This window comes from Cetorhinus maximus, chromosome 21, assembly GCF_964194155.1.
Source record: "Cetorhinus maximus chromosome 21, sCetMax3.hap1.1, whole genome shotgun sequence".
NCBI lineage: Eukaryota > Metazoa > Chordata > Chondrichthyes > Lamniformes > Cetorhinidae > Cetorhinus > Cetorhinus maximus.
The window spans coordinates 19,209,106-19,281,194 of record NC_135899.1 but is presented as its reverse complement, the minus strand read 5'-3'; the positions used below and the strand labels follow the sequence as shown (position 1 = coordinate 19,281,194).

Below are 72,089 nucleotides of genomic sequence, written 5' to 3'. Positions count from 1 at the left end.
CCCAGAAGTTTCACACCCACACATTTAAAATAAAGTTAGGGAATAGATAGCAGAGGTATTACTGCAGATTTAAAATATTTTGTTTAGGAAAAGGTGTAGTGCTTGAGGACTGGTGGATAGCGAATATAATTCCTATGCTTAAAAAGGCAGGACAGAATGTACCCAGGAAATAGTAGATCAGTCAACTTAATGTTGGTGCTAGAAGAAATAATGCAATCCCTACTAGGGAGAGGAAGAACTTCTAACAAAAAAAATGAATCATTAGCAAGGATTTCAAAAGGGAAAATCTTTCTTGACCAAAGTCATGAATTTTTTGGAGGAGGTAACAGAGACAGTAGACAATGGTAATGTAGTAGATGCAATTTACCTGGATTTTTCAAAGGGCATCTGTGTTAGGAGGGGGATGGGGTGAGGGGGAGGAGGTATGAGGGTGGGGAAAGGGGGGAGTGGTGGTGAGGAAGAGTGGGATGAGTTTGAGAAGGTGGGAGATGGGGTTAAGGATGAGGGTGAATGAGGGGTAGGGGAATGGGTGGGTGAGGAGGAGGGGGAATGGGTGTTTGAGGAGGAGGGGGAATGGGCAGGTGAGGAGGATGGGGATGGGTGGGTAAGAAGGAGGCATATGGGGTAAGAAGGAAGGGAATGGGAGATGAAGAGGAAGGGGCATGGTGAGGGTAAAGAGGAGGGTGCGATGGGGAGCTGAGGGGGAGGGGGAATCTGGAGGCTGAGGAGGGGGAGATGGGGAAAAGGGGGATGTGGTGAGGAGGGAGGAGGGGGATGGCGAAAAGGGGGATGGGTTGAAGCGGAGGGAGGATGGGGAAAGGAGGAGGGGCGAATGGTGGCTTAGGAGGAGGGGTATGGGGCTGAGGAGGAGGTGAGTTGGGGTTTTGAGGAGACAAATTCAGGAAAATCAGCGTGAAATACAAGGCAAAAACAAAGATAAAAACAAAAAAGGGTCATGAGGACTCGAAATGTCAACTTTTTTTTTTTCTCCGCCAATGCTGCCAGACCTGCTGAGTTTTTCCAGTTAATTCTGTTTTTGTTTTGAGAAATACAAGGCAATTGACAAGAAACTATTTTATATATAATAAGTTAGACTTGGTTATAAAAATTACACTTTTAAAATTTGCAGATGATACTAAACTTGGCAGCGAGCTGAATAGTGAAGAGAAGAGTAGCTGACTTCAGGAGCGTATGGACTGGTGAAATGGACAGGCTCAAGGCAAATGAGATTTAATGTGGATAAGTGTGAAGTGATGCATATCCATAGTGGAAAGATGTAGAGACATCATAACCTAAATGGCCTTATTTAGACAGGGCCGGTCTTAATGTTGGTTGACTGCCTGGGGAGAGCCTGATAATACTGAAATCAACCTCTGCAAAGAATTTGGCGAACTCCAAAATCTGTTTCCAACTAACACTAGTGCTAGTTAAATAGAACAAATTTCTGGTTTCTGAACACATGGATAACACTCAAGACCCTGTTAACTCACATCAGTGGTGAGCAGTCAACAGTTGTAGCTTAGAAAATCACATTAGTGATCGAATATGGGTGAGGACAGACTATCTTCACTTGTGACCCTGTCTATCGAAAATGATGTGATTCAAAATGTCTTGGTGAAGAAGGTTTTTTTAAAATCGGTATTATTATTTATTAGTTCAGTGCTTAATGTGTAGATTATTTGACACTTAAATGCAATGTTATTCTTATAACTTAAATAATAGACAATCGAAGAAAAACTTCCAAGATTGCAGTTTTCTTTCTGAAACTTTCACTAAATACCACTACATACAACTCAAAGGACATCAAAATACACATTTGTCCAGGCCATCATTTTCCTAAAGGAACATAGGAACGGCAGAGGGGGTATTTAGCCCCTTGAAGCTGTTCTGTCATTCAGTGAGATCATAGCTGAGCTTCGATCTAACTCCATATACCTGCCTTTTCCCTTATCCCTTGGCTGACAAATATCTATCTATCTCTGACTTGAAATTCAAAATTGATCTAGCATCGATTGACATTTGGGGAAGAGAGTTGCAGACTTGTGCCACTCTTTTTATCTTGAAGTATTTCCTAATTTCAATCCTGTAAGGCCTGGCTCTATTTCCCAGAATAACTTCCATCATTTCTTACTTTGTTATTTAGTCCTTCCCGCTCCTCTAGTACCTTTTCTTATTCATCCTCAACGTACACATATCTTTCTCTAGATACTCAACTCATCATCATTCCCACATTCATCACTACTCACAGCCAGAATCTCCCTGCACCTTCCCAACAGCATGCTTGTCCTAACCACGTTCTCTGGCTTCTGAACTGCTACCTCTTCCGTGACTGGATCTTCTGTATTAGGCATTAGTTTTTGATTTAATGAAATGGTGGGGAGGTTCAAGAGGCTTAAAGGCCTACTCCTGTTCCTGTAGCTTCCCATTGTTGTGGCTTTATCAGTGTCTTTACAAGTGTTCTCCCTGTTGTCAGTGCATGCTCTATTATTTTATGTGTTTGGTTTCCCCCTGCACTTATTTCTGTTTCCTGCTGACTCTGTCTGTTGGTAAAAATCCCTGACACAGCTCTCCAGTGATTCCCCCCTCAATATTGAATACTGACATCCACTGACCGTTTAACCAATTAGCCCTATATTATTCACTCTGCTTTTCTAATTAGCTTTTCAATCGCTTCCTTCCATTAGTTCACGTCCACTCCTGTCCAAGACCCAAAGGCTCTCCCTTCAAGTTCTTTGCAGCTGAGATCAGCAATTTGCTCATCATTTTACTATTGACTCTTGTGCTCTTTCATGCTGGAAAATCAAAGCTTTTTCAGTCTATATTTGGACTTTCATCACTCTACAATGTGTTAACATTTGAATTTTGTATATTCCAGGACAGTACATCTGATGACATTTTCTCGAAAAATTACTGAGTAACATTATGAAGTGTTTGTTTCAGTTTCTGCTATTAAATATATCACATTTGCATAATTAGTTAAAATGTTTATCAGCCAATCAAAGCAGAAAGCCGTCTGTCACTGGGAGCATTTAATGGATGCACCCAGGATGGAGAATGGAGTGATGTAATAGACCTTCTCAGAACTGGTGTGGAGATATTTTGCTGTTTACTTATTTAACCCACAAACTCCTCAAGTGTGCACATCTACCAAATAGCAGGTATAGGTGAGGTGAGGGTGACTGCCCTTGACATCTCAGCTCCAGGGCATCATTGCAGGAGTTCCTTCGGATAGTGTCCTAGGCCAAACCATCTTCAGCTTCATCAATCTACTTCCTTCCATCGTAAGGTCAGAAGTGGGTTTGTTTGCTGATGATTGCACAATGTTCAGCACCATTCGTGACTTCTCAGACACTGGAGAAGCCCATGTCCAAATGCAGCAAGGCGTGGATAATATCCAGGCTTGGGCTGACAACTGGCTAGTAACATTTGCACCACACAAATGTCAGGCAATAACCATCTCTAACAAGAGAGAATCGAACCATCACCCCTTGACGTTCAATGGCATTACCATCACTGAATTCCCCACTATCAACCCCCTGGGGTTTACCATTAACCAGAAACTTAATTGGACCAGCCATATAAATACTGTGGCTAGAAGAGCAGTTAAGAGACTAGGAATCCTGCGATGAGTAACTCACCTCCTGACTCCCCAAAGCCTTTCCACCATCTTCACGGCACAAGTCAGGAGTTTGATGGAGTGCGACCCACTTGCCTGGATGAGTGCAGCTCTCACAACACTCAAGAAGCTTGACACCATCCAGGACAAAGTGGCCCGCTTGATTGGCCCCGCATCCATAAACATTCACTCTTTCCATCACCGATGCACATCAGCAGCAGTGAGAACCAACTACAAGATGTACTGCAGGAATTCACCAAGGCTCCTTAGACTGCACCATCCAAACCCATGAACACTACTATCTAGAAGGGCAAGGGCAGCAGAAAGTTTGGAACACCACCACCTGGAAGTTCCCCTCCAATTCACTCACCATCATGTCTTGGAAATATATCGCCATTCTTTAACTCTTGGTGGGTCAAAATCCTAGAGCACCCTCCCTAAAAACACTGTGGCTGTACTTGCACCAAATGGACAGCAGCGGTTCAAGAAAACAGCTCACACACTTACCCCTTCTATGTGTCTTTGCTGGCTTCTTATGTCATCTTCACAACTCACTTTCCCATCTTTGTGTTATCAGCAAATTTAGCAATCACACTTTCAGTCCTTTCATCCAAGTCATTGATATAAATTGTAAACAGTGGATGCCCCAGCACTGATCCCTATGACACTCCACTCGCCACATCTTGCCAACTCAAAAGTGACCCACTATGCCTGCTCTCTGCTTCCTGTTAGCTATCTAATCTTCTACCCTTGCTAATATGTTACGCCCGACACCATGAGAAATTTCTTCGCTCATAGGATTGTGATGATTTGCAATTCTCTACACCAGAAGGTTGTGGAATCAGTGAATGTATTTAATACTAAGGACAGATTTTTGATCTCTCCAGGAATCACGGCATATGGGGAGTGGGCAGGAAAGTGGAGATGATGCAGAATATCAGCGATGATCATATTGAATGATGGAGCAGTGTCTGGGCCCGATCGTCTACCCCTGCTCATGGTTCTTGTGTTCTTCTGGTCTAATCAAATCAATTCATTAATAAGAAACACTGATCTCAATCAGTAAGCTTGTCACAGTGGGTTCTTAAATGGCTTAAGACTGGAAAATTAAAAGAGACAGATGTTCACAACTGATTTGTCAAATAACGTTTGAGTGATAATAGAGAAAAAAACTTATAACATGAAATATTTGCACTTATATTATTAAAGAGTAAGAAACGGATATGAAGGGTGTGGAATATGAGGAAAGTTGAAACCATTTGACAACAAAATGAGGAAAATCAGAAAGTAATGGTTCATGTGTGGAATGTGTTTTTAAAACCTATAGGAGAGAGAGATCAGAGATGTTAAACTATAATTTTCCCATCAATGTGATGTAAGAGGTTGACTGATACATTTTCACAAAAGGAGGGATTACGGTCAAGTGCTCAACGGTGGAGTTTCCCAACGCCTGTCCTTTATCACTGTGGAGCCTTGGAGAGGCTTCTGGAATGTAATTAAACATCAAGTCCTCTTTTTAGATCAAGTGCTGCTTTTACTGTATATTTTAATAACAGTGCTTGGCAGCAAAGGTTTTGCACTGATTCATCTCAAACACGCTGATGTCCCACCACCTTCCGCCTGTGGAGCAACATTACAGGCAGGAAGGTCACCGGGTTCCTGCAGTTCACAGCTCATTCTACCCAGTAAGTTCTTCTCTACAATTGAGCTTCTATTTGTTTCTTCTCTCCCCCTCCTTCTTTCCCCCAGCCCTACAGAGGTCCTCGCTGATCTTTCAGTTCCCAGTTCCCATACAGGGTTTACACCCGGAATGTTAACCTGGCTTCTCTCTCCACCTGTGAGTGAGACCAACACCCATCAGTTTACTGCAGGCAGGAGGCAGGGAGACAGTGTGAAATTATGGGATGGATCTGTTAGTGACCTTAAATACCACGGAATGCCAGCGGTGCAGAATTTTCCTGTTGTTATTCCATCCCGGCTTGTAGAAGGGAAAGATTCTCTCAGTGAAAGTGTGGGTGGAAGTGTGGAGATGGGACATGTTGTCCGCATTGTAAAACGACACCTGTCCACCCTCATAGCCCAGGAAAAACCCGATCTTCCGGGGATTCACACTCGGGGGGTCGATGAGGGGGTGGTTCTGCCAGAATAACCTGTTCCTGGTTCGAGCCACACTATCCAGTATCCAGTTTCAGGTCTCTGGTTGATCATCTTTTTACTGCTGGCAGACCCTTGGACCATTGTCAGACCCAACAAGTCTTGTTTCCCACCTTCACCTTCCAGCAATGTCTCCCTTGTATAAATTGCCCTAATCGCAGGACGCAGCCCCAGATGTCAAACCTCTCCGGGCTGCCGTTTGTCTCCGAGCCTCACGCTGGTCCGGTTCTCAGACAGGATAAGCCGGGGATTCGCTGTGTTCAGATCCAGAGTCAGAGAGGCTGGATCTGGGGGAAAGTTAAAATAACACAGTCAGTGATTTAATATTCTGCTCTGTTTAATTTGAATGCTTTCCTTTTAAAGATCTCACTCAGGTTGTAGTTTAAATTCTTGGATTTGCTGTTACCTGAGAGTTTACACCCTGGGTGTCTGGAGATAAAGACCTGAAATTCAATGGAAACATTGGGTGGACGGGCGGGCTGCGGAGTGTGGGAGAGTGTGGTTGGAGAGCAAGAGTGCTCAGTGGGGAAGACAAACTGAATGATGGTGGGGTAAGGGGAAAGTACATTGCGGCAAGGAGAGAGTGAGCAGGGGTAAGGAGGATGGTGCAGGGAAAAGTCTGGTTCAGTCAGAGACAGAGTCGGAGTCAGACACCGTGGACAAGGAGCGGATGGAGAATCGGTAATAACTTTGTAAGGTAATAACTTAAATCTTCTCAATACTCATTTGAAAGAAATTCCGGTTCCTACATAACTGGATTCCAAATAAGCTGCTTGAAAACAAACTGGTGGTGGAAGGTCCAAGACAGGTCGTGGAGAGGTAGAGTTGGTTGTCATTGGTGTACATCTGAAAACTGACCCTGTTTCTGTGGATGAGGTTGAACTGTGCAACATCTGGATCAGTAATAGAGAGATGTAAAGAATAAATCCTGGGGAGATTCCGGATACAGTGCTGAGGGGGGAAGAGAAACTATTGCTGCAGAAACACTTCTGTTGATCAAATTGGCAAATGTGGAACCAAATCAATACAGTCACACTGACAATTGAGGAGAGAAATTGGAGGAGAATGGTGCTGATGACCATGTCAATGGTTACAGGATGGTCCAAGAGGATGATGAGGGGTAATGCGCTATACTCGCTGTCATAGTACATGTTATTTGTGACAATTATTAGACCCACTGACTCTCTGATGGATGAAAATCCTGTTGTTGGTTTAAACATGTAACTGCTGGAAAATGGACATGGATTTCAGAAGTGAGCACACATTCAAGGACTTTGTTAAGGTAAGGTTGGAGATCAAGTGCAAGAACAGCGATTGATGGTCGGTATTTTTGAAATGGGCCTTATGAAAGTGGGGGAATTTGAAAATTAGCTGGACAGGAAGTGAGGAGATGCCCCCATTTACAATGTGAGCTAACATGGGAACAGGACGGGAAGTTGGATAGCAGCAGTTCAGTGGGAATGTGCTTAATGGAGCTCGGAGGAGGGTCCAGAAGAGGATACAATCTCAGTAAAAAGCTGCAGCAAATACAGAGATCACAGTACAACTGGAATTCAGCTCAGACGAAAGCCAATTCCTGACCAGAACCCAGCAAAGTAGCAGAGTGAAGCTCAGAGATCAGCTATGCAGCGAAGTATTGTTCTGACCAGGAATTTATAACAAATGACATTAAACTTGAAGCGATTGAGTGGAAGAGCAGAATCATGGTAGCCAGTGAACACTGGGGGTGATATTGGAAATTGGTGAGGACGCAAAACAGTAGAATCACATTTTTTCAATTGTTCATGGGATGTGGATCTGGAGTCACATGTAGGCCAGACCAGGTAAGGACGGCAGATTTCCTTCCCTAAAGGGGCATTGGTGAATCAGATGAGTTTTTAAAACAATCGGCAATGGGGCAATGTAATAGTCATCATCAGACTTTTAATTCCAGATTTTTATTGAATTTAAATTTCACCAGCAGACGTGGTGGGATTCGAAACTGACTCCCCAGAGCATAACCCTGGGTCTCTGGAATACTAGTCCAGTTACAGTACCACGATGCCACCTTTCACTCCCTTCCTATCTGCCTTCTCCACTCCCCTCCCCTCCTCCTTCCCACTGACAGGGTGGATATTATGTTTTGTTCAAGTCAATGAAAGTGAATATGGGGCGGAGAGCAGAACAGCTAACCAATTGGGTACGGTCTGTATTGACCACCGACCTAAGTCCATTTATATGGCTGGAGCATTTCTCAGCAGAGTGGCACAGTCCTAATGGCTCAGGGATTCCGGAGTTCAGAAAGTCTAATGGGAGCAGCGTTCCAGCCATTGAAAAGAGCAGAGGTTCAAACGCAGAACAGACAGAGGAGAGGATGGACAATGTGTTCTGTACCTAGATTTACCTTGTAGTTTAGGCTTTGTAGCCTGAGCTAAACTGTACCACCAATTAGGGGCAGGAATCTTAAACAGTGCAGGAAAGGAGACTGGGGCTCCATTCTGCAGCCCGGATTCTGATTGGATATCAACTTGTGACAATATGCTTTGCAAAGAGAAGAGTGGAGTGAGAATAAAATAAAAATATCAAAAGATTGATCCGAATTATGCCGCTTTTTTCCAATAGGGATATTGGTTTAAAATATCAGAACAGAGATAGATGTGTATTTAATTGGTGAACTAAGAACTGTAAATAACTGAAACCAGATCAGTGAAAGTGGGTGACAGTCTAGGTTGAAGTGAATGACGCTGAGTGTCCTGTTCAATCAATATTTATCTCTCAAACAACATCACAGAAACAGATTATCTGGTCATTATCACATCTGTAGATTATAGAATGCCTGATGTGTTTCCTATATTGCAACAGTTAACAGACTTTGTAAACAACTCACTGGCTGTAAAGTGCTCTGGGATGTCATGTGGTCGTGAATGGCGCTATAGAAATGTAAAGTTATTTCTTTTTGTTCTCTTTATTGACAATTTGTGCCCGGGAGGCTGCATGAATTATCCTGCCTGCTGCTGGCTGCTCCTCACCTTTCCACAACCCCGATATACTGCATTCACCACCTTCCCAACCAACCCCACTCCCACCCTACACTCACACTTTAAATACCTCCTACTCACTTTCACTGCTGCGAGAGCTGCTGGGTTTTTCCAGCACTTTCTGTTTTTATTACAAGGAGACCTCATCTTAACTTCGGAAATCTTCACTTTCTGTTTTGTTGTAGTTTACAGAATGGCCAATGTATTTTTTTGTGTGAGATTCTAATGAAGACTTCAACCGATCCTCGGATTGAGAAAGACAATCACAGAATGAAAGTGTTTCTGAAAACATGTGAGTGAATCTCTTGTTGATTGTACCTTGTAGATCTCAACAGCTTCATTGATCAGCAGGAGATGGTGCGACTCGTGATTCTGTTGGTCTCTCCCAGCAGGACATGTCTTGTCAGTTTCACAAAACAGCTTCACTTCTTCCCGATGATCCTCATGTTTAATTTCCTTGTCGCGTCCAGATTGAATTTTCCAGATGTTTTCAGCTGAATCACCATGGTGCCCAGTTCTAAACTCTTAAATCAGATGAAACATCCTTCCAGCATCTACCATGACAAAGCTCTTAACAATTTTAAATGCTGCAATGAGACAACCTTTCATTCTCCTCATCTCTACGGATTACATGCTAGATTTACACAAACTCTCCGCATAGAAATCCCCCATCAATTAGTTTCATGAAACTTCTTTCCACTCCCTCTATAATAAGCATATCCTACGATAGTTAAGGAGACCAAGACTGTACACAGTACCAGTTGACGACTCGCCTAGCCCCTGTATAATTACTGTAAGACTGCTTTACTCTTATACTCTGATCCCTTTGGAATAGAGTGAAAGGCAGGAGTTAACAGTGACCTGATTCGGGGATTAAAAAATATAAGGAAAAGCTTTAGGTGGAAAACACGAGGCTCATAATGACTTTTATTGGCACACGTATCTCTGTGCTTGTCTGTAGAGTCTAAGGATGTCTGTGCAGAGAGTTGACCGTCACATAATTTGCTCCGTAGAGTGAACCCCATTGCGATATTCACTTGACTACCAGACAAACCAGAAGTGTAGAAGATTGGGAGTTCATCACCACCATCTTCTCAAGGGTAATTAGGGGTGGGCAATAAATGCTGGCCTAGCCAGAGAACCGCACATCGCATGATTGAATTAAAGAAACTGACACCTAAACAAGAAGTTTGACACCATACTGACAGTGATTGTGTCTATTTCCTGAGTTCTTCAATCAGTTGGTACCACCATTACTGAACTCAAATTGTTCTGTTAGAACTACACCGTCTTGACGTCAACCATGTTCTTGAGGCTGAAGTTAAAGCCAGTTAAATACTACAGTTTATATCAAAGGTTAGACATTAATGGAAAATCATGCTGATTATATCTATCCCACATAATTGTGGATTTTAGTGTGGGGCTGCCCAGTTAAACTTTCCCAATGATGGTCACGGAACATATAACCAAACAAGGGGATTGGATGAATTCAATTTGAGAAAGTGGTATCGATTAGATTTGAGTAGCAGAATACATGATAATCATTGTATGATCCAGCACAGAAGGAGCCCAATCGATCGATATGGCACATAATTTCCACGCACACACAAACCAATAAATTGGTACTAATATAATTTTATGATATTGCTATGTTGCCATTAAAATTTCGAGCACTTCCATTTGCCAACTTTGTAAACTTGTAAGCTTGAGGCCTTCTGACTAAGGTCCATCCTTAAATAATTCTAAATGCCTATAAAGCATCTTTCTTGTCCAGGGAATTTTTGTACAGTTTTCTACTGATACTTTGATGTATAATACTGAAAATTTATGTGCGATTTGGCTGGGAGAGTGTTTCAATTTTTATTAATTGGAGCTGTTATAATTTAAAATACTGTTGCTGGATTAACCCTGCTGTACTGCAATTACATACCAGCAATAGTCCATTTACAAGTTAGAAGTAATAAAGCTGCTACACCTTCTGAGACCTAACTTCTGTATTTTAACCTTGTAATTTGGATATTTTATTTTATTGAAGCTTTTGCTTACTTTTCTTCACTTGTAGCCTTCCTTTGCAAAGTCACATTATCAGACTTTCTACAAAAGAAGAAAGCAAAATTACAATGCACTCCTGTTCTTTATAGTTGGATGATCAGCCATGATCATAATGAATGACGGAGAAGTCTTGAAGGGCCGAATGGCCTACTCCTGCTCCCATTTTCTATGTTTCTATGATCCGTGGTGCCTGTGAACCTTCAAAGTCAGCCCCCACTTCTCGGGTCCTTTTTCTTTCATGCAGCACCGAGCTTCAGTCATCAGGTGGCAGCTTTGTATCAATGAAAAACTTGCGTACATTCATAGTTTCAACCCATCCCAGAAACTAATGCGGTCCACAGTGAATTACTCACAAGCGCACATTCACCCGTCACAGTAAAATCCCACAAAATGCCCTCTGATAACGATACTCAATGATAATCTTCAGTAATCCTGCAAATAAAAAAATCTGACACCATAATTTCACAACAAGCTCTTAAATGGCTCGTAGCAAGGTGCAAAGTGCATATGGCAAATACTGCTGCCACCGAACACTGGTGGTGAAGGGGGGTGAATGTTTAAGATGGCGGATGGGCAGCCGATAAGGCGGGCTGCGTTGTTCTGGATGATGCCGAGTTTCGTGAGTGTTGTTTGTTTTACCAGGCAAGTGGAGAATATTCCTTCACACTCTTGACAAAAAACTTGCATGCAGATGCAGCAAGAAATTGGGAAGGTAAATGCATGCTGGCCTTCATCGCGAGGAATACAGGAGTAAGGATGTCTTGCTGCAGTCATGCAGAGACTTGCTGAGACTTCACCTGTAGTAATGTGCACAGTTTTGGTCTTCTCATCTAAAGAGGAATATACTCGCTACAGAAGTAGTGCAGCGGAGCTTCACTAGATTAATTCTGGAGGGATTGTTTTATGAGGAGAGATTGAGCAGACGGTCTGTATTCTCTAGAGATTCAAAGAATAAGGGGTGACCTCATTGAAACTTACAAAATTCTTACAATGTGATAGGGTGGATGTAGATAAAATGCTCCCCCTGACTGGTGAGTCTAGATCCAGGGGAGATAATCTCAAGATAAGAGGTAGACCATTTAAGGCTGAGATGAGGAGGAATTTCTTCATTCAGAGGGTGGTAAATCTTTGGAATTCTCTACCCCAGAGGACTGTGGAAACTCAATCATCAAGCATGTGCAAGACAGAGATCGACAGATTTCTTGAGACCGATGTCATCAAAGAATATGGAGTTATTGCGGGGGAGTGGCATTGAAATAGATGATCAGCCATGATCTAATTGAATGGCAGAGCAGGCTCGACAAGCCGAATGGCCTCCTCCTGTTCCTGTGTTCTTAGGCTCATAAACTGGTTCCAGAGCAGGTGTTAATGGTTACAGCAGAATGTGAACGGTGCTTAGAATCTGAAGTTCCTGAATTCAATGCTGAGGCTGAAAGGCTGTAAAGGGCAGGATGGCAACATTCCTAATTCCTGTCAGGAACAACTAACACTACATTCCCTGCGGCTGTTTGAAAGGGAGACTTGTAGGTGTCATTTCAGAAACAAAGACAACAGTTAACAGTGGAGTCAGTAAAAGAGGAGTAATAATTACATAAGAACACACTTTAGATGGAAAATATGAGGTTCATAGACGATTTTACTGGGTAAAGCGACCCTATGGTCCTCTGTGGAGTCTAACAAGTTCCGTAGAGAGAGTTTAATGTCCAACATTTCATCCCGCAGAATGGATCCCATTGTGATATTCACCAGATGAACCGACAAACCAGGAGTTCAGTAGATTGGGGTTGATCTGCACAAACCAGAGTATTGATATCAAGACTGACTCCGATGCTGTTCAGTTCCAGAGATCTCCAATCACTTGTTTCCCACCATTACTGTTTTTAAATCCCTCTGTTAGCACAGCAATGCCAGGATGACAATCATGTTGGTTTATATAGCGGATTTCAAAACCAGCTAAATACTGCAGCATATATCACATTAATGCAGAATCTTAATTTGTAAATATTTCCCGGATAATTGTGGATATTAATGTGAGATTCTCCAACTAATCTTTCCCACTAACACCCCTGGGAACAAATCACGAAACAATGGGATTGATTGAATCGACTTTGTGAATCTGAATTTGATCGGATCCAAGTCTAAGAATGCTTGAAAGTTGCAGCCTCATACAACACAGAAGGAGACCACTCAGCCTTTCGAACCTATGAACCTTCAAAAACCATACTCAGCAATTCTTGGGCCGCTTTGAATGCTCAATTCTTTCATTCAGCACTGAAATTCTGTCAGAAAATAAAAGCAGAAAGTTCCTGGAAAAACTCAGCAGGTCTGGCAGTATTTGTAGAGAGAGAAGGAGAGTTAACATTTCCAAATTGCACTTTGGTGCTGCTTTGGGCTGCAGTAGATTGCTTAAGTTGGAGTTTGGTGACTGAGGGAGAGCGGTGAGCAAGGGAATGTGGTGATCCTTTGAGGACTGTGTGTACATTCAGGTAAGTATTTACTACTTTTAACACTTATAGTTTTCAAGGTCTTATTTTGTGGTTCATCGTTTGTACGGGCTATATTCTGTAACAACGAGGAGCAGAGAATAAGTAACCGAGAGTAATTGATATATCTGGTATTAAGTATAAGGTACAATTTAATTTAAAGTGGTAAGTCATGGCAGGAGAGCTCAGAGCCGTGGTTGCTCCTCCTGCTCCATGTGGGAAGCTGAGAAAATTTCCTGTGCCCGGGGCCAGCATGTGTATGTGAGGTGTTTCCAGCTGCAGCTCCTGGAAGCCCGGGTTTCGGAGCTCGAGCGGCGGCTGGGGACACTTTGGAGCATCTGCAAGGTGGAGAGTATTGTGGATAGCATATATAGAGAGGTGGTCACACCGCAGATAAGAGTCCACAGGCAGGAAGGGACTGGTTGACCACCAGGCGGAGCAAGAGGACTAGGCAGGCAGTGCAGGAATGTCCTGTGGCTATTCCTCTGCAAAACATATATACAACTTTGGATACTGTTGGTGGAATGGCCTCTCACGGGAAAGCAGCAATAGCCAAATTCATTGCACCACACTCGGCTCTGCTGCACAGGGGAGGAGGAAAAAGTGTGGGAGTGCAATAATTTTAGGCGATTCAATAGTAAGGGGAATGGACAGGCGTTTCTGTGGCCACAAATGAGACTCCAGGACGGTTTGTTGCCTCCCTGGTGCTAGGGTGAAGGATGTCTCAGAATGGCTACAGGACATTCTGAAGGGGGAGGGTGAACAGCCGGTGGTCATGATAAACATTGGTACAAATGACATAGGTAAAAAAAAAAAAGGTTGAGGTCCTAAAAGTAGAATACAGGGAGTTCGGAAGTAAGTTGAAAAGTCGGACCTCAAAGTTTGTATCTTAGGATTACTACCAGTGCCACGTGCTAGCCAGAGTAGAAATAGCAGGATATTTCTAATGAATACGTAGCTGAGGTGATGGTGTGAGGAGGAGTGTTTCACATTCTTGGGACATTGGGTCCAGTTCTGGGGCAGGTGGGACCAGTACAAACTGGACAGGTAACACCTGGGCAGGACCGGGACTGATGTCCTGGGGGGAATATTGGCAAGAGTGGTTGGGTAGTGTTTAAACTAAAATATCAAGGGGATGGGAACCTATGCAAGGAGTCAGAGGAGGGGGGATTAATGGACAAGAACAAAAGACAGAAAGGGGAATAAGAAAAGAGATAGGCAGAGAAATCAATGGCAAGAATCAAGCAAGGCCTTGGTTAAAAATAATGGGAATGGGACAAGTAATATTAAAAAGATAAGCCTTAAGGTTTTGTGCCTTAACACAAGAAGCATTCGCAATAAAGTGGATGAATTAATTAATAGATGTAAACAGGTATGATATAGTCGTGATTTCGGAGACATGGCTGCAAGGTGGCCAGGGACGGGAGCTGAACATCCAGGGATATTCAGTGTTTAGGAAAGACAGACAAAAATAAAAAGATGGTGGAGTTGCATTGCTGGTTAAAGAGGAAATTAACGCAATTGCGAGGGGAGATATTAGCTCCAACGATGTGGAACCTGTATGGGTAGAGCTGAGAAACACTAAGGGGCAAAGAACGTTGGTTGGGTTTTTATATAGATCCCCAAATTGTAGCGGTGATGTTGGGAATAGCATTAAACAGGAAATTAGAGAGGCATGCTATAAAGGAATGTCTGTAATTATGGATGACTTTAATCTGCATTTAGATTGGGCAAACCAAATTAGTAAGAATACCATAGAGGAGGAATTCCTGGCGTGTATATGGGATAGTTTTCTAGATCAATACGTTGAGGAACCAACTAGAGAACAGGCCATCCTAGGCAGGGTATTCTGTAATGAGAAAGGAATTATTGGCAATCTAGTTGTGCGATGCCCCTTGGGGATGCGTGACCATAATATGATAGAATTCCTCATCAAGGTGGAGAGTGATGTAGTTGAGTCTGAGACTAGGGTCCTGAATCTCAATAAAGGAAACTACAATGGTATGAGACACGAGTTGGCTCTGATGGATTGAGAAAACTTACTTAAAGGGATGATGGTGGATAGGTAATGGCAAACATTCAAAGAGCGCATGGGTGAACTGCAAGAATTTTTTATTCCTAAACAAATACAAAAATACCTGGAAAAACTCAGCAGGTCTCACAGCATCTGCGGAGAGGAACACAGTTAATGCTTCAAGTCCGCATGGCTCTTCATCAGAACTAAGGCAAAATAGAAAAGAGGTGAAATATAAGCTGGTTGGGGGGTGGTGGCGGGGGGTGGGGGTGGGACAGGTAGAGCTGGATAGAGAGCCAGTGATAGGCGGAGATAACCAAAAGATGTCTTAGACAAAAGAACAAAGGGGTGTTGACGGTGGTGATATTAGCTAAGAAATGTGCGAATGGTTAAATTAAGGGTAGAAAGCAGGGCAATCAAGTGACAGAAAACTCTAGTGGGGGTAGGGCGGGGGTAAGGGATTGAAATAGGCTAAAAGGTAGAGGTAAAATAATGGATGGAAATACATTTAAAAATAATGGAGGACGCGACAGACTAGATGCAGGAAGGATGTCCCCGATGGTGGGGGAGTCCAGGACCAGGGGTCACAGTCTGAGGATACCGGGTAGACCATTTAGGACTGAGATGAGGATGAATTTCTTCACTCAGGGAGTGGTCAGCCTATGGAATTCGCTACCACAGAAAGCAGTTGAGGCCAAAACATTGTATGTTTTCTAGAAGGAGTAAGATATAGCTCAATACCCGAAAGGGATCCAAGGGCATGGGGAGAAAGCGGGAGCAGGCTATTGAGTTGGATGATCAGCCATGATCATAATAAATGGCGGAGCAGGCTCGAAGGGTCGAATGGCCTACACCTGCTCCTAGTTTCTATGTTTCTTTGTTTATTAGGCTCTTCTTCGGAACTGATATTCTGTCAGCAGGTGGCAGTGATGCACTTTGTATGAATAAAAGAGACGATCACATAGAGTCTGAACCCATCCCAGAAACTGACTGCACCCGAAATTCATTTCTCGCAAGTGCAGTAACCGCCGTTTTTCAGGGAAATGAATGAGTCATATTACACCCAGCACGACCCTGCAGAAAGGAAATTAGATGAATTACGGGTTAATTTGTCCTTGATGGTGTTGGTTGAGGGAGGAATGTTGTCCAGGACGCCGGGAGAATTCCCCTGCTCCACTTTACCGTGGGATCTGAAGCTCCCACTTGAGGCCTTGGTTGAATATCTCATTGGAAGTTCTCAGACTGTCGGAGGGGGACAGGAAAAGGATTGGAACGTTCAGCCGCCTGAATGCCTTCCACCTTTCGATTAGATATGACTGACATGTCCCTCAACTGCATTTATCCGCCTCAGCTCCGTATGTTTTGATACCCTGGAAAATTACATTATTCCTAGTATTCCCCCTTAAAGGAGAGACAATTCCACACTTCCCCGACACTTGGAGGTGAAAAGTTGCTTCGAGATTTCACTCCGAATGGCTTCGGTGAAATTTTAACGATGATGACAGAACTCTCCTCATGTTGATGATGGGTGACAGTATTTTCCAAAATCGAGTAGAATTCCGACCGGTGGGGAGGAATGTCTCCAATGACGGGAACTTCCCAGGTTTTCCCTCCATTGAAATGAATGTCAGTAAATTCCGGTGGGCTGTGTAAGGGGTGTTCATGTCCCCCAGGCCAGATTGTCCTTTCTGTACCCCACACAGGAGCTGTTTAACACCCAGACAGTGACATTAAAATCCAATGTTCAATACTGTCAAATGTATGAAACATTTTGCGCTAGAATATCAGACAATATCTCTGCAATAAAACAAGACATTTTTTTTCTCCAATCGACATTGATCTCTCCACTTCCCCTCTGCCGCCTTAACTCTTTGGCCAGAATTTTTCCGTCGGCGAGTTGGGGACGGGTCCCGCTCGCCCATCGAGGGCTAAATTCTGCCCTATATTTTTCCAACTTTACTGAATTATCTGTTTATAATCCTGATGTATCTCAAAACTTCAATAGCCTGTGGTTTTCCTTTCTGCCGGAGCACGAGTGTCGGGGGAAGCTCTTCAAGTTTAACCCCAATAGGATGCCGTTTGATCCCCTCCCATTTTCCATTGGCCTGTCCCACAGTCTTGCCCCCCACACCCTGTGATGTTCTTCCTCTTTATCAAGGACTGGGAGGGCAGCACTGCCTGAGACATGAATGCACAGAGCTCAAAATCCCCGAGGCGGAGTTTGAATATCTCTGGATTTTTTTTTCTATTTCCGAAACTAAATCTTATTTTCTCAAGCAGTTACAAAGAAACTCCAAATACATTCTGCATAAAAACATATTTCAAGCCTCCTTGTCAATGCATTAATGCTCTCGACCTCAGCCACATCATGTGGCAGCGAGTTCCACATTGTGACCAATCGCCAGATGGACAAATTCTTCCTAATATTGGGGGAAATAAGTCACCCCAAAGCTTTCCTGCATCAGTTGAGGTGTCCCTGGGAAGGATCCATGAAGCACAGAGGTCTGTGCTACAGAGTTACCTGGGAGGAGACCCCCTCGCCAGTAAATCCGCTGCTTCATCTCTCCACACTCCTGCAAAGAAACATTCCGGAAACAAGTGAAAAATATCTAATTTTAGTGCCATCTGTCAGCTGTGGCTCGTTGGTAGCTTATTTACCTCTGAATCAGCAAGTGGTGGGATCGCGTCTCATTCCAGATGCTTCGGTACAGAACTCAGACTTGTTCTTATGTTGACTGATGTATTTTCCAACGTGACACCAGTGACTTCCCTTCTAAAGTACTTCCTCTGCTTCAAAGCGCGTTGGGACGTCCAGCGGCTGCGAAAGGCGCTATTAAAACACAAGATTTTCTTTTATTAAATATAAAGTAACTTGACAGGTCGAACCCTCTAAATTCTCTGAATCTATCTCTCGAAATGCTTTCTTGAAGTTATGGTACTTTTTGCCTTAGTGTGAGCGACTGCAATCAGGAACGCATTTTAAGGATCTGGATCTCACACCTTGTTTCACCAGACGGTTTGTAATCGGCAGCAAGCTCACACTGGAGAAAAGTGCAATAGAATCTCGATCCCACCGATCTCCCCATCCTCTCTCCCTCTCTCTCTCTCTTTCTCTCCACTGTCAACATTCCCTGGAGCCCAACCCGCCCTCGACAGGTTTCAATTATTCCCCTCCGTGCTTCAACTCTGCTTTTCCCCCTTTAGACTGGGCGTGTTATTTTTACTGTCCTGTGTGGAAGTCACGAGGACATAGACTACAATGGAATAATAATTCCCTGAGGATCGAAGTGAACGTTATAAGAAAATAACTGTACTGAGGGTGTGCGGCAGCAACATCGAAACTGAAAGTGGTTTGAATCAGGAAGTGCTGAGTGTGAACATGGCTTCCAGAGAACAGGTCCGGAGTTTGACCGAGGAGGCAATTTGTTCCATTTGCCTTGATTTCTTCACTGATCCGGTTTCACTGCAGTGTGGACACAACTTCTGCCGCTCCTGTATCAGCCAGTGTTGGGAAAAGAAGGAGATAAACTCCTGCCCGGAATGTAGAGAGGAGTTTCCGGAAAGAAACCTCAGGGCAAATCGGGCCTTAGCGAATCTGGCCGAGAAAGTTCGAAAATTAAAGCTGGATCTGAAAGAGACGGAAAGCAAACTTCACTGTGAGGAACATCAGGAAGAACTGAAGCTGTTTTGCGAAACTGACAAGAAATTGATCTGTGTCACTTGTGTAGTTTCGCGGGAACACAAATCTCACAACTTCCTACCGATTAAAGATGCTGTTGAAATCTACAAGGTAAAAGGGGATATATTTTCTAAGTTGATAGTTTTATCATATTTTCATGGTCTAACACTTCAATTCTGTGTTTTTCTCTCCCAATCCCAGGGTCAGCTGAAATCTTCCTTAGATTCTCTCACACAGGAGAAATCGGCGGTTCTAGAAACGGAACAGAAACAGAAGCGGAAGATTTCCGAAGTCAGGGTAAGGTCTCCCTGTGCTGGTTTTCTGGGATCTCGGTCAGTTTTGCTCCCTTTATCGCGGGACATTAATTATGTTTCACATTTCATTTGGTAGGAACAGTCGAGCAGTCTGCAGACCCACATCACATCCGAGTTCACTAAAATGCATCAGATTCTCACTGAGAAAGAGCAGCGACTACTCAGAGATCTCAGGGAAGAAGAGGAGAGGATTCTAGAAATAATGGAGAAAAACCTTCGAGTGATTGAAGAGAATTTAAATTCTATTGAGGAGAAGCTCTCAAAGTTGCAGAAACAGATGAAGCAAAAGGACGAGTTGATATTTTTAAAGGTGAGGGAATATATTGCGGGTCAGTTCAATGAAACTTCACACAGTCACAAAATAACTGATAACTGTGGAATAAATATAGAATTTACTGAATAAATAAAAACGGAGTTAAGCACATTTCTGTCTGTTTCGTGGCAGTTCTGCGGTCTCCCCGAAATAATCGGCTTCCACATTGCAGATTCCCGAGAATACCTGTAACCTCCTGAGAATCAGTTTTCTTGATCTTCACACTTGCTTTGTGATTATTTCCGTGTTGCCAAGTTTAATTTTCACCTGGACCGCCCATTGTAATCCAGTTCCAGTTCATGTTGTGAGTGGGTGTGGGTGTGTCTGGTACGGTGTGTGAGAGTCACTGTGTCTGTGAGCGGGACTGATGTTGAGTTCCAGTTTATTTGACTCTCCACAACCTTCCTGCCAAAATGCATCACTTTACACTTCCGTGTTGAATCTAACATGCTCTGAGTCTGCTCATTTCACCAGCCGCCCTGTTTATGTCCTCCTGAAATGTGTGCGGTTCTGGTTACCTCATGACAGAAAAGTAATTGAATTAGAGAGGGTACAGAGGAGATTTACAAGGATGTTACTAGGACTAGAAAATTGCAGCTATGAGGAAAGATTGGAAAGGCTGGGGTTGTTCTCCCTGGGACAGAGGAGACTGAGGGGCGATTTGAGATATACCGAATTATGAGGGGCCTGATAGAGTGGGTGGGGAAGGGCCTATTTACTTAGCAGAGAGGTCAGTGACCAGGGGGCACAGATTTAAAGTGCATAGAAAGATGAGAGGAAAGATGATGAAAAACCTTTACACCCAGACGGTTATGGGATCTGGAACTCACTGCCTGTAAGAGTAGTAGAGGCAGAAACCCTCAGCTCATTTAAAAGCTGTCTGGATATTGACATGAAGTGCTGTAAACTGCAGGGCTGGTGATCAAATGATGCAAAGTGCGATGAGGCTGGGTGGCTTGTTTTTCATCTGGCGCAGACAGGATGGGCCGACTGGCCTCTTTCTGTGCCGTAAACTTTCTATGATTCTAAATCTGTTACTGTGCTCCTCACTGTTCGTGATTCATTTATTTCAGGAGGAAGCTTGTCGGAAGAGAAGGTAGGACATGTTTTCTGCTGAAACTCTGCACGATTTGGTAAAATAACTCAGAAAGGTTTTGTTATGAATTTCTTTTCTACTTACAATCGCAACATTAAAGTGCCGTTCATCGGGCGACAATAACTCTGCTTATGGTTTAAGCACCAGTCTTTTATTGTTATGACATGTTTTATTGCAGATATTAAATTAGATTTCTTATAACTGGTCCACATGATTGTATTAAATTACAAGATGCCATGCCGTCCTGAAGTGCTCACTTGCAGGCTGCAGACTGCTGTTGGTGCGGCTGTGGCCTTCCGACTGACCCTGAGAGAGCCACACCGTCCATGTTTCCATGGTGTTGACCATCCATGTCCCTGCAAGGCTCCTGACCAAACCGAGACAGTCACATGTTAAATGGGAACAGGTTTTGTTTTTATTCCAGTATAGAACCTTGACCTGTATCCTTAACACCGACAAGACAGACCCAGCAGATTTGGCAGCACTGTGGTATAAAGTTTGGAGGGAGTTGCCCTGGGAGTACTTAACATCGACTCGGAACCCGATGAAGTTTCATGGCATCGGATGAAATATGGGCAAGGAAACATACTGATGATGACCACGTAGCAACCCGTTTGCCAACACCCTCCCCCCACCCCTCCCTCACATACTCTTTGGCTGATGAATCAGTACTCTTCCATGTTGAACGCCACTTGGAAGAAGCACCGAGAGTGGCAAGGGTGCAGGATATACACTGGATCGGGCACTTCAATGACCATCACCAAGAGTGACTCGTTAATGGAACTCCCTCCCTAACAGCACTGTGGCTGTACCTACACCACATGGCATGCAGCAGTTCAAGAAGGCAGCTCACCACCAACTTTTCAAGGGCAATTAGTGATGGGCAGTAAATGCTGGCCTAGCCAGCGATACCCACATCTCATGAATGATTTTTTCATAAAGCGCCACTACTGGCCGAGCTGGTTCTGTCCCAAAGGACATAGCTGCTAGACTGGGTATGTGGCAGGTGATGAGGTAACCAACAAGAGGATAAAAACGTACTTGATCTCATCCTCACCAATCTGCCTACCGCACATGCATCTGTTTATGACTGCAGCAGTAGGAGTGACCACCGCACAGTCCTTGTGGAGATGAACTCCTGCCTTCACATTGAGGATACCCTCATTCAAAACTGGGCATCCATGAGGCGCTGTTGGCCATCAGCAGCAGCAGATTTTACTAAACCACACTCTGCGACCTCATGGCTCAGCATATCCTGCACTCGACTATTATCTCCAAGGCAGGGAATTAACCCTGGTTGAATAAGAGTGCAAGAGGGCATGCCGGAAGCAGGACTATGCATGCCTAAAAATGAGGTGTCAACATGGTGAAGCTACAACCCAGGCCTCCTTGCATGTCAAACAGTGTAAGCAGCAATGGATAGACAGAGATAAGTGATCTCACAACCAATGGATCATATCAAAGCTTTGCAGTCCTGCTACATCCAGCGTTGCATGGCGGTGGACAATTAATCGACTAACGTAAGGAGAAGAGTCCACAAATACCCCACCCTCAATGATGGGGAGCCCAGCGCATCAGTGCAAACAATTAAGGCTGAAGTATTTGCAACCATCTTCAGCAAGATGTACCCAGTGGATGACCCATCTCGCCCTTCTCCAGAAGTCCGCAGGATCACCGATGCCTGTCTTCAGCCAATTTGATTCACTCCACGTAATATTAAGAAATGGCTGAAGGCACTGGATACTGCAAAGGCCATGGGGCTTGACAATATTCTGGCAATAGTACTAAAGGCTTGTGCTCCAGGACTTATCGCACCCCTAGCGAAGCTGTTCCAGTACAACTGACATGTACCCGGCAATGTGGAAAATTGCTCAGGTATATCATGTACACAAAAAGCAGGACAAATCTAACCTGGCCAAGTACTGCCTCGTAGGTCTACTCTCGATCATCAGTGAAGTGACGGAAGGGGTCTTCAACATTGCTATCAAGTGGCACTTACTAAGCAATAACCTTCTCACTGACGCTCAGTTTGGGTTCTGCCAGGGTTGCTCAGCTCCTGACCTCATTTTAATCTTGGTTCAAGCATGGACAGCAGAGCTGAACTCCAGAGGTGAGGTGAGAGTGACTGAACATTACATCATTTGACCGAGTGTGGCATCAAGGAACCCTAGCCAAACTGGAGTTAATAGTAATCGGAGGAAAACTCTCCACTGGTTCGAGTCATAACTATCTCAAAAGAAGATGGTTGTGGTTGTTGGAGGTCAATTATCTCATTTCCAGGAAATCACTGTAGGAGTTCTTCAGGGCACTGTCTTATGCCCAACCATCTTCAACTGCTTCATCATTGACCTTCCGTCCATCATAAGTGGTCAGAAGTGGGGACTTTCGCTGATGATTGCATTATGTTCAGCACCATTTGTTACTCCTCAGATACTGAAGCACTGCATGTCCAAATGCAGCAAGACCTAAACAATATCCAGTCTTGGGCTGACAACTGGCAAGTAACATTTTCCCCACACAAGTGCCAGGCAATGGCTATCGCCAACATGAGAGAATCTAACCGTCGCCACTTGATATTCCGTCGCTTGATATTACCATTACAGAATCCCCCACTATCAACATTCTGAGGGATACCATTGAGCATAAACTGAACTGGAGTAACCATATAAATACAATGGCTATAAGCACAGGTCAGAGGCTAGGAATCCTGAGTCTTTCCATCCTCTGCCCTTGTGTTTCAAAGTTATCTTTTGCTCAGTTGTAGAGAGAAATTTCACTTTCTATCACATTTGTTCTAACATGAAAAATGCTGAAAGATATGCATTTTGGGGTAGCTTCACCATTTAAATCATGTCTAAAATGCTCAAATGGGATGAATTTATAGCATTAATTCTTTGATATTTACAGGATTAGTGATGACACTCCGAAACTCTCAGTAGCAGATGTTGCAGCCCTGTCTATCGGAAAGTTCATAGGACCTTTACAGTACAGAGCTTGGAGGGAAATGATCAATTCCATTGACCCTGGTAAAACTTTTATATTAATTTTCTTAACTATAATTCCAGTTGTGAAGGGAATAAATGAGCTCCAAAGTTCCAGGGGTGTGAGGGAAACAGGAAATCCAACGTTCCTCCAGTGAGGGGTTGTGGTCGTATGATCTTCATAAGATTATAAGAAATAGGAGCAGCAGGTGGCCTTTTGGCCCATTAAACCTGTCCCGCCATTTGATAAGATCATGGCTCATCTAACTGTGGCTTTAACTGCCCTTTTTCCCTGTTCCCTATAGCCCTTAACTCCACTGTCGTTCAAAATTCTGTCTAATTCAGCCCTGAGTCTATACAACAGCCTCTTCTCCATTGCTGTCTGTGGAACAGAATTCCAAAGGCTAACATCCCTCAAAGAGAAGAAATTCCTACTCATCTCTATCTCAAAAGGGAGACAGACCCCTGATTTATAAACTATGTCGACTGCTTCTAGATACCCCCACGAGAGGAATCATCCTCCCACTATCAACACTATCAAGCTCCCTCAGAATCACATATGTTTCACTAAGATCACCTCTAATTTTTCTAAACTTCAAGAGTATAGGGTTAAATGTCTCAACCTTTCTTCATCAGACAACTCCTTCATCCAGGAATCTGCCTAGCGAACCTTCCCTGAACTGCTTCGAAGACATAAATATAACTCCCTTAAGTAAGGAAATGAAAACTGTGAAGTGAAAGTCAACATTGTCCCAGAGGACCATCGGCTGCGCTCTCATTGGAGATAGATGACTGGTGGTGAGCTTAACCTGAGGGTCACCACACCTCAGGTGTGGGGTGAGGTTGAAAAGGCAGGGCCTTCATGGATGTTCAAAACCTCCCCACACATGAACAATTCCTCCCCCTCCCCCTCCCCCACTCTTTAGGTTAAAGTCCTCTCCACAGACCTAGTTGTACAATTTGCCAGGACACTGGTTCCAGCGTGGTTCAAGTGAAGGCCATTCTAATAGTTTCACTCACTTTTTCCCCAGCGTTAGTGCCAGTGCCCCATGAATTGAAACACATTTTTCCAACACCAATCTTTGAGCCACACATCCAATTCTCTGATCGTATTCACTCCATGTCAATCAGCTGATGCCTCAGGCAGAGATTATTACCTTTGAATTTAGTGCCTAACTGCACATACTCTCTCAGTAGAACCTCTTTCTTAGTCCTATCAATATGAGTATCCACGGGGACTATAAGAACTGGATGCTTTTCCTCCCACTCCAAGTTCCTCGCCAGCCCTGAGAGGATTACTTTGACTCTGGCACAGGACATGCAACACAGCCTTTGGAATGCATGCACTTGCCTGAAGTGAAGAGTTTCTATCCCCCTAACTAACCTGTCCCCTACTACAATGACATTCCTTTTTGCATTTGGATAGCTTTCTGCACCACTGTGCCATAGTCAGTTTGCTCATCCTCCCTGCATTCATGCTCTCGTCCACATGAGGTGCAAGGGCTTTGAATCTGTTGGGCAATTGCAAAGGCTGGACTTTCTAACCTGACTTTCTTCCCTTTCCCTGACCACTGAACAAATCGGAATACCTAAGGGTGTCACTGCCTCCTGGAACAAAATGTTCCGGTAACTTTACCCTTCTCCAGTGCATTGCACTGTCCAAATCACGGATTCCAGTGGATCAGCTCAGAGCTGAGGTTCCTCAAGCTGCAGACACTTACTGCAGATGTGTTTGCCATGAATCAGACGGGTAGCCTCTGGTCCCCACCTGCTGCAACTGCAACACATCACCTGCTCATCTTTATTTCATTTTTATCTAAATGATTCGATTTCAAGTGGCTCTGGTGGAATGCAAACAGAGGATTATAAGCATTTTATTGCTGTGTAAGTGCCACATGATGGCATTGTCAACATCACATTCTACAACTTACCTGAAGAGTAGGCTGTTGGACCATTGATTGTCCGCATTGCATTTGTCCTGCTTTTTGTCGGCAGTATATACTTGGGCAATTTCCCACATTGTCGAGCAGATGGCTGTGTTGTAAGTCGACTGGAACAATTTGGCTATGGGTGTCACTAATTTCAGAGTTAAAATCTTCAGTACTACAGCTGGGATGTTGTTAGTGTCCATTGCCTTTGCTGTATCCAGTGAGTTCATCCCTTACTTGTGATCATGTGCAATCAGTTGCCTCAGCTGAAGACTGGCATCTATGACATTGGTAACGTTGGAAGGAGACCAAGATGAATCATCGAGGTCATTGTTTCTCCTGCAGCTGTTGCCCTGATGTGAGATGTGGTGGTTGCCACGAGTACTCAATCAGTGTTAAATCTGCTATGTGAGTGGCACGGATGCAGTTTTAAGGCTAAGAGACTGAAGCTCTACGCTGTCTTCTTAACAGTAGAAAACCAGAGGCTGCACATTATTCTTGACTGCAAGAGGGATTTGGGTGTAATATTAAAGAGATGTTTGTGCATTTGCCTAAATCCTTTGTCGACCGCACATGGAGAATTTGGTGGCGTGCTCGTCTACTTTATCTCCATTATCAAAGGTGGCAGTAGGCCTCACATAAAAGGTTTTTAACCATAGAATGATAGAAAAGTTACGGCGCAGTAAGAGGCCATTCAGGCCATTGTGCCTGCGCCAGCCAAAGAAAAAATAAACTAGCCGCTCATTTTAATCCCAATTTCCAGCTCCTGGTACATAGCTGTGCAGGATACAACACTTCAGGTGCAGATCCAGGTACCTTTCAAATGAGTTGAGTATTTCAGCCTAAATCACCAACCAGGCCAAGACTTCCAGATGCCCATCACCCTCTGGGCGCAAAATATTTTCCTCATTTCCCCTCTAATCCTTTTACCAATCACTGTAAATCTGTGCCCTGTGGTAACCAGCATCTGATACAGTTCCATCACAACGTCTTTGCCTTGGACTTAAATACCTCATCCAATAAAGAAAAGCATTCCATATGGTTTCTAGAGCACTGTACCCACTTGTACTGCCACCTTCCAGGATATGCGGCATGCACGCCAACGTCTCTCACTTCCTCAGCCCCACCTCAAATGCATTACTCACACTTATCCGGATTGAATTCAATTTTTCCACTCAACAAAACCATTGATATAATTCTGGAGATAACAGCTACCCTCTTCACTTCCAACTACAGGGAAAATGTTTGTGTCATCAGCAAATTTCCCAATCATACCTCCCATATTTACGCCCAAACCATGAATATATGCAACAAGCAGCAAGGACTCCAACACTGAGCCCTGTCAATCACCACTGGAAACTATTTTCCATTTGCAAAAATATTTATCGACCATGACATTTTGTTTCCTGTTGCTGAGCCAATTTTGGATCCAACTCGCCACCTTCCCTGTGACCCATGTGATCTCACTTTCCTGACCAGTCTGCCATGTGGGACCTTGTCAAATGCCTCACTAAAATCCATGTGGACAATGTCTGCTCCACTACCCTCATCAATCCTCCTTGTTGGTTCCTCAAAAATTTTGATTAAGTTAGTAAGACATGATCTTCCCCTACAAAACCATGCAAGCTATCCCAGATCAATCAATGCCTTTCTAAGTGACACTTTATCCTGCCTCTCAGAATTGATTCCAATAATTTACCCACAACTGAAGTCAGGCTGACCAGCCTATCATTTTCTTGCCAATCCCTCACAACCTTTTTAAATAATGGTACAATGTTCAAAGACCTCCAACCATCTGGTACCTCACCTGTCTCTATTGAGGATTGGAACATAATCCTCAGGGCATCCATTATTTCCTCCCTGGCTTCTCTTAACAACCCGAGATACAATCCATGTGGTCCTGGTTATACATCCACGTTCAAGGATGTCAGTTCCTCCATTACTTCCTCTCTCACTATACTTATTTTATCTAATATTTCACACTACTCCTCTTGAACTAGAATGTTTGCATCATCCCTCTCTTTAGTGAAGACTGAGACAAAGTACGCATTGAGAACCCAGCCCACATCCTCAGCATCAACGCACAGGTTACCATGTACATCTCTGATAGGCACTACCCTTCCTTTAATTATTCTTTTGCTCTTAATGTACTGGCAAATCTCCTTAGGGTTTTATATGATTTTACCTGCCAACATTTTTGCAAATCCTCGCTTTGCTTTCCTAATTTACATATTTACTTCACCCATGTACTTTCTATACTCCTCTAGACTTGCTTTTAGTGACTGCCATGAGCCTTCTTTTTTTGCTTCATCTTGACCTGTCTGCTTCTGTGTAACCTGGGGGCTCTAGATTTGTCAGTATCACCATTCTTTTTATGGGGACATGTCTCCACTGTGCCCATAGAATCTTGCTTTTGAATAACCCCCACTGATTTGACAACATTTTCCCGTCTAATGACTCTACCCAGTCCACTTTCGCCAATTAACCTCTCAGCTTTGTAAAATTTGTCTCCCCCCAATTTAGAACTTTTATCCCTGCTTTCTATTTGCCCTTTTCCATAATGGTGTTAAATCTAACTGTCTTATGGTCAGTATCTCCAAAATGGTCACCCACTGCTACTTCATCCACTTGCCCAGGTTCATTTGCTAAGACTAAATCTAGAATTGCGCCCCCTCTCATTGGGCTTGTTATGTGCTGGCTAAGAAAGTTCTCTTGAATGCAGTTCAAAAATGTTGTGCCCTCTGTGCCCTTCACACTGTTTGCATCCCAATTCATATTAGGGTAGCTAAAGTCTCCAAATATTGCTGTCCTATTGTTTTTGCACTTAGAAATTTGCCTACATATTTGTCCCATTCCACCATCTGGGGGCCTGAGTACAATTCTAGTAGTGTGCCTGCCCCATTTTTATTTCTGAGCTCCACCCATAGGGCCTTATTTGATGCTTCATTTTGGATGTCATCCCTCCTTTCAGCTGTCATTGATTCTTGAACCGATAATGCTACACCCCCACCTTTTTTATCCCCCTCTCTACCCTGCCTGAAAACTCTATATCCGGGGATGGTAATCTGCAATTTTTGCCCCTCCATATGCCAGGTTTCTGTTATGGCAATGATATCATGCTGCCATGTGTCTAACCAAAGTGCATTGGATATCATTGAAGGATCGTTGCTTGTTTAGAGCACGAGGAGAGGGAGTGTCGATTGGACCTGTGCTGAGGACTGTGCGGATATCCATGTGAATGATCAGCAGCTTTAACTGTCCTCTGCCGGGTCCATGCAGGAAAGAAGTTTTCCTTGGCTGTGGGTGCCACAATGACAGATCACGGTCTTCCACTAAAGCTAAAGTCCATCTGAGACTCAGACTCGTAGGTGTCTCTGTGACTGGAGGGTCAGGGGCCTTGCACCTCAGCAAAGCATATTGCAGGTGAGGCACTCAGTGAGTGGACTACAAAGAAACCCCTAAACTTGTTGGCATGATAAACATGTCAAGGGATATGCGATTATGATGTGTGAGTGGTGACCGGGGGGGGGCAGGAACATGATAATCTCTCATCAATATGCATGGAACAGCGATTTATAGGGGTCAAACGTTCTCATGTTGCTCCTCCCTGTCTGGTTATGGTTGAAAGAGCTCTCTGCTAGGTCGGCTCCCCTTTGAGAGCAGGTGTCAGGGTTAGCAAGAGCCGGCCTCAGGGAAGTCAAGATGGCGGCCATTGGCCTGACCACAGGTGTATCACAGGCGGTGCTCATATCTACAAATGGGTGAAAGGCAATGCTGGAGGTGCCTTCGTAGATCCCGGGATCTATCTGCCAGCTTCTCCACAATGAGCTGCGGCCACAAGGGCTTGGAGGGAATCCAATGCTGGTGGCGTTGAAGGTCACCCCTGCCTTGAACTTCTTTAATAATGGACCCATCTAGGGCTTCACTTGGGACCAATGCGTCAGCTTTCAGTCAGTGACACACAAGTGTATTCAGAATGCCCAATCAGGATAGTGCATCTCTGGAAAGTTTAGATTTGACATTCCTTCCAATCTGTCGTGTTCAGGACTTTGTCAGTGCATTGCTGAAATCACAATTCTACTTACAGGTGCCTGAGGTTGCAGGAGATGGTGCAGATCCTAATAAGCACATTTGGCGCCAGGGTTCAGCATTTTATTATAGTTGAGCACATGCAAGGCTCAAACCAACAGCAGGGAAGATGTCACTACTGCAATTTAATTCTGCTCTCATAAATAAAGGTACATTTGCGAAACCTATGGTCAGTAAACAAGAAGGTGCTGGGGCCTTCCAGCCTCCAAAGGATAGAAAACCAAAAAGTTCAACAAATGTCCCGGAAGCTTACTCTGCCTGGAATCTGGTAACTATCAGATTGGTATGGGCCTGTCTACCACATCATATTCCAGCTATAGCCTCTGCATGTGGTTTGGCCACATCCTGGCCCTCCCATCCCCTTCATTGTCCTTCTCATCGGAGCAGACATCTTGCTTCCCCATGTCTCGCTCAGGCAACACATCCCCCATTTGTATCACGAGGCTGTGCAGGGTGCAGCAGACAATGATGATCTGAGACAATCTCAGTATGGGAAAGCACTGCCTGAGCCATCCAAACATCTGAACCTCATCTTTAGGAGCTCAATCACCTGCTCAGTCAGGGACCTGGTAGGGGTATAGCCATCATTGTATCTCCTCAGCAGTACTCTGCGGGTGGTGAACTGGCATCATCAGCCATTTTTGCTTGGGGTATTCCTTGTCCCTGAGGATCCTGCTCGGCAATCACCGAGATAGTTCCTTTAATACCCTCCACTACCCTCGAGACCCTACATTGCCTTGTTAACATAGAAAGACTAAACACATGAGCCCTTGTCAGGCATGACCATTCAGTTGGGGGGATGGAGTTTTGGAGTCATGAGTTGGCCACCACCCTTGCTCCTTGGAGGCTTCCACCTCTCTCGCTCCATTCATCCCTGCCTCTGACTGCAGCTGATGGCGAATGGACAGAATGAAAGGAAGGTCCATACCTTGCTGGGATCTCGATGTGATGAGATGGGCATAAACCTGCTGACGTGTGGGCTTCACCATAGAGGGGAGAACACGACTGAGCATCGATGACATCCAGTTTCCTCATAATTATTAGGGTGTCCCTTTAGTCGGCCATTTGTGCTGACCTTGAGCACCACCCACCAAAAAGACCTTGCTCCCACTTCGAGGCATCTTACTTACTGACTAACTGCGTGGTCAACGTCAGATTTGAAGAATGGTGTGTGTCACCTTCCAAACTTCATCCGCCAACTTCTACCCTTCCCCCTGCCACCCACCAACTTCCCCCCATCACATTAACCCACCCAGTATCAGCTTTCCACTCCCCTCTGTCATGCTTGAACCTCCCTTCGTTCCACTGGGCATTATTCTGATCCACCTCCACATGCCCTCCCGACCCTGAGATCTGATGAGTACAGGACCAACCTAAACAACCCCTCAAAACCTTTATTAGCCAACCATGCAATAATATACACTTCCAACACCAGTTGTTCAGTGAGATCCGCTTGTCGGAGCCCATTCCCACGTGGTCAGTCTGCTGAATGACTTCTCCTGCACGACTTCCTGTGACTGACCACGTCACGCTTTCCTGGCTGTCCCTGTGGCTGTGGCTTTATATCCCTTTCTGACCCTGGTCCCTTGAGATATAAGTTAATACCTTGATTCGGGTCATCCAATTGTGTTTCATGCCTTATCAATCCCTCCACCTGCATGTGGTCATTTCCTGCTCTCAGCAGGGGATATCTCCAGGTGTATGGCAGCTATGGATGTAATATCTGTATCTTGATAAGGCAGTAAGAAAGCTATTCACACATATCCAGAGAGGCCATTGCCTATGAAAGTTGCTGTAGATGGAGTGCCTGTTGGTGAGCCACCACCTCAATGACATGTCCTGAAATGTCTGTGTGCCTAGTTAAAACTGTCTTTATTTTTAAACAGTTGAAAAAGAGTTTCAGAAAGAGTAAACCTTGTTTGGATGGTAATGCAATATGTGAAAATCAGACAGTAAATCAGTAACCCAGCTTAGATCGTGCTCAATATCAATCTCCATCGGAGTTAATGGAAACAGATATTGAGAGGAATGTGTTCCGAGCTGCTACTTCAGTGTTGTCCAAGTCACACAACCGTCCATAACAAATTTCACCCCCTCCCCCTGTGTCTCCATGTCACCTTGGGGCATCTGCTGTTGACTCTTGATCGCCTTCTGGATGAGAAAATCTGGATAGTGAACTTGTCCCTCATGTGCAAGTGCACGGGTATAGAAAGGAGCAGTTTCAGGTGCAGTGTTTGCACCAATGAGCACGTCAAATATGCCTTTGGAGGAGTAATTTCTGCATTTCTGGACACCACACTTTAGGAAGGATGTCAAGTCCTTGGAGAGGGTACAGGGGGGTCTTACCAGCACAATAGCACTGATGAGGGTCTTCAGTTTACAGGGTAGTTGGATAAACTGGTAATGCTCTCCCTATAACAGAGAAGTTTAAAGGGAGATTTAATGCAGGAATTTGAATTATGGGGGCTTTATTGAGCAGATCAGGAGAATCTGTTTACTCTGTTAAGTGTGTCTGTAACTAAAGGCTAAGATTTAAAATAATCACCAAAAGAATTAGAGGGGTAATGAGCAAAAATGAAATCTCACAGACTATGTTCATGATCTGCAATTCATTGTCTGAAAATGTGGATTTCATAGGAACTTTCAAAAATGAATTGAACATGTTCTCAAATGGACTAATATGCAGGGATCCGGGCAAAAAGCTGGACTAGAAGATTAAATTGGACAGCCTGCACAAGTACGATGGCCTGAATGGCCTCCTTCTGCACTATAAGATTCCGTTATCTAGTCCAACTCATAACTGGGCTGGGATGTTTTTAAGGGACTAGGGCAGTCCCGAAAACAGACGTTAGGCGCCATCCATCTGCTAATGTTGGTGCTGTTTTGGACTCTGTCCAAAAAATGAGATGTCCTGAGACTCAAGCCCTGAGCCTTGGGTTTCCTGGACATGGATGTCGGCGACAGTGAAAAGCTGAGCACATTTATTTTCCTGTTTACAATATGGAGATGGGGGAGGCAGCAGTGTTATTCTCAGCTCCTCAATGCTCCTGTCCACGCTGGATGACACAATGCCCACATCCCTCCCACTGCTGCCTGGCCCCTTCACACTCTACGCTCCCTTACACACTGTCTCCCCAATATCACCCACCCAAATCTGCACTTGCTCTTTCCGCGTCTCTGCTCTCTCCCCTCCTCCACTCTCTATACTCGCCACTCACTCCCTCTTTCCCCCCAGTCCTCCCTTCCTCGATTTCTTGCTCCCATGCTCCCTCTGCCTCCCCCCCTGCAGATTTTCCTCACAACCCTCCTTCCTCACCTTCTTTCTCTCTCATCTCACTTTCCTGGTCCCCTGCTCCCCTCCACCTCCCTTCCCGTGGCCTCTGTTCTCTCCCTCTGCCCATTCCTACACATACTCCACTCCCCATCCATCCCCTCTCTCACTCACTTCCCTCCAGTCAGTCTTCCCTCCCCATTCCGCACTTCTTCCCTCATCTTGGACCCATACTCTCCCTGTCCTCCCTGTCCCGCACACTGTCCCTCGCAATCCCCCCTCTTTTCCCTCCAGCTTTCTTTCTCCTCTCCCTCTCCCTTGCTCCCTCTCCGCTCCACCTCCCAACCTCTCTCCCCTCCCCCTTCCACCATCTCAGCCCTCCCCTTCCATCATTGTCACTGTCCCCTCCAGCTAACTCTGGCTCCACTCTGTTCACTCACTGACCACACCCCCACTCCTCCCAATCTCTCACTCCTTCATCACCCTTTCTCCCTCCCCTCCCCCTCCCTCTCCCCTCTCTCTATTCACACGTTTTTTTTTCTCTCTCTCTCCCAATCCTGCTCCTGTGTTTGGGTTGCTGAGTTGTAACTAGTGGAGTGACACAGGGATGAGCGCTGGGAACTCAACTATTTACAATCTATATCAATGACTTGGATGAAGGGACCGAACGTATGGTAGTTAAATTTGTTCATGACACAAAGATATTAGGAATTTAACTTGTTAAGAGCACAGGAAGAGTCTACAAAAGGATTTAGATAGATTAATTGATAGTTAACTTAGCGGGTGGATTATAATGTCCAAATTCATGAACTTGTCCACTTGGCAGGAAGAATATCAAGGCAATGTATTATTTTAATAGAGAGGATGATTAAAACTATATTTTTGGAGTTCTGACTGTGTATTTTCGGTGTGGAGCGATTGTAAGTTCACACCTGTGGGAATAACCTTTGTTAAAAACAAAAAGCTAAAAGCTACTGCGGATGCTGGAAATCCAAAACAAAAACAGAATTACCTGTAAAAACTCAGCAGGTCTGGCAGCATCGGTGGAGAAGTTCTCCACCGATGCTGCCAGACCTGCTGAGTTTTTCCAGGTAATTCTGTTTTTGTTTTGGAATAACCTTTTTGTTGTCTGGAGATAGTAACATTTAAGGTTCAGAATGTACCAAGGGTTGATACATTCAGATCCTGTCTCAGGGCAAGGGGGCTGAACCCTGCTGGGAGGTCACAGGTTTTCAGGTGAATTCAAAGGACAGTGAACAACCATTTGTGTTCATTTGTATTGAGTTTAAAGAGTTGGGAGTAGCAGTTGGTGCAGCAGCTCAGCTGAGGAGCTGGGACCGTGCCTGTGTTGAGATGCTGGAGTGGAACTGCGGTCAGCAGGTTGTAGTTTGCCCTACAAACTACCAGGAAACTCAGGTACAGGCCACGATCTTTCATTAGTGATTCAAGCGTACGTAGGGAGAGACAGCGTTGGGCAGTCCGAGACCGAGCTGTGCAGATTACAGCGAAATCTTTTTATACACAATTAGTCACAGACTCGTAATCTAATCTTGTCAATTCACAATCACATGCTTAAAGAGGCCTTCGGCTTTTGTCACTTATTTCCCATGTATACAGACACTCGACATTGTTCTCACCCTCGCACGAGCACCATCTCCTGCTGACTGTGCAGGAGTCTGTGCCTCCTGACTTCAACATCCACTCACTCCCTCACCTTGTTCTTTGTTCTCCTGCCTTGCCCATCTCCTTTCTTATTCTGTCTGAAAAACATCTGCTGTTCTCCCATTCTGCTTTTCTGCTTATATTTTATTGTTACTAACAGGCAATTCTAACTAAAATTGTTTAACCCTTTCAAGATACTGGAGTAGATTAACTCTTGGCAGGAGTAGATCGTGCAGCCCTTCCAGCCCACTCTGGCATTCAATGAAATCATGGCTGATTCTCTACTTCAACACCATTTTCCTGCACTATCCCCGTATCCATTGATGTTTTTAATATGTAGAAAACTATCCATCTCAGTCTTGCGCATACTCAATGACTGAGCCTCCAAAGTCGTCTGGGACAGAAAGTTACAAAGATTCATCACCCTCTGAGTGAAGAAATTCCTCCTCATCTTGGTCTTAAATGTCCTGCTCCTTAATCTGAAACTGCGTCCCCTAGTTCTCGACCGCCCCACCACCGCAATCAGGGTAACATCCTTGCTGCATTTATCCTGTCAAGTCATGTCAGAATTTTGTATGTTTGAATGAGATCACCTTTCATTTTTCTAAACTCCAGAGAGCAAAGGACCCGTCTATTTAATCTTTGCTCACAGGACTGAAAGGTCCGAGGAATACTCTGGTACAAAATTTCAACACTCGGAGTCCAGATGCAATATTCAAGTGGTTCCTTTATTACACATGCGGGCAGCTAACGCTGGGCAATCCAGGCGCTTCTCCACCGAAGTTCAAATGAGCACAGTTTATATATTTTTTACTACCAGTTACAACTTAATGGTGCTAGTTAGACAAAGGCCACAAAACAATAATCTGATCATTGTGTTCTTGTACAGTAATTGCAGTGCAGAGACTGGGCATTATCCTTTTGGGAGACAACAAAGAATATGCGTTTGTTCTAGACAAAAGTTTTACGGGGGCTGACTGGGTGTGGTTCGGGGCTATCAAATGGTGTTAAATGGCCTTCCCCATGTCTTGATCGAGTCATCCTGAGTCCCTGCCCATGTGTGTCTCCCATTTCCTAATTGCAAATTTACAGCTGAGCCCTTTGTACAAGTTTTTAGCTTTCATGTAAGGCGGTGATTGTTTGTGTATGCTTTGGCAACCGAGTTGCTGGTCCTAGCTGGCACTTTAAAATAAATCCAAATTTTCTGCATCTTCAGGACAATCCCTCCATTCCAGGAATTTATTTGTGAACCTTCATTACACTCAGTCTATGGCAAATATACCTTTCCTCATGTTCGGAGACCAAAGCTGCACATATTAGTGCAGATGCAGTCTCACCAAGGCTATATATAATTCTAGTAAGACACCTTTACTCTTGTAACCAAATCATCTTGCAATAAAGGCCAACAGAGCATTTTCCTTCTAAATTCCTTGCTGTACCGGCTTTCAGTGACTCATGAACATGGACACATAAGTCCCTTTTATGCTTAACATTTCCCAGCCTCTCTCCATTTAAGAAATACCCTACATTTTGGTTTTTCCCACAAAAGTGGATATTCTCACATTTCTCAACCTTGAATTCCATGTGCCACATTTTTGCCCACTCACTGAGCCTCTCCAAATCTCCTTCAATCATCTCTGCATCCTGCTCACAACTAACACTTCCATCTGCAAACTTGGAAATATTACATTTGATCCCAACATTCAAATCATTGATATGGATTGTGAATATCTGGGGCCCAAGCACCTATCCTTGCGATACCCCACTAGTCACAGCCTGATCACCTGGAAATGACCCATTTATTCCTACTCTTTGTTTTCTGCCCATAAACCAGTTCTCAATCCAAGCCAGTACATTCCACCAAATTGCATTTGCTCTGATTTTGTTTGCACACCTCTGTTGTGGGACCTTATCAAAAGCTTCCTGAAAATTTGAATAAACGACATCCTCCAGTTACCCTTTCCCTATTCTCCTAGTTACATCCGCCAAAAACTCCAACAGGGGTTTGTTAAACGTGATTCCCCTTTCATCAAGTCCATGTTGATTCTGCCCAAGCTTCCCATTATTTCTAAGCGTCCCGTTATCACATCCTTAATTTTAGGCTCTTGCATTGCCACTACGACTGATGTTCGGCTAACAGGTCTGTAATTCCCTGTTTTCTCTCTTCCTCGTTTCTTAAATAGTGGGGTTACATTTGCCACCTTCCAATCTGCAGGAACAATTCCAAAGTGTCTCAAATTTTGAAAGATGACCACCAATGCACCGACTTTCTCTACAGCCACCTCATTCAACATTCTGGGATGTAGATCATCAGGTCCAGGGGATTTATCTACTTTAAGTCCCATTAATTTCTCTTGTACTCTTTTTTAAACTAATAATATTGTGTTGCAGTTCCTTGTTGATATTTGTCCTTTGATCCTCCATTATTCCGGGGGGTTTTTAATGGTGATAATTGACATTTTGGCAGATTATGAGCAAGTTCATGTGATTTGCCTTACTCGTGTCTGTCATTAACCATGTGGTTTGTGGTGTGTTCGACCGCAGTTTTCCAGTTAATTAATGTTTACCTCATGTTAATTCTTTATGTTAGAATATAAGAGATAATATTATCTGTTTGCATTGTTGACTCTTGGTTAGTAAAATTCTTCTGTTTGTTTCAAAACATGGAATCTTATGGATTTATCCTCTTAGCAAGCAACTGGGATTTCAAATCTGGTCAACTAACATAAAAAAGTTAATGGTCACTAAGCAGATCATAACCAAATTTGAGGGTCTTGCCTGGGACTGTATCAAATTTGGGGTCTGACCTCGCAATGTACCAAGGGAGACAGCAGAACTCTACAGTAGAGAGGGATCTGGACAATCTGGTACATGAATCACAAAAATTACTTTGCAGGTACAGCAAGTGATTAGGAAGGTAAATGGAATGTTCATGTTTATTGCAAGAGGAATCGAGTATTAAACTATGCAATTGTTGCTACAGCTGTACAGGGTCTTAGTGAGACTGCATCTGAAGTCTGTGTACCATTTTGATCTCCTTACTTAAGAAATGAGATAGTTACATAAGACGCAGTTCAGAGAAGATTCGCTCGACTGATTCTTGGGATGAATGGATTATCTTATGATAAAAGGTTGAACAGGTTTGGCCTTTACTCATTGGCGTTTAGAAGGATGAGAGGTGATCTTACTGAAACGTGTAAGACGCTGAGAGGATTTGACAAGGTGGATGCCAAGAGGACATTTACCTTGGAGAGGCATCTGGAACTAGGGGGCAGTTTTAAAATTAGGAGTCTCCCATTTAAGACTGAGATGAGGAGAATTTGTTTTCTGTCAGAGGGTGGTTAGTGTTTGGAATTCTCTTCCCCGGCAAGCAGCGGAGGCTGAGTCATTGAATATATCCAATCAGATCAGCCATTATCTCGTCGAATGGTCGAGCAGGCTTGAGGGACCGAATGACCTACCCCTGCTCCTAATCATAGCGTTCTTGTAATTTAATTTTCTTTGGTACCTTACAGGCTCAGATTGTATACAATCTGTGTGGTGACACTTTCATACCTGTTTCGCAGAAGTATCACTCCCCACCTAGTCTCTCCAGCTCTCTTTCTCTCCAGCCTGCTGTTTCCTCCCCCCTTTCTCCCAAACCTTATCTTTCCCCTTCCCGCTCTCCTTCTCACAATCTCTCTTCCCTCTCTCATACTCTCTCTCTCCCTGCGTCACTATCTCTTTCCACACCCTGTCACTCATGCTCTCCCGTCCTTACGCTCTCCCTCTTCTCCCCCATCCTTCTCTCCACCCACACTTTCTCACTCCCCTTGTCCCCACACTCTCTCACTCACCTCCCACTCTCCCTTTCTCTTTGCCTCTTTAACTTCTGCTCTCATTATTACCTCTGCCCTTCCCACAATCTTTCTCTCTCCCCTTCCACACACACTCTCCCTCTTCCTGCCATGCACTCACCCTCTCAACAATGCTCCTGCTCGATCTAATATCAGTCCCTCCCGCCCTCTACCTCCATTCCCCACCCATTGTCCCTGTCAGGCCCATTTCGCCCTCTCTTCCACCGACCCAGACACACTCTCTCCTTCCTCTCCTTCCCCCTTTCCTCATCATTCCACTATACCTCTCCCACGCCCTCTCCTCCTCCCACGCTCTCCCTTTCCTCTTCTACACTTTCGCCCCTCCCCTTTCTGCTTTCGTTCACATTCTCAGCAGTCTCCCACTCTCTCTGAGACCTTCACATTCTCTCTCCCACCCTTGTAAGCCCTCCCCTTCTCTCTTTTTCACTCTGCCCGATTTGCGTTCACCCTCCAGTTCTTGCTCGCTCTCTCTCTCACGCCTTTAAACTCTCCCTGCCCCCCTGCACTCTCCACCCCTCCATCTTGTTCTGCCTCACACACCATCACACTCTCCCTGCCTCCCTGCACTCTCTACCCCTTCATCTCACACTCACATCCCCACACACTTCCTGCCAACCCCCTGCTCTCTTTACTCCACCCTCTCTTCCTTACCCACTCTCCCAAAATCTGTCATGCTGGTCTCTCTCTCTCTCTCTCTTTCTCTCCGGCTTCCATGTTCTCAAACCCTCCTGCTCTCACTCTCTCCCACCTCTTCCTCTCCATCAGTCCACCCACACTCTCCCTCTCCACGTTCCTGCTCCCTCCTCTGCTGCCATTTTCTCTCCTCAACTTCACCTCCCCCCCCCTCAATCTCTTTCCAGCTCCCTCTCTCTCTCTCTCCCCGCCTCCCTCTCTCTCTCTCTCTCTCCCACTTCCTCTCTCTCTCTCTCTCCCACTTTCTCTCCCTCTCTCCCACTTCCTCTCCCTCTCTCTCTCTCTCCCTCTCTCTCCCTCTTCCTCTTCCTCTCTCTCTCTCTCTCTCCCTCTCTCTCTCCCGCTTCCTCTCCCTCTCTCTCTCCCTCTCTCTCCCTCTCTCTCCCACTTCCTCTCCCTCTCTCACTCTCTCCCTCTCTCTCTCACTCCCACTTCCTCTCCCTCTCTCTCTCTCTCTCCCACTTCCTCTCTCCCTCTCCGGGCTCCTTCCTCACACTCTCTCCCCCTCCCCAGCCCCTCTCTCTAAATCACTGACTGTGTTATTTTAACTTTCCCCCAGCTCCAGCCTCTCTGACTCTGGATCTGAACACAGCGAATCCCCGGCTCATCCTGTCTGAGGACCGGACCAGTGTGAGACTCGGAGACAAACGGCAGCCGCTCCCTGAAACCCCGGAGAGGTTTGATCCCCGGGTCTGTGTCCTGGGATCAGAGGGATTTACATCAGGGAGACATTACTGGGAGGTGGGGGTGGGGGAGGAGACTCTGTGGGGGCTCGGAGTGGCCCGAGAGTCTGTGAACAGGAAAGAGTTAATCGACCTGATCCCCGAGTCCGGATTCTGGATTGTGGGGCTGTTTCCCGGAAGAGGTTATTTAGCCGCCACCTCCCCCTCACCGACCCCCCTCACCCCGACTGTGAATCCCCGGAAGATCGGGGTTTTCCTGGACTATGAGGGTGGACAGGTGTCATTTTACAATGCGGACAACATGTCCCATCTCCACACTTTCACCCACACTTTCACTGGGAGAATCTTTCCCATCTTCCGCCCGGGATGGAATGACGGCGGGAAAAACTCGGCACCGCTGAGAATCTGCGGGATTCAAGGTCACTAACAGATCCATCCCATAATTTCACACCGTCTCCCTGCCTCCTGCCAGCTGTAAACTGATGGGTGTGGGTCTCAGTCACAGGTGGAGAGAGAAGCCAGGTTAACATTCCGGGTATAAACCCTGTGTGGGAACTGGGAACTGAAAGATCAGCGAGGACCTCTGTAGGGCTGGGGGAAAGAAGGAGGGGGAGAGAAGAAACAAATAGAAGCTCAATTGTAGAGAGGAACTTACTGGGTAGAATGAGCTGTGAACTGCAGGAACCCGGTGACCTTCCTGCCTGTAATGTTGCTCCACAGGCGGAAGGTGGTGGGACATCAGCTTGTTTGAGATGAATCAGTTCAGTGATTCTCAAACTGGGGTCCGGGGAGTCTTTCCCGGGGGGTCCAGGAAATAATTTCTCCAGAGGGTGGGAGAGAGAGAGAAAAGCACAAGAGGGAGAGGAAGTGAAGTGGGGGAAATGACAAGCTCCCCGCTTTGTATAAATTCCCAGGAGTTAGTGTTAGACCTGCATGAGCAGCTATCAAGATTTCCACCCCCAAACCTCCCGAATTCTCTCCCTTCTTCACGGTGATGGACATTTCGGCTGTCATGGTTTTCAGCGGTGAGTCTGATATTTCCTTTCGGTAGGAGGGGAGGTGGAAGACCAGCTGCTGCTGTGATACTCGTCTGCCTTCAATTTGGGCTCAGACAGTGAGCAAGTGCCGTTATCATGCTGTCTGGCCTGCTGAGTATTTCCATCATTTTCTGTTTATATTAATCTCTAATTGGTTTGTTTCTTGTAACCGCGATAAAACTGTCATCTTGACTTTCTTCACACTCTCACCATGTTTCAATAACACTGAGAAACTGGACTCGGTTTGTACACGCCTGTAAATATTTCCCAGACTGTCACATACAAGTGGGTACTCTGTATTAAAATTGGAGGGGTGTTTCCGGTTTGTTTTACATTAAAATAGGAACGTGCTTTGAGACTGTTTGAGCATGTAAATGATGTGACACTGTTGTGAATACTGATTTGATAATCTGTCTGTATTGAACGTGATGTGTGAACTGATCGGGTATGTATGCTATTAACAGGCAGTGTTAACCACGTGAAAAGTAGTTAAGTTGCTGCATTAGAATGTTTGTGATGGTCTTTCTCATGTACTGACGCATCTCCGAGTGCAACATGATCATTTGAATATCATTGCAATTTCTGTGATGGTTATTTTGAAATGTTCTTTTAGATATTTTAGGAACAATGTATATTTTGCAAAAAAAAAGCGGAGTCGCAGTTATCATTTATCTCTGGTTTGTCTGCTCTGTCTCATCACTTTCCCCGTCAGTGAAATAGTCCTTAAATAACTAGTATGTAGTTACCTATTTTATTAAAAACATTATTAAGTCTCTCTGTACATGTAACCTGTTCATATTATCATTTTTATATAGAATTATAATTTACATTGGGGTTCCATGATTACATTTGTAAATTGGTTCTTCAACCAAAAGAACCTGAAGACGAGTGGAATAGAAGCAGTTTTCTCAAAAAGGACACAGTTCATCATTAAATCTGAGAAGCAGAAACTAAACATGCTGTTTGTTTTATTTACAAATTTCTCCAGAGTCTGGGTCCTTACAGCCCCAGTTCCAAATTCAGCTGGATGATTTGAAGAGCTTCTGGCTGGAGTAAATGGAGTAACAGTTACCTGTAAATTGTCCTGAAGTTTACTCTGGTACTTCAGCCATCACTACCGTGGATAGGGACCTGAGATGTGCAGTGGGAATGCCAGCCTGCTTCAGGTGGGAAGCAATGCAAAATCATAAAATCACAATGCACAGACTGTGGTCAATCAGCCCCCTCTGTCTGGAGGGGCACCTTGATAGAGCTATTCAACTGGTCCCAGTCCAGTTCCTTTACCCCCACTGCCAATCCCTTTTTGAAAGTTAGTTTTGAATATTGTTTCCACCACACTGGCAGGCAGTGCATTCCAGATAATAACTGGCTGCGGGAAAATCTGTATTAATCTCACTCTGGATATTTTTAAAACAATACCTTACACCTGTATCCTTTGGTTGCTGAACCCTCTGCCACTGGAAACAGCTTCTCCCTATTTTCTCAAAACCTTTCATGATTTTGTACTTCTCTATTAAATTTTCCATTTAACTTCCCTGCAGAGACACTGGCCATAATCTTCCAATCCCCTTAGGTACAGGAGAGGAGCCAGAGGACTGGAGAATTGTAAATGTTTCATCCTTGTTCAGAAGCGGTCTAACAATAAATCCAGCAGCTCCAGGTAAGACAGTTTAACCTCTCTGCTGGGAAAGCTTTTAGAAGTGATAACCTTGGACACAATTAAAAAACACGTAGACAATTGTGTGGAGTACTTAAGGAAAGCCAGCCCGGATTTTTCAAAAGAAATGTGTCCAACCAATTTGACTGAGTTTTCTAATGCCGTAACAGGTATGATTGATAGGGTAACATGGCTAATGTGCTATTTCTAGACTTCCAAAAAGGCATTTGAAAGAAATCACATAATAGGCTAACATCATAAATTTGAAGCCCGTGGGATAAAATGGGCAATGAAAGTGTGAATATGAATTTGCCTCAGCAGCAGAAACAGGTATGGTGAATGGTTATTTTTCAGACTGGAGTAGTTTTACACTGTTCCCAAGGGGTCGGTGTTATGACAAGGCAGATGATGTGTGCCGGGCGGACCACATCCACACGGGAGACTTGTTCGCTCTATCACAATGGTTTTACAATTTGTATTTATTACGAGATGTGTGCACTAAATTCAGAAATAATGTGTCCACTAAGACTTTAGAGATCTTAAAAATGAAATTAGAGTATTTATTAACAAAATAAAAGATTTTAAACACATAAATCAGACTACAAATTACTTACTCCTATACCAACTTCTGACATTCTTAATATTAACCTGATTCCCAGCTACACATCCCCCTTTAAGGCAACAGAACAAAATAGATTTTAGAATTTAAAAAACCCAGCAAGTTAGCACAGTGCCCACTTGACAGTGGAATTCCAAATGACCTCCCCAACTTCAGTTACTTTACATAGCAGACTTATGCATAAATGGCTGGGGGCTTCTTGAAGGCAGGAATGTGAGCGGTGAGTAGGATGTTTAGAGGCCTCAAGGCAATTTAGACGAGTTAAGTGAGTGGGAAAATACATGTCAGATGTAGTATAACGTGGATAAGTGTGAAGTTATCCACTTCCCTAGGTAAAACAGGATGACAGAATATTTTTTAAATGGTGTCAGATTGGGAAATGTTGATGTACAAAAGGACCTGGGTGTCCTTGCATACAAATCACTGAAAGCAAGCATGCACGTGCAGCAAGCAGTTGCATGAGGACTTCAGTACAGGGGTAAGTATGTCTTCCCGCAGCTATACAGGGCCTTGGTGAGACCACACCTGGAGTATTCTGTGCAGTTTTGAACTCCTGAGCGGAGAAAGAAAACTTTCCAGACAGGCAGTGCAGCGAAGGTTCACCAGGCTGATTCCTGGGATTGTCGTGTGAAAAGACATTGGGTCGATTAGGCCTGTATTCACACGAGTTTAGAAGAATGAGAGGGGATCTCATTGAAACATGTAAAATTCTGACTGGGCTGGACAGACTGGATACAGGAATGATGTTTCCTCTGGCTGCGGGGTCTAGAACAAGGGGTCTCAATCTTAGGATACAGGGTAGGCCATCAAGGACCGAAATGAGGAGAAACCTCTTCGCTCAGAGGGTGGTGAATTCTCTGCCACCGAGGGCTGTGAAGGCCAATTCACTGAATATGTTGAAGAAGGAATTAGGTAGATATCTGGACACTAAAGTCGTCAAAGGGGCTGGGGAGAGATCGAGACTATGACGTTGAGATTGAGGATCAGCCATGATCATATTGATTAGTGGAGGAGGCTCGAAGGGCGAATGAGCTACTCCTGCTTCTATTTTTCTATGTTTTTCCACTCCTGTTAGATCTTACATGGCCCTCTCCTCACATAGCCTTTCATTTTCCTTTAATTTTCCCTTTACTATGTAAATTCAACTATTTGATATGACTCTGAAACGTTAAAGTCTGAAAAGGAAGGTAAAAAATAAAATATTTTTCAGGCACATAAATAAAAATAGGAAGGCTGGGATGGAAATAGGACCATTAAGGGATAGATAGGATAATGCCACAGATAAGGATAGAGACAGGCCAGAAATTTTAAATGATTACTCAACCTCTCAGGCTGTACGGCTCACAATGAATGTATGTAGTGAATACTAAATGTATCATTATTGTATTGAAGCACCTCAGAGTGCAACATGATGTAGGTTGATAACTCCAATACCATTGCACTGTCTGACTGTCATGACCAGGTTGAAATGATTGTAATATTCATGGATTGTCTTGAAGCACCTCGGGATCCATGTGTTAAAGTTGAATCTGATTGCACTTTTTGTGATGGCAATTTAGAAATGTTTGTAATGTCCTTTCAGATATTTTATGAATAAAGTATATTTTTCTAAATAAATTAAATGATTATTTAATTTCAGTGTTTAACAGGGAGCTAGAACAGGTAGACATGATATTGATTGATGATCTAAGTCTTCAGGTAAGTGCAATTAAAATAAGAGAAAAGAGATAGATTCAAACTCAAAGAGGATAAAACCCTGGCCCAGAAGTTTCACAACCACACATTTAAAATAATTCTAGGGAATAGATAGCAGAGGTATTACTGCAGATTTAAAGTATTTTTTTTTAGGAAAAGGTGTGGTGCTAGAGGACTGGTGGATAGTGAATGTAATTCCTGTTCTTAAAAATGCAGGACAGAATGTGCCTAGGGAATAGTAGATCAGTCAGCTTCATTTTGGTGCTAGAAGAAATAATGCAATCCCTACTAGAGAGAGGAAGAACTTCTAACAAAAAAAATGAATCATGAGCATGGATTTCAAAAGGGAAAATCTCTCTTGACCAAAGTAATGAAATTTTAGGAGGAGGTAACAGAGACAGTAGACAATGGTAATGTAGTAGATGCAATTTACCTGGATTTTCAAAAGTCCTTTGACAATGCCTCTTACAATAGGCTACTGAATAAAGTTAGAAAATATGGAGTCAGGGGAGAAGGGAAGAATGGGTTGCTAGCAGGTAGTAAGCAGAGGGTAGTTATTCAGAGTGGCAGAAAGTGGAAAATAGTATTTGACAAGGATCAGTACTGGGCCCACTGCAGTTGATAATTTGCATTAATGTTTTGAACTTCAGAATCAGAAACACAATTTATAAATGGATGACGTGTCTTTATATGTGCATGTGTGCATGCGTGTGTGTGTGTGTGTGTGTATGTGCGTGTGTGTGTGCGTGTGTCTATGAGAGAAACAGTCGGTCAGTCAATACTGAGGAGGAAAAGGCTGAAGAGAAACAAACAAAGCAGGAGGGCTTCTTTTTGAAGGGATCAAATTGAAAATTAGGGAAGTTAAGCTAAATTTATTTCAAACTTTGGTTAGATCATACTTACAGTACTGCACGTGGCTCTGGTCAATTTATTATTAAAAAGGATAGAGGAACTGGGGAGAGTGCAGAGTGGATTTAAAATTTCATCCCACCCCCACACCCCCCTCCTTACCGTCCAAGGGCCCAAATACTCCTTTCAAGTGAAATAGTGCTTCACTTGCACTTCCCTAAATTTGGTCTACTGCATTTGCTGCTCCCAATGATGTCACATCTACATTGGAGATACCAGACGCCGACTGGGTGACAGCTTTGTGGAATACCTTCGGTCTGTCTGCAGGCATGGCCCAGACCTTCCTGTCCCTTGCCATTTCAACACACCATCCCGCTCTCATGCCCACATGTCCATCATGGGCCTGCTGCAATGTTCCAGTGAAGCTCACCGCGAAATTGAGGAACAGCGCCTCATCTTCCGACTAGGCACTTTACAGCCTTCCGGACTTAACAACAAGTTCAACCACTTCAGATCATGAACTCTCTCCTCCATCCTTACCCATTTTAATCCCCTTTATTCCAAATATTTAATTTTAAATATTAATTTATATACATACATTTTTTTCCTCCCCATTTCTATTATTATTTTTAAAATTTATTGCCATTCATTGTTTTATCCCCACCTTTTAGCTTATTTTGATCTTTTCTCCCACACCATCACCCCCCAGCCCCCCACCCCCATTAGGGCCAAATGTAACTTGCTCATCCTGCTTTCTATCATTAATGCCACCATTAGCACTTCCTTTAGCCAGTATCACCACCATCAACACCCCTTTGACCTTTTGTTTATGACATCTATTGCAATCTCGCCGTTGCCTCCACCTATCACTGGCCTTCTAGCCAGCTTCATCTGTCCCACCCCCTTAAACAGTATATATTTCACCACATTTCTACTTCTTTTTAGTTCTGAAGAAAAGTCACCATGGACTCGAAACGTTAACTCCATCCTCTCCACAGAAGCTGTCAGACTTGCTGAGTTTTTCCAGCAATTTTTGTTTTCATTACCCAAAATTAACGTTAATCCTACAGAAAGTGAGTCTGGGGAATTAATAATGGAAAATAATGAGATGGCAGATGAATGGAACCGATATTTTGCATTAAGCTTCACTATTGAGGATATAAGTAACCTCCCAGAAATCACTGTATCTCAGGAAATGGAGGGGAGTGAGGAACTCAGGAAAATTGCAATCACCAGGGAAGTAGTATTGAGCAAACAGTTGGAGCTGCGGGCTGACAAATCCCCAGATCCTGTGGACTTCATCCTAGGGTCTTAAAAGAATTGGCTAGTGAGAAAGTTGATGCATTGGTTGGTGGGGTGGGTGGGGGAGATGAACAGAAGGGAAGGTCTATGATAAAATAGAAAACAGGACAGATTAAATGCTGCAAAGTGTCTTTACGAAGTAAGTCTGGAACGAGATGCAGTGGTTTCTGTCGAGTTTCTTCCTGAGCAGTTCCATGACACAGGACCCTGTGCTCTACAGGCTGTTCCCAGGGACGCACACCGAGATAAACGTCAATTCCTGTTCGACAGGTACTAGAAACTGTAAAATATTGTTTTCAAAATATAAACTTTATTCATAAAGTTAAGGTAAATTACAAGACAGTTCCAATCTGACATCACATAAAGTGCAACACAAATCTATTTTGTTTAATGCAGCCTATGACATTCTCAGGTACTTCAGCACGCTCACAAACAGATTACAAATAGATTTACAATTCTCGTTTCATATCAAACATTCTCTGGTACGTTGTCTGGGGAAAGGAAAATTAAATGACAGAACAGAAAATAATTGAGGGGAAAATGCACAAACATTGAGGAAAACCAGACACTGAGCTGCTGCACAGAGGCTCACTCACCTGTACATTATCTTACACAGCGCTCTGTCCCCCTCATTCACTCTGTGAACCACATAGGGACACCGGGCAGACACAGCCTGTGCTGATGGGGAGCCTTACTTGCCTGTACACATACATTATCTTGTACTCCATGTCGGTGATTTTACAATGATATAAAGGCATCAATTGCACATAAGTGATTGTGTAAATATGCTGTGGGTTCATTTATTGAGGCGAGGAACTTGGGGACAGATACACATGGATAGAAATATTGAAGGCATCAGCAGCAGAAATGTCTGTTGTGTGCTCTGCTCAATATCAAAAGTGAAACTAAAGCTAGATTGCATGACACACTTCCCTTCTAGCGATGATAGGCAGCTATCTCTTAAAGACATATTACAGCATTCCCCCTTTTCAAAGGTACTTTAACCCCTTCCAAAGAAGTGTAACTACTTACAATACTTGTTCATGTTTAGATACCTAATGGTATAACATGAGCATATCGAATGGATAAATCTATGAGTCCCTGAAGGGTAAGGGCAATCTGCAGGTATGCCCAGATCCTATGATGGTAACTTTATCTGGAGGTGTATTTAATTGCTCACAGTGACCTGTCCGATTGTGAGACTTGCATTTTGTTTCTGGTTTCATTAGGGATCTTTTCCTAAATGCAATAGGAATGCACGGTGGTTGAGGAGCTGGAATAGATCTGATTTCTCCTCAGTTACGTCTCACCATTGTGCCTTTTTGTGTCATGACTTCATAGGACCCTGGTTTTGAACCAATCTTTGACGCCTCGGCTGGTTGCCACGTACCCTTCTGTGGGCCCCTGGACGTGAAATTGTTCCAACTGTAAACTTGGCAGCTCTGTACCCACATTTTTATCAAGACATTGGCCGTCTTCTCTTACAGTTTTAAAAGTTGCTCTCTAGTCTTTGAGACAGTAGGATGGGTAAGAGTCCGTAAATTGGTATGCACTGGTCGGCCAAACAAAATCTGTGCCAGTTATAGAATAATTCCACTTAAAGGTGTCACTCTTGGATGTAACATTGCAATGGGTAGATCTTGCTTGGTCTGTCTACATTTGAGAATTAGGGATTTCACTGTGCAAATCATTCATTCATCTGGGCCATTAGATCAAGCTAATATCAGGTCATAAAGATTCCAGTTTGATGAGCTGCCTGCCTTTAGAAATGACTTACCGGGAGGTGCCTGACTTGTCCCAATATGGCCAAAATGATCTTATCTGCTCGTGGCGATACTGACTTGAATCAGGCCATCCGTTTTCCACAGTTTCTGTAGTGTCACCTTTCACCATTTCTTCTTGTAGCTGCTAGCATTTGTTTTGCACAAAATGCTATGGATCAATTGACTGACTTGCAGACTTGTTCTGGATCAATTGATAGACTTGCATTCTCCTGCAAGCATAATGTTGCAGCTCACTTTTAATTGACAATTATGTCTAAACATCCTGGATATTTCGATTTTAGTTCATGAGCTGAGGTGACAGGTGTAGTGTCTGAGTTTGATCTGCCTTGTGAGGTCTGATTGATTCCATGGATTGTTGCTAGTGTGAGGTCATGGCATGCTGGTACACCTAGGGACTCTGGGCCTTTAGTCTCCATAATGTAGAACATCTGTGTCACCAGGAGGATTGATTGTACTTACAGTCCAGGAGTATGATCCTGCAAATGGAATTTGTGAGATGTTGTATGCTGAGTGTTTCACAGCAGTTGGTTTTGCCATGTCTACAGATATGTGTCTTTTAGAATTAGTAGAGGTAGCATGTTGGCACTTGCCCCTGTGTCAATCTTGACCAATAATGAATCCTTACCAACTTTCTTAGGGCAGCTAATTCGAATCTTGGCAAACACTTCAGATGGTGAGATGGCATCAATGCTTTCCACAAGATTGACGGTGTGAAATAGGTGCTCTTCACTCTCCATATCATTGTGCACATGGTCATTTTCTTGTTTGTCAATCGCTTCGTGTATATGTTTCTGGTGGGATACCAGCTGGCCATCCTCATTGCTGAAAAGTACCTGTTGCGTGCAGGTTGTTTGGATCAGCGCACGGCTCTTTGTAGCTGCATCAGCCTTTGCTCAAGTGTACAGCCTCTGCCAACGGCCCTTTCTGCCACATGCCTTACAGAATCGATGAAAAGTTGGGCATTTCCTTGGTGCATGCAGAAGGCTACACCCTCCACATGTCCTGCTAGGTTTGGGTTTCCTAGTGAGCGCTTCAACAACTGGGTTGTACTTTGGACCTGTAAGTTTCATCAAACTGTGAGGATCGCTTTGTACTTACATCCATCCTCTTCAGCCACTCTTGAATGCTACACCTTTTCGGCTTGTCTAACAGATCTTCCTGGAATCCTTCCATGGGAGTGGATGTGATCACCAACTCAACAATTCTGCCTGCTAGCTCTGCATTTGAAAAATCACAGAACGTCCCCTTTTCTCTGCACCTGCTGATGAAGTGGTCTATGGATTCTGTAAAAAAACCAAAAATAGCTGGAAAAACTTAGCAGGTCGGACAGCATCGACGAAGATGAATACAGTTGTAGTGTCGAGTCCGTGTGACTCTTCATCAGAACTAAAGAAAAATAGAAATGAGGTGAAATATAAGCTGGTTGATGGGGGTGGGACAGGTGAAGCTGGATGGAGGGCCAGTGATAGGTGGAGGCAAAAAAGAGATTGCCAAACATGTCATAGACAAAGGGACAAAGGATTTTCATGGTAATGATATTACCTAAGGAATGTGCTAATGGTGACATTAAGGGTAGAAAGCAAGACGAGGAAGTGACAAATGGTCCGAGTGGCTGTGGGGTGAGGGGAAGGGATCGAAATAGGCTAAAAGGTGGAGATAAAACAATGGATGGGAATAAATTTAACATTAATAGAAATTGTTGGGAAAAGGAAAATATATTTTAAAAGTGACAAATTATTAGACAAAAGGGGGATCGGAAAGGGGCTAAGGATGGGGGAGAGAGGTCATGCCCTGAAGTTGTTGAACTCAATGTTAAGCCCCGGAAGGTTGAAAAGTGCCTAATCGGAAGATGAGATGCAGTTCCTCCAGTTTGCGTTGAGCTTCACTGGAACATTGCAGCAGGCCAGGGACGGATATTTGGGCATGGAGGGTGTTGTCGAAATGACATGAACTCTAATTGATGAAGCCAGAAGTTGAACCTGATTCTGCACCAGTCACCCAATATCTTTTGGGGATCCTTTAGCTCTTCTGCTGTTGATCCTGACCTGTTCAGCCTGTGTAGACCGACAATGACATTATCTTGCCCCCTCACATTCTGTGAACCAAATGCTGTTCAAAAGGGAATTGGATAAATAATAAAAGAAAAATGATAAAGGTCATTTCCTGAGCCGATTTGGCATTGGGATTTAAAAGCCTAAAGTCATTTTAGAAGCAGCTCGCTGCTGCAATGGGGGAATCATTTGTTTCTGGGTGAATGAATTTCAAAAGCGTCTCTTCCTAAAAACCGTTTCTCTTGCTTATGCCACCCTCTGCTGGCCGTTGAACGCTGGTACACAAGCATAGAGGAAATCATGATAAATGCAGTGAGTGCAGAGCGACCTCAAATGCCAACGTTAAAATAAAAGCAAAACACTGCGGATGTTGGCGATCTTGGACCTCGAAACGTTAACATTATTTGCTTCTCCATATACATGTGTCCTGTATGTGTTAATTTTTCGAGTACTTTGTAGTACATGCAACAGCGGTCTCTGTTGGTGAAGAAATATGTTACAGTAAAATCTGACATTAATTAGTTAATCAGAGGAGAGCGCAAATGCAGTCCTCCCGCTCCCACAAATTTTACAGTCGAGAATCCCGCATTTGGGGACATCGCAGGTGTCAGCACACTCGAAGTGCAATGGGCTGACCTCGTCCTGGGAGAACCACCTCTTTTTTGGACAAATATACTTTATTCATTAAATATCTGGAAGAACATTACAAAACATTTCTAAATCGCCATCACAAAAAGTGTATCAAATTCAACTTTTAGACATGGATCACGAGCTGCTTCAATACAATCAATGAATATTACAGTCATTTCAATATGGTCATTACAGACAGTCGGAAAGTGCAATGGTATTGGAGTTATCAACATACATCCTGTTGCACTCTGAGGTGCTTCAATACAATTATGATACATTTAGTATTCACTGCATACATTCAATGTGAGCCGTTCAGCCTGAGGGGTCGATCCAATTTCCAGTCTCTTGGTGCACTATGGCAGAAAGGTCTTAGACAGCGACCTTTCCCTATTGCGCCATTGCGGCGGCTGCCCCAAGCTTTAGTGTGTCTCTCAGCACATAGTCCTGGACCTTGGAATGTGCCAGTCTACAACACTTGGTCGGGGACAACTCTTTGCACTGGAAGACCAACAAGTTTTGTGCAGACCAAAGAGCATTGTTCACTGAGTTGATGATCCTCCAGCTGCAATTGGTGTTTGTCTCGGTGTGTGGCTCTGGGAACAGCCCTTAGAGCACAGAGTCCTGTGTCACAGCACTGCTCGGGATGAACCTCGACAGAAACCACTGCATTTCTCTCCAGACCTTCTTTGCAAAGGCACAATCCACAAGGAGGTGAACAAAAGTCTCTTGCCAACCCCCTACCACACACAGCCACCTCAAGGGCAAGGTGCAGAGAGGGTGAGACTCCTGGTGTGTAGGAAGGATCTGATTGGGAGGCACCTTGGTGCCTCTTGGAAAGTTCTGGCGATGAACCATTCTGCCACATGACTTTGACAGTCTGCTCGGGGAACCATCGGAAAGGATCCAACATCTCCTTTTCCTGCAGGGCCTCTAAAACGTTACGTGCCGACCACTGCCTGATGGACTTGTGGTCAAAGAAGTTTCTCTGCATAAATTTTTCCATCAGGGACAGGTGGTACGGCACGGTCCAACTACTTGGAGCATTCCGCGGCAGCGTAGCCCGACCCATCCTTCCCAACACTGGGGACAGGTAGAACCTCAGCACGGAGTGACACCTGGTGTTTGTGTACCCAGGTTCTACACACAGCTTGATGCAGCCGCACACAAAGGTGGCCATCATGATGAGGGCGATGTTGAGCACGTTTTCTCCCCGTTATCTTGAGGCTTGTAGATCGCGTCCCTGTGGACACGATCCATTTTCAAACTCCAGATAAAGTGAAAGATGGCTCAGGTGATCAGGAGTCTGGAATGGGCCAGACCTGCGCCACGTACAGCAACAGCAAGAGTGTCTCACACCTAATGACCAGGTTCTTACCCGTTATGGAGAGGGAGAGTCGCTGCCACATGCCCAGTTTTCTTTCCACCATAGACACTCGCTCCTTCCAGTTTCTAATGCATGCCCCGGTCACTCCGAACCATATCCCCAGCACCTTCAGGACGTCTGACCTGACGGTGAAGGGGACAAAGGATCAGTCAGCCCAGTTCCCAAAGAACATGGCCTCACTATTCCCATGATTTACCTTGGCTCCCCAGGCCAGTTCAAACTGGTCGCAGATGTTTATCAGTCTGCGCACCGACAGCAGAACCGAGCAGAAGACGGTGACATCGTCCATGTACAGGGAATCTTTGATCTGAGTGCCTCCACTGCCTGGGATCGTCACTCCTCTTATGCCCTGATGGACTCAGCAAAGGGTTCTGTGCAACACACAAACAGAACAGGAAAGAGAGGGAAGCCCTGCCTGACTCCAGATTTAATTGGAAAACTTTCTGATTCCCACCCATTGATTTGAGACTGCGCTACTGATGTTAGTGTAGAGCAGTTGGATCCAGTTGCGGATTCCCTCCCCAAACTCCACCTTGCAGAGCACATCCACCATGTAGGTGTGTGATATTCTGTCAAAGGCCTTCTCCTGATCCAGGCTGATGAGGCAGGTATCCACACCCCTGTCCTGTACATAGGTAATCGTATCCCTGAGCAGTGCAAGGCTGTCCGAGATCTTCCTGCCGGGCACAGTGCAGGTCTGGTCAGGGTGGATCACCAACTCCAGAGCAGACTTGACCCGATTGGCGATGACCTTGGACAGAATCTTATAGTCCACTTTCAACAGTGAGATGGGTCCCCAATTTGTAATTTCCTCCCTTTCCCCCTTGTGCTTGTAGATGAGGGTGATGATGCCTTTCCTCATGGATTCTGACATGCTGCCGGCCAGGAGCATACTCTCGTACACTTCTAGCAGTTCTGGGCCGATCCAGTCCCACAGAGCCGAATACAACTCAGCCGGTAAGCCATTGCTTCCGGGAGTCTTACACTTCTCGAAGGACTCAAGGGCCTTAGTCAGTTTGTCAGGCGATAGCAGTTTGTCCAGGCTCTCCTGCTTGGAGCAACAGTTAGAACTTGGTGGTTGGGGTAAGGTTGCTGAGGAAGTTTTTGGAGTCGCAAAGATGTTGTTTATTGTAAAAGCGAAATACAGCTCTGAAGAAGGGTCATAGAGACTCGAAACATTAACTCTGTCTGTCTCTCCACAGATGCTGCCAGGCTTGCTGAGATTTTCCAGCATTTTCTGTTGTTTCTGATGTAGTTTTTTGTCTCCAGGAGAGGCGACTAGAGCCATGGGGAGCATCCGAGGAGAAAATTAAAAGGTCCGTTATTGGGGTTTATGTGGAGGTTATTGGTTTTCAGGATAATGTTAGTGGGGAAACAGGGGTGGTTATTGGGGTTCCGGGTAATGTTAGTGGGGACTGGGGGAATTATTGGGGTTCAGGGTAATGTTACTGGGGGCAGGGGTTATTGGGGTTCAGGAAAATGTTTTTGGGGGCACTGATGGATTATTGGGGTTCAGGGTAATGTTGTTGGGATGGGGGGTTATTAGTGTTCAGGATAATGTTATTGGAGGCACCGGGGTATTATTGGGATTCATGATAATGTTCCTGGGAGCACCGGGGTATTATTGGGGTTCAGGATAACGTTAGTGGGGACACGGCAAGGGTTTTATTGGAGGTCACGATGTGGTCGTGGGGGTGATGGGGTGTGAGGCAGACTCGCTCAGCAGACTTCGCTGAGGGAATGCTGCCTGCAGTATGGATATTCCCCATTTGGTGGCGCCACTCCCTCACCTCTCAGGCTGTCTCCTCATTTTGCTTTCTCCAAAACTCAGCCATCCTCACTGCAAAACAGTCCTGGGCTGTTCCCAAGGCATTCTCAACGCTTCACTCAGTTTGTCTCCTTCAATATTTTTTTTTCAAAAAAAGAATTCTTTTTCTCCCTTCCTTTCTGTCCCACCCCTCTGTGCCGCCCAAATTTCTCTTTGAATTGCTGGGTGGCCCTGGGGTTAACCCCCACTGGTTTTGAGGTTAGGTTGGAGAAGCTAGGCTTGTTCTCCCTGGAGCGAAGGTGGTGGGTCTAATAGAGGTGGACAAGATTATGACAGGTTTAGATAAGTTAGGCAAAGGAAGGCCACTGCCATTAGCTCCCATATACAAGGACTAGTGTCTGTAAGTGTGGCGGGAAGCAGAGACAGATATTCCGTTTGACTGAAGATCTGACAGGCCACTCGCTTTGTTCCCCTGTAGACTAGTGAGGACGTGGGTGATGTGTAACAGGGACTTGGCAAGAGATGGGATATAAGCGGTAGTGTTACAGATGAACTGAAGTTTATGTTGGGCGGTGGGCGGGTTACTGGCGATGAGAACATTGGAATAGTCAGGACTGGAGTCAGAGTGATGGCTGAGTGTGTCGGTAGGGCTGAAGTCTGTGCAAAGCTGGACAATGTTACAGGAATGGAGTTTTTGTGATCACAGGGTCAGCAGTTCATTTCCGGGTTGGAGCATAATCGATATGTGTGAAAGACAGCGCACTGATTAACTAGCCTAACATAGTGCAAATTAACAATGTTGTCTTATCTCTTCGTTCATTATCTCCCATTGAACCAGTGTCAAAACTTGGATAGAATCCAAAAGTGCTGTATCCTCAAGAACATTTCCTTGCGTGAAAACAGGTTTTGTAACTTATGGCGTAAACAAAAATCTTCACTTGGAAGCATATACTTACGCAAAGACGTGTGGCAGGTCAGAATATTGGAAAGAATATAAAGAACAGCAAAAATGACAAAAAAAATAATGAGGAGAGAAAAATTAGAGTTTGAGGGAAAGTTCGCTAGTCATATAAAGACATATAGTTAGAATTTCTATAGATATTTAAATAAAAGAGTTAAGAAAGTGAGCATTGGTCCTTTAGAGAGTGAGTCTGGGGATTTGATAATGGAAAGTAGGGAGATGGTGGATGAATTAAACAGATATTTTGCTTTGGTTTTCACTATGGAGGACACAAGTAACATCCTGGAAATAGCTGTAAATCAGGAAATGGAAGGAAGGGAGTAACTTGGGAAAATTATAATCACCGGGCAAGTGGTATTGAGCAGATTGTTGGGGCTGCGGGCTGGCAAATCCCCAGGTCCAGATGGACTTCAACCTACGGCCTTGAAAGAAGTGGCTAGTGAGATAGTTGATGCATTGGTTTTAATTTTCCAAAATTCCCTAAATTTGGGGAAGGTTCCAGTAGATTGGAAAATACTAAATGTAATTCCTTTATTCAAAAAAGGAGGGCGAGAGAAAGCAGGAAGCTATAGGCCAGTTAGCCTAGTATCTGTCATGGGTTAAATGTTAGAAGCTATTACTAAAGATGTTATAGCAGGGCACTTAGAAAACTTCAAGGCAATCAGACAGAGTCAACATGGTTTTGCAGAAGGGAAATCATGTTTAACCAATCTATTAGAGTTTTTGAAGGAAGCACATGTGCTGAGGATAAAGGGGAACCGGTGGATATACTGTACTTAGATTTCCAGAAAGCATTTGCTAAAGTGCCACATCAAAGGTCGTTACAGAAAATAAAGGCTCATGGTGCAGGTGGTGACATGTTGGCAAGGATAGAAGATTGGCTGGCTAACAGGAAGCAGAGAGTAGGCATAAATGGGCCTTTTTATGGTTGGCAGGATGTGAGGGGTAGTTTGCCACAGGGATCAGTGCTGGGGCCTCAACTGTCTACAATTTAGATAAATGACTTGGATGAAGCGACCAAAGGAATGGTTGGTAAATTTGCTGATGACACAAAGATAGGTAGGAAAGTAAATGGTGAAGAGGATGTAATGAGGCTACAAAGTGACACAGATAGGTTAAGTGGGCAAAGATCTGGCAAATGTAGTATGATGTGGGAGAATGTGAAATTATTCATTCTGGCAGGAAGAATAAAAAAGAAGCTTATTATCTCAATGGTGAGAAATTGTAGAGCTCAGATTCAGATTGATCTGTGTGTCCTTGTGCATGAATCACAAAAGGTTAGTATGCAGTTACAGCAGGTAATTAAGAAAGCTAATAGAATGCTATCATTTATTGTGAGGGGAATTGATTACAAAAGTAGGGAGGTTGTGCTTCAGTTGTACAGAACACTGGTGAGACATATCTGGTGTATTGTGCTCAGTACTGGTCTCTTTATTTAAAGAATGTCGTAAAAGCATTAGAAGCATTTCAGAGAAGATTTACTAGACTAATGTCAGGAATGGGAATGCTGTCTTATGAGGAAAGGCTGGACAGGTTAGGCTTGTATCCACTGGAATTTAGAAGAGTAAGAGGTGAATTAATTGAAACCTTTAAGATCCTGAGGGGTCTTGACAGGGTGCATGTGGAGAGGATGTTTCGTCTTGTGGGAGAATCTAGAGTTAGGAGTCAATGTTTAAAAATAAGGTGTCTCTCATTTAAGACAGAGGTGAGGAGAATTTTTTTTCTCTCAGAGGGTGGTGAGTCTTTGGAACTCACTGCCTCAAAAGACGGTGGAAGCAGAGTCTTTGAATAGTTTTAAGGCAGAGGTAGATAGATTCTTGAATAACAAGGAGATAAAAGTTTATCGGGGGTAGGCAGGAATATGGGGTTGAGGTTACATTCAGATCAGCCATGATCTTATTGAATGGCAGAACAGGCTCGAGGGTCTGAGTGGCCTACTCCTGCTCCTAATTCGTATGTAGGTTCAAAGAAAATATAAATAAACAAAAGCATGATCAGGAACCTCAAATGTGCATTTCATTGGGGCCTGTCCTGCAGAAAAGAATTCACAATTTTAATTCCTTTTATACTTCAGAATTATTGGATTTAAGATTTTGTTAGAAATGGGAGAGACAACGTGACATTTCTACTATCAACAAATACCGCTTCTCTAAAATTAGCTCACCAGTTACGCCAAGTATCCTATCTCCTCTGGACCCAGTTCACACAGACACTGTACCCCATCTGACTCATCAGCCTTTCACACTGACATTGAATCCCTTTCTCACCTAAATCTCAGCACAGGTCCACATTAAGAGGAACTACGTCAGGTTATTTTGAGCTAGTAACCCAGGACAATTACCAAAATGATGCTGGATTATAACCAGCATTGCGATGTGAAGCTGGGAGCTGGGTTTTGACTGGCAAACCAGCTTCACATGGGTCCTCAGAGAGCGGAGACTGGGTAGAAACGGTACTCAGGTCTAAGAGGCTCCTGGCCAGGGTGCTCACCAAATGCTCCTTACATTTTTTCTGCAATTTAAAATGCCGCCAATGATTCTGCAATGTTTACTTGCTGAGGATCACAAGTCACCTTGCTCAACAAATATCAAATATTACATGTCATTACTTGACCATATTTACCCATTAATTGAACCAGATCAATGTTCAATGTTTTGGGTTTGAATTACTTGGGTTGGGGTGGGGTGATGGTGGTGGAGGAGGTGGAATTATCTATACAGTCAGGCTTTCTTTAAAATCGGAGTGTGCTAATTGGAAGACATGCATCTCAGTATCAGAATGTACAGTGGGACAATGATGTGACAAAAATGAAGCTTCCTGGGCAAAGGGAAAGGATGTCAAAAGCTAGGCCCGTGTTCCCGCGTAGTAGTTTTGTTCAGGGCTACTGACTGTCCCTCAGAGGCGGACTGACTGTGGGGAAATTTCCGCCAGTGCCTCTCGAAACGCTGAATGCCTGTGTCTGAATGTTGCCCCCTCCCGGGCTCTGCACCCATCCACTGCTCCTTCCATCACAGCCTCATCTGTGACTGCTATCTCTGGCCCCATTTAACCGCACCCTCACCAATTGTTTCAGTGATCAACACGCAACTCTGGTCTGGTGATACATCCCGAGGAAAATGCTAAAAGCGGCTGAGGAGAGTGCACCAACAGGTGTTAAGGGTGCTAAGGACAGGCTGACTGTCCTTGGTTGTGCCAATGCAGCCAGCACACGCAAATGTAAATTGTCTGTAATTGGGAAGAGCAAACGTCCCAGATGCTTCAAAAGGATTCGGACATTACCTGTTCACTATTCTGCCAATGAGGGTAACCGGGGACATGTTTTCTGATTGATTTCACAACCACTTTGTACCAGAGGCACGTTGGGAGCTGTGAAATCATGTTTCTCCTGGACAATGGTTAAGCACATTCTCCTGCTGAATTCTTGGTGAAGAACAATGTTTTCGCTGTTTACTTTTCCCCCAAAGTAACGTCATTAACTCAGTCAATGGACCAAAGTAATTTTCGGATCATGAAATGTAGATATAAAGACTCCTTCTTGAATAGTATATTTGGCGCTATGACAGAGGCCTGGGGGGTGGAAGGCATCCAAAAGGAGTTTACAGTTTTTAAAAAATTCATTCATGTGATGTAGGCATCACTGATTAGACCAGCATTTATTGTCCTTGTTCAGAGTCACATGGAGGCCAGACAAGGACAGCAGATTTGCTCCCCTAAAGGACATTAGTGAACGAGATGGGTTTTTACAACAATCAGCAATGGTTCCATGGCTATTATCAGACTTTAAATTCCACATTTTGATTGAATTTAAATTTCACCATCTGTCTTGGTGGGATTTCAACCTGGGTCCCCACAGTATTGCCTTGGGTCACTAGAGTATTAATCCAGTGACAATACCACTATACCACCAGCTCCCCCTGACACCATCTATGTATCTGCTAATGTGTGGTGCCTTTTTGATAAAGACACCGACCAACGGTGGGACAACCTTTGGCCTGCAACGTTGTTCATCGAAACGATAATATTGACAAAGAACTTTGAAGACTCATGTGAACAAGGGAAAAAATTCTGGTAAACTAGCTCCTTGAGTATTCAAGATGCATATGAATGGAATGTGTGAATACACTGGAGGCTGAGGATATTGAGGAAGTGTTTAACACCGTTAAAAATGCTCCCAATGTTCATTCTTTGACTGACAGGGAGATTGCAGGAATGGTGTTACATCAAGACCAACTTGATAAATACAGTGTTGATGAGTGAACCCAGTAGAGAAAGTGCCAGTGGATGATATTCTTAAGATGTGTGACAGGTTGATATATGCACCCGAATAACGTGCAATTATAAGTGAGCAAGAAATAACGTCAATCAAAAGACAAACTTATGAAAGAAAAGCCAAAGTTGATGACGCAAATGAAGCTGGGGGAACTAGTCAAGAATGCCTCCCAGGAGAGAACATCGACACTCTGAACCCTTTCCTACAAGCAGAATTGCCATGGGTGGGTACTATTACAGGTACCCTGCATTTATTATTCAGTGATACATCTTACTTTTCTGGCCATTTTATTCAATTTAGGCTTGGACTATTGTAATGTAAGTAGGCCCAGTCCCATACGTGGTATCCCGAAAATCAAAATTATCTGAAATCCGAAATGCGATTGGCCCCGAGGATTTCGGATAACAGATACTCAACCTGTAGAATATTGCAGAATGTAATTCTAGCTATGCTAGAGATGAATGATTCAAAATACCACACAATTGAAAATAAAATGCCTACTGCCCACCGGCAGCAATATTTTTCACTTAAAAAGCAGTTTTACTGCCATATATGTCTCAGCGATTAGCTGATGGAATCAAACAGCCTGTTCCTTTGGTTGCTCATAATAGGCAGAGTACACAAGCAGCCCACACTTGCAAAACTGTCCGATGTGATTCCGTGATTGGGCAGCACTTACTGAACAATCTTGAGTGTGCTAATGACTACACTGACGACCAATTTACGATAACAATCTCAAATATGATGTCAAACTTGAACTGTTTTCTTTTTGCAAATTTTTATCAGTAAAGTATATTTTTTGGGAAGAAGCTGGTTGGTTCCTGGGTCTATTCCAGCTGTTGGGTAACTGACTTTAACATACACCATACATTAATCCCAGATGTACGAGCTAGAGGTTCTGTCAAAGACTGCAGCAGGTTTGAGCCATGAGGTTTAGTGATATTTGTAATGTTGTGTAACCAAATGAAGAATCAATGCTTCAGCTAAGGAATGGTTCGATTGCACAGAAGTGTGGGACACACATCACTTAGTATAACAGTCCCAGCTTCTCTAATCTAACCACGTCGAGTTCCTCAGCCCTGGAATCATGGTCGTGAATCTTTTTTGCACCTTCTCTAAAGCATTCGTCATGGTTGGGCATCCTTCTAACCACATAAGGTAATAGCCATGCAGCACATCCATTGGAGATGGCTGTAGTGCAATTGGAAATGTAGTATATGACCAACGTACCCACTCCTATGTCGAATGTCAGGAATCCAGGAACTTACCGGGAAAAACAAGGGAAGCTGCAGACACAACATCTTGGAAAACTCCTGCCCTGGCCAGTCTGAGTCAACCTGCATGCTCCAGATGGCCTGCAACTGATCATGGACAAGATAAAATCAATAGCAAAGCCTCATCATTCTCATTTGACTGCAGACTCCAGAAGGAATTGCATTACTCCTGTATGACACGATCACCATGTGCAAGTGCGCGCACGTATACACTCAAACAATGTAGCAAAATGCTGGGAATCTGAAAAAAAACTGAAAGCTCTTGGAAACACTTGGTCAGCCTCTGTGGAAAGGGAAGCAAAACTGAATGGTTCAGATCTATGTAACTTGAGGAGGACGAGGAAGTAAAATATATTTGAATGTTTAAGTGGAGACTATAATTGCTATTACCTTATTGTGATTTAGAGCAGAGAGAAGATTAAAGAGTGAGTCCCAGCTAGAAAACAGCTAGAAGGGAGCGCTGTGTGTGTGTTTGTGTTGGATACATTGCAACATATAAGAGTGGGCCTGGTTTCTAAACCAAACATTGCTCTATCTTCATTAATGTCCCTTCTTTTCATTTATAATTCTGACTCTTTCCACACTCTGTTCACAGCCATTTCTCAGAATAAGATTTGGGCATTGCTGTTGTGACAATCCTTGGCCAGACCCTGGGATGTGGGGGGAGATCCGGTTAGGGACTAATAACGTTTTGTAGATAAAGGTTGAGATTCAAGACACTTTCTTTTGGAATAAAGCCACGAGATTCCTTGGATTTTGAACAAACAAAAACAAACATTACTACACAAGTTCAGAAAGATAAAACATTTTCAAATCTGTCTTACACTCTAACATTCAGGGTAAGTATGCAGTACATGTGAATTAACAGATGAACTGTGGTCGAACACACCACACTACAGAGTAAATGGCAGAGGCAACCAAGACACAGCCCATGGATTTCTAAATAACTCACCTAGACATCAGTAAACACCAGTCAAACAATCTCATTAAAACTCTGCCCCATGAGGCATTCCCAACTCCGCCTTTGAAGAACTCTCCTTGGAATTCTCTCCAAAAATCACTCCCACTTTTGCACTTTAACAATAGCCCAGCTTACAGGGTTTCAATCTCGTCTTCTGAGATTCATTCTCCCTGGATTCCCCAGTACAGTCAAACACTAGCTCACACGCATACTTTCAGATCTATGGCCACGCCAAGCAGAGTACCACTGCCTACAGCCCACTTAAGGTCTGCTCCCCACAGCTTTCTTTAAATTGACTGAGACCTGTTCCTGTCCCTGTGTCTGTGACACTTGTAAGCTGACTTCTTGAAACTGACTGCCTCAAGAAGAGCTGTGCACTGACCCTTGAATTTAGCTGGGGAACTATCAAAACACTCCCAATAGGGTCCCACCCTTGTTACTTGGCAGGAATCATTGTAACAGGCATTGGAACACCCTGCACCTTTTAAATACTACAATCTACACAGACTGCAAATTTAGCACCCAGGGAGACAAAAGATCAATGCATTTCATGACACTGTGTAGCATGTTGTCCAGAGGTGGTGCAACTTCCATGCTGCTTGCTTGCACCATACCATCTATTCTTGTTTCCCTTTTTCCATGTACTGCTATGTATTTACATACCTGTGAAATGGGTTGGTTAGTTTTATTACAGTCTTTTATGGTATTTGAAATGTTGTACAAATATGATTGTGTTAGACATTGGAAAGTCTGGTATTGGTGTTTTCCTTCTTGCAATGGTCACTTAGTTAACACATGGTGGAATATCGATAATAACTTCATGGTGAACTGTTCTGTGGAACGTTGTAAGCCTGCTCAATTAACTCGAGTAACTGCACCTCATCGTTCAACTTGTACGTTACAGCCTTCTGGGATCAACATTGAGTTCAACAATCTTAGATTCAGCATCTGCAATATTTGGCTTTGATATTATTGGGTTCAACAATCTTAGATCATAACCTCTGCCTCCATCTTGTTCTAGTTTTTGATTTGCTGGATTAGTCTTGTCTCTTTATACCTTCTTTGCATTCAGGTGGTTGTTACATAGTCTCGTCTGGACAGTTTTGCTCCTCCTAACTATACCCATTTACCACTCTCTTTGGCTGTTGCATCATGAAATCTTGTAGTATTTAATCTCCCCTGTCCTGCATAGACCTTCCCTTTTGTTCTTCCTGCCCTTTCCACTGACTTAATAGCTCCTCCATTTCTATCTTTCAACAGTTCTGATGAAATCCCACCTCGATCTGAAACGTTAACTCGACCTATTTTGTTGTGTGTGTGTGTGTGTGTGTGTTACGGTTTCTGTTGACGTTTCCCTGTCCTTACACACTGCGCCATTATCAGACATCAAGTCTTTGCTTAACTTGAGAAACGTCATTTTTTGCCCCATTCGCCAATGTTTTTTGCAAATCCGATTTTCCAGCCCTTCCGCAATGTAACCGCGGCTCTGCCGCTTCATGATTGAAATGTTCACCAGAACATTTTTTTTTGTGCAGGAGTTGGAGATATTGTTGAAATAAAATTGCGCTTTGTCTGGGCTGAAGCTCCGACTTTCGTTTCTACACTTGTTCTGTTTGCTGCCTTTTTGCTCCAGAGTCTGGGTGGTGGCCCAGAGTTTATTATATCCCCGAAGGGGCAACAGAGCAAATCTTGTTCAAACTGAAAGGGATTCTTGCAGCTTTTAGGTCTGATCATGTGCCATTTGAAAATGTTACTGTATTTACCTTGGGGTTGGTTTTTCCCCCTCCCTCATTGGTCAGCATTTTTTAACTCTCTGCCTCCCCCCCCCCCCCCCCCACCCTCTCTCATTGTTCAGTAGTTTTTTTTTGTGTCTCTAGCTGAGTGTCAACATCTGTTTGTGGAGGAGCTTCCACCAAGTGGGGAAATCAAGGGTGGGGTAGAGAGGAATCTAAAGGCCAGGAGAGCAATCTGCAATTTGACAGCCTGGGCCACTCTGTCACTCCCAACACCTCATCCCCTTCCCACAGCACCTTCACATGAAATTGCAGGAGGTGTAACATCTGCCCCTTCACCACCACTCTCCGCAATCCCCTCTTCCAGGTGAAGCAGCATTTCTCTTGCATTTGATTCACTTTAGTCTATTGCATTCACTGCTTACATTGGGGAGACCAAAAACAGAATGGATGACTGGTGTGCGGAACACCTTTTCTCAGTCCACAAGCATAAACCCCAACCTTTCTGTCGCTTGCCGTATCAATTCGCCATCTTGCTGTCATCCTCTGTCCTCGGCCTGCACAATGTTCCAGTGAAGGTCAAGCAAACTGGAGGAAAAGCACCTCACCTTCCGATTTAGGCACTTCACAGCCTTCTGGACTGAACATGGAGTTCAACAACTTCAGACCACGAACTCTGTCCTCCATTTGGATTTTTTTTTTCGACACCACCCACCCAGCCCCAAATGCCAGTCTGTATCTTTTTGTTAAGTTTTGCTTTCAAGAAGTGCTGACCGTTGTTCTGCTACTAATGCATCATCTTGCTTCAGACAGGGCTGATCATTCTGCTGCTACCAACATCGGCTTTGGTCTCTAATACTATCATTACTACTCTCTTTGTCATTTAATCTCTCCTCATCTCCTACTTTGCTCCATCTGCTGCACACCATCTTCCCCCACATCTTTTCAACAGCATAAAACCCATCACATTTTTACCTCTCCAGCTCTGAAGAAGTCTCATGGACTCAAACGTTAACTCTGTTTCCGTCTCGTTGTTGCCAGACCTGCTGTGTATTTCCAACATTTTCTGTTTTGATTTCAGATTTCTAGCATGTGAAGTTTTTTGTTTTTATATTAGTCTGGTGAACCTCTGTTGCCTCCATCTATGGCAAGTATATCCTTCCTTCGATAAGGAGACCAAAACTGTGCACAATATTCCAGATGCAGTCTTGCCAAGGCTCTCTAAATTGCAGCAAGTTATCCTTCCTACATGTAGATTACATGATTATTGCAGTCCTTTTCTTACACACGCCATTTATTTTTTTACCATGTACTCTGTCCTATAGTGTAATGACTGTTAGTGGGCCTATAAACTATGCCCACAAGTGACCTCTTAGTTCTCCTATTTCTTATCTCTACACAAATTGATTTTGCATCATATTTACAGAGCTAAGGTCGTGTCTCTCTTTATTGTAGGAATGTCATCCTTCTTTAACAGAGCTACCTCACCACCTGTTCCCAGCTTCCTGTCTTTCTGAAGGGTCAAATCCCCTTTCACAATCAGGTCGAGGCCTTGGGCACCCTGCAACCAACTACTGGCCATCAGGTCATACAGATTTACTTCTGTTTGTGCTCACAATTCCTCAATTTTGTTCTGAATCTTGCGCACATTCAGATGCAGAGCTTTTAATTTGTCTTTTCTACCATTTTTGTAATCTCTGGCCTTATCTGCTGGTACACCCTTGTCCCTTCTTGCCACACTGGTTACCATTACTCAAATTGCTACTCTACTCTATTACCCTGTCGTTTCCCTTTAATTTACCACATGTCCTCTCACATGACCCCTCCCCCCACCCACTATATAGTGTAGAGGCCTCTCTACTGCCTTAATTATACAACTTGTCAGAACACTGGGCTAAGCATGGTTCAATTGAAAACAGTTGGATACTTATCCTTAGATTTCCACTTACAAATCCTCGGATTTGAAGAAGCTGAAACCATGTGCACATTTCATTTCTGAATAGATTAATTTCAGTTTTTCTGAACCTGCTGACATGTTGTCCCTCAGCCTCCTTTAGCTTGACCCCAGGATTGGGTGTAGTAAGAGGGAACCAAAGGAAGTTCATGGGGGTGAAAGACACGAGATATGAAGTATAAATGCTGCCTCAATCTCATATCTATCCGTTAATAAGTATCCCTTGACGTGTTTGAGAGTGATAGAATTATTAGCAAGCTGGCTGACAGGAAACATTGTAGGAGTTAAAGGTAGTTACTCTGGCAAAAGATGGGATTGGTGTTGTTACCATTACATTTTGGGTTGGGAATTAAAAGTAATGCATTCCGCAAATTTTGAAATTGTAAGGGATGCAAGGGATGCAGTTAATACAGTGCAGCACCTCAACAAAACACAGGAAGACATTAATGAACTTGCAAGATGCGCATGTAAGTGCCAGATAATAGATGAGTGTGAAGCGTACATTTTAGTGGAATGAATAAGAAAGCCACATGCTCGTTGGAAGGTCAGTGTCTAAGTGGGGTTCCATAACAGGAGATCTGGGAGAAGAGATAAATCACAGAATTGTTACAGCACAAAAGGAGGCCATTTGGCTTATTGTGTCTGCACCAGCTCTGTGAATGAGCGTTTCACCTAGTGCAATTCTCCTACCTTCTCCCTGTAACCATGCACATTTGTATTTTTTTCAAATAATCAATAATCCTTCTTGAATGCCTTGATTGAAGCTGCCTCCACCACACTCTCAGGCGGTGCATTCCAGACCCTAACCACTCGCTGTGTGATTTTTTTTTCTCATATAGCTTTTCTTCTTTTCCCAGTTACTTTAAATCTGTGACCCCTCATTCTCAATCATTCCACCACTGGGAGTAGTTTCTCCCTATCTGCTCTGTCCAGGCCCCTCTTGATTTAGAATACTTAAATGAGATCTCCCCTCAGCCACCTTTTTTCCAAAAGAGAAAAGAGTCCCAACAACTCCAATCTACCTTCATAACTAAAGTCTCTCATCCTTGAAATAATTCTCGTAAACTCTTCTGCACTCTCTCCAATGCCTTCACATCCTTTGTAAAATGCGGTGCCCAGAGCTGTATGCTGTACTCCAGCTGAGGTCTAACTAGTGTCTTATACAAGATAGCCTCCTTGCTCTTGTAGTCTGTGCCCCTATCAAGAAAGCACAGGATACTGTATGCTTTAATACCTGCTCTCTCAGCATGTCCTGCCACTTTTAATGACGTGTGTACATGTACACCCGGGTACCTGTGCTCCTGCATCCCCTTTAGAGTCACTGACTACAAGTCCTGCAAGTAATGATCATAGGGTTAACGAGAGCAAAAGAAAAAACAAACCCCACACTGGGACTTATTTCTAGAAGGATAGAATTGAACAACAGAAATTCTGGTAAACCTGCAGAATCTTGGTTAGTCCACGCTTGAGCATGTCTGATCTCCACAATATTCAAATGATTATCAAGAGCCTGAGGAAGGTGTGAGAAACATTTACAAGGACAAATGAAAAGGACATTAAGTATGGTGGAGGTATGCACTCAGTGTTAAACTATATTATTGCATTTATTCAATTATTCATTATAACATTTTATTCAACAGAATTTTAAAATCAGGTGTTCTTCAATATTCCAGAGATATTTCAAATTTTGTGCATTTGTGATGGCAACGATCTGGATCCTTATGGACTTCAAAGCAAAGACTGATAGGACAGAATTCAAGGATCCTTCAAAAGTTCACGGATGGTAAACTGCGTATACTGATCTCAATCAAAAACTGATCAATGTTTCTTCGCCATGGCTTATCTGTGTACAAATGTTTGTCCAAATCCATCTATTTTAAGTGCTGCAGCTAGCAAGACAGAAACTGCATGAAAAGAACAATCCCAATCATCGGGAATATCAATTTTGTTACAGTTGTGGCTCCTTGCTAAAGGCCACAAACCGTGATAATCGTTTGACACAGTTCATGAAGATTGTAAATAACTGCAATGGTATTTGGTGGTCCATCTGTGCGTTGTACATCATCTGGTTGAAGTGTAGCTATAATTTCGGATGGTCAATGAGTAATTGCTTTCTATAGGTCAGCATTTTCCCATTGGCTCTCCCAATCCTTACAGGTTATTTTATCCTTGTACAATGTGTTGTTTTGTTTGAGCCATCTGAGAGCCTCCATGACTTTGGTCTCCTGTATTGGTGCATACACTGTCCTTTTTAAAAACAAGCTTCATTTCAATTTGATTGGTACAACATTAGCATTTTGTGGCAGTTTCAGTAAACGGATTTCATTCACTGTTGATGGTACATTGACAGTACTACAGTAAATTGCCTTCTGACCTTTTTGTAAAGAGTATCATAAAAGGGGATGCATTGGCTAATCAATCTGATTTGAGGGGGTCTGAGATTTTCTAACTCGGGAGGCACCACGTCCAGTGACGATTCATTTGCCCACATGTAGTTGTGTAGGTATCTATCGTGTCTTAAGAGCAGTGTGACATGCGTTACAGATCCTTGATGTTCCATGTGTTTGCAGGTTCACAGTTTGAGGTTACTTTCAATGGACACTTTGTATGTCTACTTATGCTCCTCCATCTCATTGTTCAACAAATGCTGTCCAATCGCAGAATCACATCTAACGTTAGTCATTATGTTCTGAGTTATTGTTACCAAAACTACAGATTGTGTAAGAAAAAACAATGTTTGACTTGCTATTTTTTTTCAAAAGACAGTACAAAGTATTGGAGAATGTTTCAGTCATTGACGAGTGAGTTAGATACTGAAGCAGTACATGTCCAGATGCAGCAAGACCTGGACAATATGCAGGCTTGGGTTGACAAGTGGCAAATAATAAATTGCACCGCAGAAGTGCTAGGCCATGACCATCTTCAACAAGAGAGAATCTAACCATCGCCCCTTGACATTCAATAACATTACCATCGGTGAATGCCCATACTACCAACATCCTGGCGGTTACCATTGACCAGAAACTGAACTGGGCTAGCCATATAAATACCGTGGCTATAAGAGCAGGTCAGAGGCTAGGAATTATGCAGTGAGTAACTCAACTCCTGACTCCCCCAACTCACTAAGACTGCTCAGACAGCACCTTCCAAACCAACAACCACTACCATCTAGAATGACAAGGGCAGCAAACAAATGGGAACATCACCACCTACAAGTTCCCCTCCAAGCCACCCCCCATCCTGACTTGGAAATTTATCGCCGTTCCTTCACTGCCACTGGGTCAAAATCCTGGAATTCCCTCCGTAACAGCACTGTGGATGTACTTGCACCACAGGGACTGCAGTGGTTCAAGATGGAAGCTGACAACTACCTTCTCGAGGGCAATTCGGGATTGGCAATAAATGCTGGCCCAGCCAGTGACACCCACATCCCAAGAATGAATAAAAGAATTTGCCTGGGTTTGTATATACACTGTATAACTCCTGCCAACGCAAGGTGGGTTCCAATCGCGCTTCACTGCATCCATACTCGTCTAGGTGCAGAAATCCACCCTCATAAATAGTGATAGCTTAATTTCCGTGTATCCCCAATATGGCAACACATTTCTTGGGTTTGTGAGGTCCAGGGCTTTACCTCGAAACCTACTTGGTTTTGACTTCAACCTTTTTTGGCTCATCAGGCTCTGATTTTTAGCAAAGTTTGTGGAGATTAGTGTTCGCTATTAAAACAAAGGTGCAATTGTAAGGAGCATTTTAGATTTGTGAAAGAAATTATGATTCAAGGTTGGGTGAGTTGTTTAATGTGGGCGTTGTTTAACCTGTGAGCATTAATGAGCGCGCATGCGCTCTACTGTGCAGTGCTCCCTATAAAGACTGGCGGCGCCACAGAAGCTGAGAGAGCAGTCGAGGCTTGGTGGCGGAGCGGAGACTGGGAGAGGAGCGGGGGCTTGGTGGCGGTGCAGAGACCGGGAGAGGAGCCGGGGCTTGGTGGCGGTGCAGAGACCGGGAGAGGAGCAGGGGCTTGGTGGCGGTGCAGAGACCGGGAGACATTCCTGGATGGGAGACCTCAGCCTCTCCATTCGGTTAATGGACGCAGGAGGTTAGGATGTAAAATGTCGATGGGAAGCCGAGGATCCGGGTGGGAGGCCCCGCTAACCGGGAGTTGGAAATGTGGGAATGTTGTTTTGAGACCGCAAGTTGAGCCTTGGCGACAATTCCGGGCCCCGCCCCCGAATTCCGGGCCCCGCCCCCGAATTCCGGGCCCCGCCCCCGAATTCCGGGCCCCGCCCCCGAATTCCGGGCCCCGCCCCCGAATTCCGGGCCCCGCCCCCGAATTCCGGGCCCCGCCCCCGAATTCCGGGCCCCGCCCCCGAATTCCGGGCCCCGCCCCCGAATTCCGGGCCCCGCCCCCGAATTCCGGGCCCCGCCCCCGAATTCCGGGCCCCGCCCCCGAATTCCGGGCCCCGCCCCCGAATTCCGGGCCCCGCCCCCGAATTCCGGGCCCCGCCCCTTGCCCAATCAGAGGTTTTAATGGAGAGAGACACAGTTAACGCTTCGAGTCAGAAATGATGAGGAGTCGTTCGGAGTTGAAGTGTTAACTGTGTCTCTCTCTCCGCAGATGCTGTCGGGCCTGCTGAGTTTTTACAGCTATTGTTGTTTTTCTTCTAGATTTCCAGCATCCGCAGTATTTTGCTTTTATCTTAGAGGTTTTAATGGACGTGCTTGAGGTTTCAATCAGATCAGCCATGATCTTCACCTGAAGGGTGACCCATTCGAGCTTTTTAAAATTGAGAAGTTTTAATGGATACAGAGATAACATTTCCTATAGTGAGGAAGGGCTGATTCAGTGAGCCATTGCCAGCTCTGGCCAGACCACCCAAGGCTGTATTGAGTCCTGCTCTCCATTGTTAAAATAACTATTGAATCATAGCCAGAGAATCACTATTCAAAGACCATCCAAGAATGCAAAAGGAGCAGCAAAGACATCTTGGACTAAATAGCCATTCGTGTTGTCAATGTAAGAGGGGAAACGTTTTATGCTGGATACATCCTAACATATGACTTGCATCTCACTAACTGAATTCATTTCCATCTTATTCAATTTTAAAAATCTGCTTCTTTCCACATTATGTTCACAACTGGCTCTCAATCTCCGAATAACATCTGCACGTCGCTGTGCAGCATCATTGTCTGTATATGGTACGGCAACCATTATGCAGGCTATCTTTTTGTTTGCCTCTTCCATGTTTCTTTCACCAAGTCACTTCACAGGCATATAATTTTTTCTGAGGAATAATTCCAGTCTTTTGTGCTATTTGGTATGAAGTGGTTTGGATGTGATTGTGTGTAACATTGGAGAGGCTGGTGTTGGTGTTTTTACTCTTGCAGTGGGTTACTTGTTTTAACACATGATGGGATATCAACAGTAACTTCATGATGAACTGCTTTGTAGAACAGTGTAAGCCTACTTGGCTGTCTTCATTGTCATGTAGGCCTCTCCAGAGATTTAATCATAGACATAACACTGCATATCCCAGCACAGTCATTGAAGATGAGCAGTTCTGTCAAACTATTTCCAGTTTGTTTCCAAGGTAGACTTGGTAGGGGTCCCAGACTGTTGCTGCATCTCCAATTTGAGATGGGACCAAAGCCTTGTAAGCAGAAATCTTGACACTTATGCTGTATTTAGTTAGATTTCTCCTCACAAATGCTAGGATTTTCCTGTATGGTTTTATGAGGCAACTTGAGGAATAACAGTAAGATAAAAGCCAAAAACTGCAGATGCTGGAAATCCAAAACAAAACCAAAAACAAAAATACCTGGAAAAACTCAGCATGTCTGACAGCATCTGCAGAGAGGAATACAGTTAGACAAGGGCAGCAAACACATGGGAACATCACCACCTGCAAGTTCCCCTCCAAGCCACCCACTATCCTGACTTGGAAATATATTGCCGTTCCTTCACTGTCACTGGGTCAAAACGGACTCTAAACGTTAACCGTATTCCTCTCCGCAGATGCTGTCAGACCTGCTGAGTTTTTCCAGGTGTTTTTGTTGAGGAATAGCACCCCATCATTCAACTTGGCGCTCTCCAGCCTTCTGAACTCAACATCGACATCAACAACTTTTGATCATAACCTCAGCCCCCACTTTGTTCTGTTTTGCTGGGTTGATCGTGTCTTTTCCTTTATCGCTTCATTGGTTGCTATATAGCAGGCTACTCCAACCCCTAGCTCACTATCCAGCCTGCCATGCATC

The 72,089-nt window shown here is 44.1% G+C and overlaps 1 protein-coding gene and 1 non-coding gene across 2 annotated transcripts; one reads left to right on the top strand and one right to left on the bottom strand.

Annotated features, from left to right (window-relative positions):
• Positions 1-18,700: 18,700 nt before the first annotated feature.
• LOC144695349 (zinc-binding protein A33-like) lies at positions 18,701-40,688 on the top strand. Its single transcript, XM_078566247.1, has 6 exons — positions 18,701-19,126; positions 19,217-19,312; positions 19,406-19,639; positions 20,716-20,738; positions 23,646-23,764; positions 39,779-40,688. The coding sequence occupies exons 1-6, from the start codon at positions 18,716-18,718 to the stop codon at positions 40,327-40,329; spliced, it is 1,434 nt and encodes a 477-aa protein (XP_078422373.1). The 5' UTR covers positions 18,701-18,715; the 3' UTR covers positions 40,330-40,688.
• A 10,737-nt stretch (positions 40,689-51,425) lies between these two features.
• On the bottom strand, positions 51,426-51,588 carry LOC144696220 (U1 spliceosomal RNA). The gene has a single exon (XR_013580132.1). It is a non-coding gene; the product is annotated as a U1 spliceosomal RNA (small nuclear RNA).
• Between the last annotated feature and the right edge of the window lie 20,501 nt (positions 51,589-72,089).

Bases quoted from the DNA above. Each gene is read 5' to 3' on its own strand.
- LOC144695349 (XM_078566247.1), top strand. From the start codon at position 18,716: ATGGCTTCCAGAGAACAGGTCCGGAGTTTGACCGAGGAGGCAATTTGT. The intron at 19,127-19,216 runs GTAAAAGGGGAT...TCCCAATCCCAG, and splicing joins ATGCTGTTGAAATCTACAAG to GGTCAGCTGAAATCTTCCTT. The intron at 19,640-20,715 runs GTGAGGGAATAT...CATTTATTTCAG, and splicing joins ACGAGTTGATATTTTTAAAG to GAGGAAGCTTGTCGGAAGAG.